Source organism: Magnolia sinica, chromosome 7 (genome assembly GCF_029962835.1).
Source record: "Magnolia sinica isolate HGM2019 chromosome 7, MsV1, whole genome shotgun sequence".
NCBI classification, from domain to species: Eukaryota; Viridiplantae; Streptophyta; class Magnoliopsida; order Magnoliales; family Magnoliaceae; genus Magnolia; species Magnolia sinica.
Genome location: NC_080579.1, coordinates 22,485,312 through 22,547,418, shown reverse-complemented (window position 1 = coordinate 22,547,418; position 62,107 = coordinate 22,485,312). Strand labels below are relative to the sequence as shown.

General features: G+C 41.1%; 1 protein-coding gene across 2 annotated transcripts; it reads left to right on the top strand.

The window, feature by feature from the left end:
* The first annotated feature begins 17,009 nt into the window (after positions 1-17,009).
* LOC131251203 (dnaJ protein ERDJ2-like) lies at positions 17,010-52,524 on the top strand. 2 transcript variants are annotated; one of them, XM_058251779.1, is made up of 11 exons: positions 17,010-17,167; positions 19,302-19,529; positions 19,656-19,751; positions 20,208-20,328; positions 20,430-20,536; positions 20,667-20,884; positions 34,154-34,331; positions 34,469-34,588; positions 38,077-38,163; positions 50,112-50,222; positions 51,551-52,524. In XM_058251779.1, exons 2-11 carry the CDS (start codon positions 19,344-19,346, stop codon positions 52,376-52,378), a joined length of 2,052 nt encoding a protein of 683 aa, XP_058107762.1. In that variant the 5' UTR covers positions 17,010-17,167; positions 19,302-19,343; the 3' UTR covers positions 52,379-52,524. The 2 variants fall into 2 exon arrangements, with proteins under 2 accessions (XP_058107762.1, XP_058107763.1); XM_058251780.1 differs by lacking the exon at positions 38,077-38,163.
* The last annotated feature ends 9,583 nt before the right edge of the window (positions 52,525-62,107 follow it).

Here is a 62,107-nt window from a genome sequence, read left to right as displayed (position 1 = left end):
GCGGGCCACATCTCCTGGCCTGGGTATCGCCTCAGCGCACAAGACACGGCATCAGAACCGGGGTGACGGCACTATCACTACGGTACAAGTGTCGGGTCGAGCCGACTCTGGTTTGTAGAACTCGGCTTAGAATCGCACGCAAACGTTGAATACAGGTCGAGGGTTGCCGGAATTCGACCGGGAAGACCGCGAAAGCCTAAGGAACGGTATGGTCTAGGATACAAGGCTTACACCACACGTTGCAAAACTGAAGAGAATCTCTACATCATGTCACCTCAATCAATCAATCAATCCCATCAATGGTCAAGTATATGTCAAGTACACATTACCTCACACCCATCCCCTATCAACCCCATAAGTCAAAAAGTTCTTACACACCCCATACCCTTCTTACACCATATACCCTTAAAGTCAAAAAGTTCTTACACACCCATCACTCACCACATCCATCACTCCATCACCCATCTCTCTCTCTCTCTTTACAACCTTCTCTCTCTCTCTCATTTCTCAAACTCATTTTCTAAGCAACCAAAGAGTCACACGTCCAAGCTCTCCCAAAGCTCTCATGGAGGAGCTTTAGTGTGGCCCACTTCTTACCCTCTCATCTCCCATCTCAACCATCAAAACTCCATCTCTTCCATTAGAATCGAAGCTAAGGAGCAAAGGAAGCCAAGGGAGCAAGAAGAAGTGGACGGTGGGTGATCTTGGACCCACATTTGCATTTTTATTTTGTGATTGTAGGGCCACATATGGTGGGACCCACCTTGATGTATGCTTGTATCCATGAGGGGCCTATAGTGGTGAGGCCTCTCCATCTCCGATCTCTCTTCTCTCTCTCTCTCTATGATCATGGCCCACCCATGATGTGTGTGTTTTACCCAAGCCATCCAACTAGTGGGCCACCTTGATCCCTGTTTGGGGCTTGCATGACCGGAAGGTCACACAGGCCCGGACGAAAGGGAAACACAAATACTACATTGATCCAATCAGGTGGGCCACGTCCATGTGGGACCCACCATGATGCCTGTGTTGTATCCACACTGTCCAGCGTCTAGGGACGCTGGACGTGGACTATAGTGAAGTGTGAGCTGACATGGGGTGTGGACTATAGTGAAGTGTGGACTAACATGGGTGTACTAACAGTGAAGTGTGTGCTGACAGTGGGGTCCATGGGACGCATCCACGCCCTCCATCCCTTTCTATGGGCCACACCATGGTGTATTATTTTATCCAAACCGTCCACTGCCCCTTGACGGTGGGACCCACGTCCGTATGGGGCCCTCGATGCATTTATCCACACCTAGATCCATAGCTCAAGAGGTAGACTGGGTGAAAGATACCTCGTTTCAACGCTGAGGTCTTGGCATTGATTCCCTAGTAGGGTGGCTAACGGTGAAGTGTGATCGGACAGTGGGGTCCGTGGGACCCACCCTGTCCCAAGACCCATTGATGGGCCACACTATGATGCGTGTGGGGTTTCCACCGTCCCTGGACGGTGGGGCCACCTTGGTGTATGCATCTCTCTAGGCCATCCAGGCCTGGATGCTGTTGATATTAAATATAATAATTAATATTATATTATGATATAATATATTATTATAACTTTAACGTTGTGGTGGGCCTTACGTGGGACCCTCCATTGCCCTTTTAATGCAATAAAGATGCACTAGCAGCAGCTATATAAAATATATTTAATATATTATATTATATACTTTATGTATGTAAAAGGGTGGGCCCTACGTGGGACCCACCTCTGCCTCCTTTAAGTAGCAGCAACTGCATGTACACGGTAGCTATACAGTAGCCCTATTATTGCTGTGTGCATGGCAGCAAGTGGACACCACCGCCAGCTGCTGTTCACCGCGACAAGTTCCGTGGGTCCCACCTGCTCATCCACGTCGTCTATCTATGGGACCTACCATGATGCATGTGTTGTATCTTAACCGTCCAACCATTTGTGAGATCATTTTATGACATGGGGTAAATGAGTGAGATCCAAAGTTCAAGTGAACCCCAGCATTTGCAATAATAATTGGGTACAGTGACATCCACCGTTTAAAACTTCTTAAGAGCCACAGTGGTTCTCACCCAAGCTGATATTTGGTTTTCACTTCATCTATCTCTATGCTAACTTATGAGTAGGTCGGATCTCAAAATACATAAGGGTGGGCCTGATTTGATATAAATTTGGCCCATTGGTGTGGCCCGATTTGATATACATTTGGCCCATTGGTGCGGCCCGATTTGATATATATTTGGCCCATTGGTGCGGCCTGATTTGATATACATTCGGCCCATTTGACTCGGCCCATTCGATTTGGCCCATTTGAATTGGCCCATTGATTTTGCCCATTCGATTCGGCCCATTTGATTGAGATTCCACCATGATGTATATGATGATGTTCTTAGCGGTCATGCCTTGGGAGCAATGATGGTTTGACATCCACATTGATGGGCAATGATGGTTAGATGTCCTCATTGTGACTTTCCCTTAGGATTTGTTTGGCCCATTCTCTTCATGGGTTAACCCAGATAAGTGGGCCCCATTCACCGAAGACGGATGGTTTCGTACTATCGGATTTGATATAACCACGGCCGAGGGCCGATCTTTATATTATGGTTTGATCGGTTGTTTATATATGAACCCAGCCTTACTTATAGGCCGATTATCGATTCCGACTTTCGATTCCAATTATGAGTATGTGGCAACATAGCATCATGATACATAACCATACGCATCATCTGTATGCTTGTGATGAGATAAGTAATTGGTCATAGCACATGCCATTGGGCAGATTGTTAGGGACTCCCTGGTAAGGGGAGTTGCCCACATGAGCGCGCGATATGCACATGTTTGCCGTATGACTGGATTGCGTGATTCATGCATCTTGCATTGTGTGACATGTATACTGAATGCCTTAGAGACATCAGGGTCGTAGCCTCTACAAGCGTATCATGGTTGGCAAGATTGGATACTGAAAATCTTGTTGTACATGGGGTGCTATAGATATCCCTGGGTGAAAGTCCCTAAACCCTTATGGTACCAGGAGGTTGCTCCAACATCTAAACCGAGTAAGTACATGAGCGTCGAGTGCCGATTACTAGAAAGTCGCACTTTCTACTGTATCGTGGTTGGTTGGAAGGGGGTGCGGCCTTACCCGCCTGAGAGGAGAGGGCAAAGCTAAGCTGAGTTTGACCAGCTCGAGGAATGGGTCCGCTATCGACGAGTCGGGCTCGATATTGGCAGATGAATAGTGAGGTCTCTTCCACTCACCTTGTTGCGCGCAATGGGGGGACAATCTGGCTTGAAGTGTACTAGACCCCGGTTATATTCCAGAGTTGAAAGATAATAGAGAGTGCCTCGGTCATCTTCTTGATCTTTTGCTTGTATTTTAATAACGCATATGTGCTTAAAATATCTATAATAACGATCTCTCTTTCTCTAGGATAAATGACCATCAAGAACCAATGCGAATTTTCATAGTTCATGGGTGCATACACCTATCCATGATTCAAACAATAATATATTAGTCAAAACATGAGAGAACACATTACAGCCAGAGTTGATATTTTGTGACGAATGCATTACCCGTTCGTAACATCAAATCGCCTTGGTGTATGGTTTATCCCGTTGCTTAGCAACTACGTAGGTTGTGCCCATCTCGCCTATTAGTTCGACACATTCTGACGCTGACTTAGAGGCTCGGTATGCGATCAAAATCGGCAAACACCCTTCAAGGCATTGCTGTTAAAAACATGATCAAAGATCAATACATATAAGAAAATAAAAAAGGAAAACAATTAAGGATTGTCCGAATTAAACGATTACCATAAATTCGTGGGACAGAACTTGCAATCCTGAGGATATACTATTGACTGGTCAGACTGCCTTTTTTCAAGGAAATTATTATATTTGTTGATAGCCTAATCAATAGGATAGTATGATTTAGCCATAAATTAATATAAGAAATAAATATATGTAAATCAATGCATATAACATCAGAATTAGTAATGCTTACCACGCTGTCAACCCACGCATCCTTCACCCATATGGTACTGAACCAAGCAGACGATGTCGAGTCCGTGTTCACTTCATACCAGTTCTCTAGTTCTTTCAATTCCTGCATTGATAGCATCCTGAATGGATCCATCTATACAGGAAATGGTATCGGAGAAGTAGCAAAAGTTGTTGCTTGCTTGAGTCGGGAACCAAACCAGGGGTGGTTGTATCAAATGCAGACAGGGAAAAGTAAGGAGAAACCTGATAATATGACGGCTTCAATACCCTCTTAATCCTCCTTTGATAGACGGGAAGAGAAATGGATACATCCAATACATTACCCTCAGCAATAGTATACGGTTGCACATCCAACTCCCCATGTCCAAGTTCTTTCTCTTCAATATCATTTGCTTTCCCTCTCTTCTTCAACTCCTCACCCTCCTTCTCCCTCATAAAATGTCCCCTCTATGCACAACAATCTTCCTTCTCCTTATTGAACTCCTCTCTCTCCTTCGCTAACTTTTCCTTATCCTCAAAAAATAAATCCTTCTCCCTCTTCAATTGTGCTCTCTCATTCAACTCCTCTCTCTCCATCTTCAATGCTTCTTTCTCTTTCAGCAACGCCTCCCTATCATCAAACCTCGCTTCTTTCCTTCTCAGCTCTTCCTTCTCTTTCCTCAATTCTTCCCTCTCCTTCTTCAATTCCTCTCTCCTTCTTTAACTCTTCCCTCTCAACCCGGAATTCCTCCATAAAAATAACATTCTTCATAATATCCCCCCCCCCCCCCTCCACGCCTTTCTTAATATTTTCATCTACTTCGTCATCCTCCTCATAATCATTCTCATTACCCTCATCATCTTCCTGGGTCGATATGACCTACAAAATGTATCAATGGATATGTAAGAGTCAAGATACTTTTATAATAGCAGAAAACATATAGTTCATTTTTCATAACATCTCACCTGGAAAATGTCACGGCTCAAGCGAATGGCATCCGTTTCCCATTCTCGTAGGGTCGGTTCTAATTTTATTACTACCAATGTCTGCAAAAGAACAAAGAGTAATGTTATATAAAAAATGTATATGTCAAATTAAGCAAAGTAAATGCCGGAGAAATATATATACTTACAGCTTTACTCTCGAAAATAGCATATATTCTATTGTACCTCCAACCCTTCTAGCCTCGATATTGAATGAAGCGTGGAATTTGATGGGGAACATATGAAACAACACACTCTCGTAAGACCGGTAATCTCTCTACCACCCATATCTATTATAATGAAATTATACCGGATAAAAAATCCACAATTAACTATAATAAACTGTAATCATATAGAAAATAAGAAGTGTTCTTACTTGTAGAGGAAGGACGTAGCTACATACAGTGTAGCGAGCGACACTTGATGCGGCAACACCAGCTTCGATTCCTTGCGACATTGTATAGTATCCCAAACTACCCCAAGGATAGTTATAGAAATCATCTAGCGATTCGACTAGGTGAATATAATCCATGTTGCATATGATTTTTGGTTCGGTTCTCCTAACAAAGCACTCCACAACCAGAAGTAGGGCAACCTTCATAACATCAACGTGCTTATCGGTGACAACTAATCTTTCAAACACATCCATTAAGTACTTTTTTAATACTAGATATTCTTTGAAGTATTTGTCTCTTAATGTACTCGTAATGCGATGATTTTTCGGTATTGTAAGCTCTCCAGTCTTAAGGCCCGTAATAAGGGCGAAGTCCATCTTCGTGAACTGCAACCGTCTCCCCCTAATCTCAAATACTAGATCACTTTAATATCTTAGAAAAAGAAGGTGAAATAGAGCCCCTATGAATCTACAGGATGTAACATGCAATAAAAATGAAAATGAGGATTGGCTAAACAAATTTAGCCGACTATCATGCTTTTTCACTCCAATCTTCACCTTGTCAAACCACCATTTTAGTGTACACCTAGAGGTTGGGTTTGGGATTACAACAAAATTTTCGTCACCTGTAAAGATGAATTGAAAAACATATCAAACATAAAATTCACAAGATAATCATAGTGTACAAAATCAGACATAATTGAAAACAATGTAGCATTTCATGAATTTGAACAAGCTTCATATGAAATCGAGATAGAAATTGAGCGAGAAAATACTAGAAATTGAGAGAGACAAACTATCAAAATAAGCGAGGCAAACTAGTAAATGAGCGAGGCGACTAATAAATTGAGCGAGGCAAACTGGAAAAATGAGCGAGAAAACCTAGAAATTGAGCAAGGCAAACTAGAAATTTAGCGGGGCAAACATGAAATTCAGCAGGGCAAACTAGAAATTCAGCAGGGCACACTGAAAATTGAGTGGGGCAAACATGAAATTGAGCAGGGCAAACTAGAAATTGAGCAGGGCAAACTGAAAATTAAGCCGGGCAAACATGAAATTGAGAGAGGCAAACATGAAATTGAGCGGAGCAAACATGAAATTCAACAAGGCAAACTAGAAATTGAGCAGAGTAAACATGAAATTGAGCAGGGCAAACATGAAATTGAGCGGGGCAAACTGAAAATTGAGCAGGGCAAACTAAAAATTGAGCGGGGCAAACTAAAAATTGAGCAGGGCAAAATAGAAATTGAGCGAGACAAACTGAAAATTGAGCGGGGCAAACTAGAAATTGAGGGTAACATGAATTTTAATGAACTTGAAATGCAATTGAACTAGCCTAACATGAATTTCAATGAGCTTGAAATGCAATTGAACTAGCCAAACATCAAATTCATGTATTATTCGGGGAATTTAACCAATCATGAACTGGGAATGTCGCGACAACTCGAGCATATTGTCGAGAAGTAGGTCAAATAGACCAAGAACTCTTGAAATTTGAAATCATTTTGATCAGTATGCTTTTATCGTGCTGAGTTAACTGATTTGGGCCCACCTTGACTGTATGTGGACTATCCATGACATTCATCCGTTTTTCCATCTATATTAAGGATTTGAGCCCACAATGATGTTTTATTTGTAATCCATCATGTTCATCGGATGATGTATACATAGATGAACGAAAAGCCTAGATGCAAGGCAATATATTAAAATATACCTGTGGTGCGTGCTTTCTTTAGTGGACCGACCATTTTCAGAAGATGTGGAAATGCTAATGTATGGAGAGGATGCAATCCAATGGGAGAATGGAGTGATCCAACGGAGGGATTTTTGCGCTGGAAAAAAGAGTTTTTTGAAAGCAACGTGAGTGAAAGCAACGACAATGAAGAGCAGGGGTATTTTTTGTCCGCAAATACTCTGGCAGTACGTGCAAGGTCTAAGTGGGGAAGTTAAGGTTTGTATCCTTCGTAAAAGACGTTGGGTAAAAGGTGGGGTCTGCAGTGATAAATTTCTCATATATATATATATGTAATTTATTTAAATATATAAATATTTATAAAATATTTATATTAAGTGAACTTGATCCCACTTGAATTGATTCGAACCAAGCAGAGTCGAGTCAAGCTTAGTCTAGCTCAGACTCGGCTCGAACACAATTTCAAGCTGAGTCAAGTCGAGCGAGTTAACTGAGCTGACTCAGTTCGTGTACAGCTGTAGGCATGGATACGATTGATCCATCACAGTGGGCCCCACATTTTTGCTCCAAAAATCTTTTTCCACCACTATTTTGCACTAAAACACCGCACTTGTTAGTATTTACCTTGTAATTTGAAAAAGAATGTAAAATGTGTGAGCCATGGACACGAGATCCAACCGAAGCCCCCAATTCTTGAATCTTCACAAGATGGAAGTCATTAGATTATTATAAGACTTCTCCATTTTGTAGACCACCATAGATCGAAGGTCTTGACCAAATCAGATCAAATCTAGCCATTGGATCTTATTCAATAAGCATGCTAATAAGGCCTACTTATGATGTGATCATATCCTATATGATATGGTTTCTCACATTGTTCATTTAATGATGCGGCGGAAATCTTAGCAAGTGAAGACTTGATGTTAAAAGACTCTCGATAAGTTTAGATTTTTCAGAGACATATATAGAAATCTTGGTTCCCAAATATCGCTTACATATTGTATGTATTTTTCATCTTTGAGAATGCCCTAAGATTTAGGGTGACAATGGTAGTGATCTCATGTATATGTTTTGATTTATTTATCTCCATGATGAAAATGCATAGTGATATTCAATAATGACTTGTTTGAAAATAGATTTATAATTTGGGAATGTTACCGGTTAATCGATTATAGCATTCATTGTATTTGTTCAAATCCTTGTTCAATGGGACCAACGTCCTGTTTGGCAATTAGTAGTTAGTCCAATGTGTTCGTCTTGTGCTCCCTAGCAGGAAAAATCAGGCCACTTTAATAGTAAGGTGGGCCCCACGTGAGTTTCGAATTAGTTTGAATTTTGGGATCATGGTGAAATTTGGGTGGATGGTGTGGATACCATGCATGTATCGATCCTTTTCGCCTATGTGTGTACGCAAGTCATCGTTGGAGTTTTATGTCATGAGGACAATGTAGATTTGGATGGATGGATAGTTGTGGTAGATGCAAATAACTTGGAAGTTTGTACCTACGTTATGGTTATATGATGATCCAAATCATGACTTAACCAGAAAGGTTGTCGATAGGTCGGGTCCTATAGTATGGTGCCTGGCTAACCAGATTTGGGTCTTGCTGGGTTTGGGTCCTTTCTGTCCGGGTCTCGTTCTTGAAAACGAGGACATAGAATTGATTGATCGGGGTACTCATCAGACACCCATCGAATTCGTAGATCTAGGTTTCTAGTTGGTTTGGGTTAAATAAGAGCATTTACATGGTTGGGCTCATTTGATAGATGGTTTTAGAACACATATGTGCCACTTTGACACATACATGGTCTTACATGCCTGTGGTTTGGGGAGCCTTATTTCATGGTTAGAATAAATAATATATATTTAATATTTATATTATATTTAAAACGGGAACAGGTACTATAAGGTTGACCTCATGGGAATTTTGTATGAGGTTGAGCTCTGTGGGCCTCGTTGTGATTTATGTTGGATATCCTCCCCATCAATCAGATGCACCCTTTTATGGTGAGCCACAGGCCTAAAAATCAAGCCAATGAATGACTTAAGTGGACGACACTATAGACAACAGTTGATAGTAGATACTCACCCATTGAAACTTTCGTGATCGTTTATATGGCTCACTGAGATGTGGTTCGGACATCTAGCCCATCCATTGATATTCTATTCCCCACTTAGATGAGAGGTCGCGATAAATTTCAACCATATATAACACTCACGTGGGATTGGTCAAGTTGTTTGAGATGTTTTAGGCATAATTTCATATGGTATGGCCTAGTAAATTATGAATATGCTGATTTTTTGAGATATTCCATGACCTAGAGGGGGCCTACCAAATGCATTATATGCATGTCCAAAGTAGATCACAATGGCGCCCATGGAGCTCAACCGCATGGGAGGCTCTTGCGAGTTTAACCTCGTTGTACCATTTCCCTTGAGTAATTGAGTATAGAGGTGTACACGAGTTAAGGTTGTACACGAGCTAAACTAGCTCGAAAAGCTAGCTCGGCTCAGCTTGATCTAGCTTGACTTGACTCGGCTCGAACAATGACTCGAGGTGAGCCAAGTTTCATATGACTAGCTTGTTTTGAAAATAAACTGAGTTCGATCATTGTGGATCTTGACTCGACTCGACTCGAACTCGGTTCAACTCGAAGCTCGAGCTCGAGCTCGGCTCGAATATATAATTATATTATATATATTTATAATATATTATATTTGTTTTTTTTAAGTTAAAACTTAAACTCTACCCTATCCGTCCGTCTCTTTCTTACCATTTTCCTTCCTTACCTAACTCACTATGCCCGAGCTCCTCTCTCTCCCTCTCTTGTGCCCGAGCTCCACTATCCCCCATCTCTCTCTCTCTCTCTCTCTCTCTCTCTCTCTCTCTCTCTCTCTCTCTCTCCCTCTCCCCCAAGCTCGACTCAGCTTTTGCCGACTCGTCTCAACCATACCACTTGCACTTAGCCACTCGTGTACACCTCTATACTGGAGAACCCACCAAACAAGTTTATGAAGAACAATATCATCAGCCTCCATTCGTCGTCGGTCAAGCCACTACCATCCTCAAATGAATGGTGGGGTCGAAGCTGCAAACAAGACTATCATCCGCATACTGGAGAAAATGGTCAAAACATATCGCGACTGGTCGAAAATGCTCTCATGTGCACTATGGGCTTATCTGACGTCTGTACGGTTTGCTATAGGTGCAATTCCATACGAATTCACATACATAATGGAAGCAGTGCTATCAGTTGAGATCGAAATCCCATCACTCGGAATACTGTTTGAAAGCGAAGTCGAGGAAGGCAAGTGGCAACAAGCAAGATACGATCAATTGCACCTAGTAGATGAAAAGTGCATGCATGCCCTAAGCCACTCGTAATGCTATCAAAGAATGATCGCACAGGCCTACTACAAGAGGGTCCGAAAGAGGAGCTTCAAAATCAGTGATATGGTTATGAAACACAAGTGAACAATGATAAATTTGGCACAAACAAAAATTTCATTTCTTTCAAAAATCTTTTTGTATATCATTTTTCTTTCTTTATAAAATAAAAAAAACATGCATGCATATACAAAACAAGCCACCATCAAGCTAAGGATCTTAAGGTAAGCCTCTATCCTATCCCTCGTACATCGACAATCTCTGTCTAAGTCGCTTTACCTCCATGCGCAGGTAGAAGACCTCGTCCCTCTCCAAGTGATGTGAAGCAATCATGCTCTCATTGTACCGTTGCCCCACCACACTTCTATCATTGATGTTGGACCCACCAACATTCTCTCCAAAATTAGCCATAATGAGGACAAAAGGATAAAGGACAAAGAAGAGAAGAAGACAAAGAATGGGGACAAAAAGGAAGAAGAAAAGAGACAAAAGAGAATGATCAGAGGATCTGGGCGAGAGAAGAATAACCAGAAAGCTGCTGAGAAATGGACAGAGAAAAAGGGTGTTTGCTGGAAGAAAAGATGAACAGGGGCGGTAATCGGATTACCGCCAGCGGTAGTCCGAGTACCACCTGCAGGATCTGTCATCTCTGTATCACTACCATACCTGACAAGGCAGAACCGGAGGAAAAATGTCAACGGGCGGTAGTTAAACTACCGCTCGGGCCCACAGTCTCGCGAAATCAATGGTGGGACCCACTTCAGGTGCCCTGGAACATCGACCATCTGCCAAAAAGCTCAATTGGGATAGCAAAAATACTTAAAGGACAATCTGAAAAGTGACGTCAAGCAACTAAAGTTTCATATATACAAAAGATTATACAGCTGGTGATACATGGTCAAATGATACATTGGAGCTAATCATCATTGGGTATATAGTCGTTCGTATCCTTCTGACGAACATGTGGCCCCAAAAGTCCCCCTCCAAACAGTCAACTGACAATGATACAATGGCAGGCAACAGATTCAAACCACTACCTTTTTTAACCAGAAGGGTGGGTTGTACACTCGCTTTGGTGATCGGTTGCTCATAACCTTGGCCAAAGAGGGGCATTTGTAGATACCCCACTCAAGCTGATATCTTGAGAAAGCTAGAACAATCCCAGAACCATGGTCTAATCCAAACCGAACCCCGATCCAAAACCCTAATCCTGACCTGAGCCATCACGAGTCATCATTCAAAGCCAAAGCACACCTAAACGAAAAGTGGACTACTAGACAAAGCGGAACATCAAATAAAACCCGCCGGTCAAGGCCCGACTCGAACCAAGCCCGGGCTGTAGTCTGACTACCGCCAACGGTAATCTAATTACCGACGCACGCGAGACATGTGTGTTCTCCGAGCAATAGCTGCTCTCATCCTGAAAGTCAACTTTCCTCCAAATTTACCCCCCCCCCCCCCCCCCAGCCTACTACATTACCGTTTTACCAACCCCAGAGCCAATGAGAGCACGCCACGTTGCATTCCTCTCTTCTCAACCAATCCCAAGCTGTCATGTCAACTTTTACCCTTCATAAGTCTAACAGTTACCACATTGCCATCAGAAAAGGCTATAAATAGCCCTCTCTTCTTCACATTTCAAAAGGAACAACTCCTCATTCCTTGAGAGAGAGAGAGAGAGAGAGAGAGGGTGAGAAGGAGCTCCCAAGCCCTGAAGCTCAAAATTTTCAGCCACCCCTTAGCCTCCTCCCAACCTACTTAACCCCTACAATCTAGCCCAAATTAGTCATGGTATACTCCATGTTCTAGCCATCTCAAGAGAAAGCCAAAGATCATCTTGTTTACATACAAGCATTCATCATGACATCTATTCCCTTGTCAACTCCCTGCTTCTCTAGATCTCTAGTGACCGTATGCTCAGTGACTTATTGTACATCGGATCCTGTCACATCAGAAATTCCTAGTAATCTAGTCCACTTTTCTTCATCTTTTAGCATAAGGATCATTACATCCACCCTCTAGACACATCATTGAACGTATGCTCTGTGGCTTGTTGAAATCTCGGATCTTGCCGCATTAGAAATTCCTGTGTGCCTAGTCCTAATTCAACCATATCATTCATCCCTTGAGATTTCTTACCATACTAAGTAGAGACCGTACATCTGTACGGGTAGAGAGGGTGCCTAACACCTTCCCTCTTTGTAATTGAGGTCCCTTACCCAGAATCCCGAATCGCAAACCAAGAGTCAATTTAAGGTAGAAGAGTCTTCGAATTTCTTCAACCTTATGTATTTCGCGGGTTCTAATCGAATACAGGATTCTAAGATTAATTGGTTAGTGGTGACGACAACATTCAAAAATCAGCCTAATCACCCCCACCATCAAAACAAACACATAAATCAGCGTAGGTGCTGATTTTCAGCATTCACAATAGCTTTATCTAATATTGCATATATATTATTAATTGAATATCTGATTTAGGAGTTGGGTTGGGTGTAGGTTGGGTTAGTTGGGTCAAGTGGCTAGGTTGAGTTGGGTGTCAATTGGGTCAAGTTGTTGGGTTGATTCTGGTGCGGGTTGGGTGCTGGGTTGGGTTGGGTTAGGAACAGGCTCGACTCGACTCAATGTAAGCTCGCCTCGACTCGATCCACCAGCTCGCCTCGAGCTTGACTCGAAAGGTTTGGCAAACAAGCCAAGCTCCAATGGTATGCTCGAGGCCGAGCTCGAGGAGAGCACGGGTGAGTCAAGCCAAGCTTGGCTCACCTCAACTCGACTCGGCTCGATGTATAGCCCTAACACTAGTCGAACCGAGTCAAGCTTAGCACAACTCGACTCAGCTCGACCACTAGCTGACCCTAGGTCGAACTTGTCTCGGCTCGATCCTCAAGCTTGACTGGCTAGCTCGGCTCGGTTCGGTCAGCAGCTTGGGCCATTTCGAGCCAAGATCGAGCCTGTGCGGCATTTTCACAAACACATGGAGTGCACTTTCAATTTCTTATTATATGTAAAACAACAACAACTGTTTACGGGTATTTCGTCAAACACCTTGTAAGCAACATCAAAATTGAGAAAAAAAGGAATTTGTTTTATATACATACTTTCCTTGCCACCAACCGACACTTCGTTGAGTCATTTCATCAAACACTTGGTGAGCAACATCAATATCAAAGTAACTGAGTCACCGAATTGGTTCGGTCTGAGTTCGATTCGAGTTGGGGTTCAATCCGAGTCGAGTTGAACTCGGGCAAGCTCGAACTCAGTTTCGAATCGAGCTTTTTTGAGTGAAGTTGAGCGAGCTAACCAAGCAAACTCGGTTCATGTCCAGCCCTAAGTGAGGACAACTTTACCCCACTATTAGTTTTCAATCGTGCTTAACCATGAGACACTCTCAAGTCCAACATGTAAACATACTTGTTATTAATTAATGCCAATGGTTAGGAGTGGATAGATAGGGTTGGTGGCACAGGTGGACCCCACCATGTTGTTTATGTGAATTTCACTCAGACCACCTTGTGTGTTAGGCCTGGGCCTAAAAACCAGGCCCTTTTAAGTTTCATGTGTACAAGGCAATGCTTACCCTCCAAATTATTTCCCTTGGTGTGGGCCACCAAAATCATGAATGAACCTGCATTTTGGTACCTAAGCTTAAGTTTTGGGGTGACATCTAATGTTTGGAGTGGATTTCATGTAATCTCATGGCGAGCCCTATAAAAATAAGGGTGGATGTCTCTCTAAGCCTAGCGTACAATTACACTTTGAATGGTTGGAGTGGATTTAATATACACATCATGCGCCCCCAAAAAATCAAGGATGGCATCCATAATTCCACCCAGCTCCCCTTATAAAGGATAAGGTCTGACCAAGAGATAACTTCCACCCTATCGTGTGTATACTACGCCCAACTCATCTAATAGATTTGCCCCATTATGAGGATCATATCTTGGAAAACTTCCCAACATCCATTCATTAAATGGACCACACTTATGTTTCATTATGTAGTCAAGTCTAGAGGATATTTTATATGGTGTGGTCCACTTAGTTTGTAGATAAGATTGACCATTGTAGTAGGCGATCCTTGTAGTGGGGCTAGCCTACTGCAAGGTTTGGATGGTATGTGCACATAATAATACTTCAAAAGATATTATGTGGGTGGACTATAACTTAGGATTATATTGGTTAGATTTTTGGAAGAAATCATTTTTCCCCCCTGAGTAGGTAAGAGACAGGATGCTGCCCTTTATTTAAATCTGTGATGTGTTCGTGAGATCTACTTTTACCATTAAATGCGTAATCCTTAATTAGGATTGTGAACAAAAAAAAAAAAAAAATCAAGCTAACGTAATTCAACTGGGCCACACTGAGGAAAACAATGGGGAAAGATGTCTGCTCTTGGTTTTTATAGGGCCACACTGAGGGAAATGGAAGGACCATTGATTTTTATATGCCATCTTGATTTTTATAGGCCACCCTGAGGGAAATGGAAGGACAACAGAGATAGGGTCCTTTTTCTCCGGTGGTAGACTCTCATGAGTTTCAACACCCGGTCAAGGGTTCGAGTACCCATAGGTGGTGAGATTCCATTACGGTGTGAGTGTGTGGGGGTGTGTGTGTCCGTATGTAAAAAATAAAATAAAAAAAGGAACAACAAAGATAAACAGATGCATTATGGTGGGACTGATAGGGCACCGCTACTGGTATGCAATTTGCATGTCTTTATTTTTTACCCCGTTAGGGATTGCTTTTAATGGCAACTCATTAAAGATAAACTACCTGCAAGGGGATGCAAACTCTTGCAGCTATGTTTTCAACCCACACACCCATGCACTCACATCATGGAGGGATTTCACCACAATGGTTACTCAAACCCAAGACTTTGCATTAAAACTCTTGCGAGCCTATGATTGAGGCATGAGTAAGGATTGGATTCCCTACGTTAAAGCCTTTCACAAAAATTTCTTACCATGGGCTAGGTGAGGCCATCATCATGTTTTTGAGAAATTCAAGTGTTCTTCCATTTGACAGATCATGTTAAGACATGGTCTAAAAATAAGACAATCCTAAACTCAACCAAGCCACATGATAGGAAACAGTGAGAATTAAATGTTCACCGTTGAAACATTCATGGGCAGCAAAATTTTTGGGTCAGGCTAATATTTTGATGTTTCCAGTTAATCCCAGTAAAAATGAACTAATGAACATCGCAGATGGTATGACCATAAATATCCTCTACTTTCATAAATGAACTAATTAATTAGTGGGGGCATTTTTATCCTTTAGAAAAAAAAAAAAATTAAAAAAATCTTACATTGATTACGGAAGTAGAGGATATACACGGAAAGTAGAAATGCAATTTAAAAAGATATTGAAATGTAAATACCACACTAATGAGGTGTTATTTTGTTAAATTTTGTATAATTAATTAGCTAAGTGGTTTCACCAATCGGTTTATTGCGAGGTAACTCCTGGATGAATGAATGACACACCCGCAATTTACCGCTGCATGGGCAACATGCATCAGGAAGCGGATTTTTCCACCAAGTTCTAATGGGTCTCACTATGATGTTTATTATATCCATGTCATTTATTCATTTTGTTGGAAATAAGCTAAAAAAATGAGACAGATCTAAAGCTCAAGTGAACTATATCACATAAAAGTAGTAAAGATTCAACACTTATCATTGAAAAATCCCCAAGTCTGGATGTGGCTAATATTCATTTTTTTCCCCTTCCTCTGTATTTACGGGAAGCGGATTGGCTGGTGTACATCATACTATATATATATAACTGCTATGTTGACATTAGCAAGTTCTGTGAGTTTGATCATGAAGTATGTGTTATATCCAAACTGTTCATTCATTTTGTGAGCTCATCTTAAAGCTTGAGATGAAAAAAACAATATATCTAACTATCGACTGGACCACACTGCAAAAAGCAGTGGAGGATTGAATGTCTACCATTGAAACCCTTTTTGGGGTCACAAAAGTTTCGGATCAATATGAAATTTATTTTTCCTTTTCATTCATTCATGTCTTTGTGACCTTATGAACAGAGTGGATGGAAAATAAACGTTATAGTGGGCCCTATGAATTGTTTAACGGTTAAAATCGTTATCTCGCTGCTATTTGTGGTGTGGTCAAGATGATTTTTGGATATGATTTATTTTTTGGATAATGTTCTAAAATGATCTCTAAAAATAGATAACTGGTATAAATATAATAAATACATCACTGTGGAGCCCACATAACTTTGATCTCCTTTAAACCATTCGTATGGCTGGTATGTGGTACACCAGCCGATCCGCTTCCTATTTACCTTACCTCGGTTGGACGGCAAACAAACATCATCGTGGTGGGGTATGGGAAGGTTTCAACTTTAAGTGCCACTGTCCCAAACTACACTTAGTTTTGGATCTTCATCATTTTTGGTACCATGCCCTAAAATGATCTCGAAAAATGGATGGACGGTGTGGATATAACATACATCAGGGTGGGTCCACAAAACTTGATGACGTCAACACACCACGATCGAGGTCGGTGGTGTGTGACACACCACGCAATCCGCTTCCGTGCATCACACCCATCTAGAGCACGAAGGTCTTCTCTCTAGGGCTGTTTCTTCCCTTTCTTGGCCGACCCCCACTAGCGTGCGGACGATCGCGATCAACATACATCAAGGGCTGGAGTTTTTGCCACCGAGCTTGCGACAATCAGGTATTTCTCTTCTCCATCCTCTCTTCTTCCCCTGTTGAACTTTGGAACTGTGGACAGAATCGCAGAATCAAATCGCTATCGAAACCCAACCTTCAACTCAACTGATTTACTGACTTCAATTACGTCGGGTTAGGTCAATATCTAGCTGATTCACACTTCGAGAGGGGTTGGGATGGGGTGTATTATCTCTTTGAGAGGAGATTGCTTCTGTTCCCCTTTTTTCTCGATGCCTGTAGATTTTTTTTACTTGTAAATACAAGAGAAGATACAAATCATCCCCAAAACAACCCCAACACCCCTTTAATGCATCGCTATAAAATTACTATAACGTTAGTTGCCCTAGTCCACTTGAGAGCTGATCTTTTGACCTTCAAGAACTGATGCTGTTTGGTGCTCTGTGGGCCCCACCATGATGTATGTGTTTCATCCACACCCTCCATCCAATTTTCCAGATCATTTTATGGCACGAGCGCAAAACTGAGGTAGATCCAAATCTCAAGTGGAGCACATCACAGGAAACAGTTTTGATTGAACCCCAACCATTAAAAACTTCTTGGGGGCCACAAGTTTTGAATCAAGCTGATATTTGGTTTATTTTTTTTTTCCTGCATCCAGGTCTGTATGACCTAATCAACAGGTTGGATGTTAGATAAACATTACAGTGCGCCCTAGGAGGTTTTTAATGGCGGACATTCAATCACTACTGTTTTCCTATGGTGTGGTCTACCTGAGATTTAGACATGCCTCTCTTTTTGGGATCATGCCTTCATCATGGTGGAACCCACAGAGCACCAACCAGTAGCTACCTGTCTACTGGCAGCATCACTAGCCAAACCATGTCCTTAAAGAACACCATGTCTTGTGCTGCTTCTTATCCTGGAAGATCCTGCTTGTCTGCTCAAGCTAAATTGAATACAGCACTGCAAGCAGGGAAATTCTCCACAGCTCTGTCTTCTTGCAACCAGCCCCCTCTCCTTGCCACACCACCAGATCACCATCGATCCTGACATAACCCAATCTACCTTAAAGAGTCTGAAGAGCATCCATCAGATTTCGTAGACAAAAAGGCACACTGAATAAACAGGCGATCCACCGTTTCTGCTTCTCTCAGGTACATAATGCTCCCATTCGTGATGGGCATTCACCTTTTCCTTAGTTCTCAATTGTAAGCACCTTTTTTTTTCCCCAAACTAACCAACTAAAAGCTAGCACTCTTAGAATGCCACCGTACTTCCATATGTAGCAGACCGGTTCATGATTTGAAGATTTTAGCTAGAGGTGATCACTGAATAGAACGATCTAACCAAAAAGGTAGCTGATTTTTCTGGCTCCCAAACCCACCCATCTGATCTAGACTGTTCCATGTTCCTTGATAAATGAGGCCAAGAAGCTAGATAATTCCTCAATCTTCTCATAACGATCTCTACGTAACTGGGGGGACCACACCAAATATCTCTGTAATCACCTCATAAAACTATAGATATGCCCATCCTTATCCACAGCTTAAGCTGAGGAGCCCGTGGAACCTCACTTTAAGCAGGATATCCCTGCACCACCTATCCAGCCAGAACCTCACTGTAGATCCATTCCCCAAATTAAATAGGATCTCTCTTCTGAAATCAAAGCCAGCAAAAAAAGACGGTAAGACCATTTTTTACTCCTATCATCCATTTTGCATGCCCTTTGACTTTTGCGGCTATGATTACTTATAAAAGAAAATTGTTCAGCTCTGATTTATCCAATTGTGGTTGTTTTTGTGTGATTTGCAATCCACAATGGATCCCTCCTATCCAGTGGTCCCCTTTTTTTTTTTTTTTTATAAGTGAACTCACTTGGGGCTCCACATAGGAATTCACATTGTAATAACATATGAAGAATTCATACAGTATCATAGCTCATATAAATAATTTATAAACAATGGACAGACTATAAACAACCAACAAGCATTTTAAGCTTTAACCGGTTATTTAAAATTGAGACTCTTCAATACTGATTGTTCATTTGTTGAGGTGCACATGCATCTTATGTAGCTTCATATGTAGTTTCATGTGTCGTGAAGCATGCCCTTTGCTTCAATTGGATGTCTGTTGGAATGTGAATGCATTGATATTCTAACTGGATGTCTCTTGCACAGATATACTAGCAATTTACTTCTTGCCACCAGCAGAAGGCATCCATGGCGGCTGCAGAAGATAACAGCTCGCTATTCCCAATCTTCATTTTGACTATAATGGCACTGCCACTGGTGCCTTATACAATTCTCAGGTTATGTCATGCTGCCTCTAAAAGGACTAAGAGCATCCACTGCCAGTGTTCCATATGCTTTCGTTCAGGAAAGTACCGCAAATCAATATTTAAACGGGTGGGTGGCTCCCTTATATTCTTTCTTATGTTCTTTTTTAAATTTAAAGTGGGGAATGATGTTGCTGGTTTGAAGTAAGAACATTAGTTCTCAGTGAAGGCATGTCTTTCTTTCTTTTTTTGGCAGATCTCAAATTTCTCCACGTGGAGTAACTTGACAATTGTGCTGCTCTGGGTCATCATGGGGTTTCTGATTTATTATATTAAACATATAAGCCGCGAGGTACTTCAGATTTTAATGCTTGCTCATCGAATTGTTTAGGTGTCTTTTTAGATTTTAAGCACAAAGAATTATTATATGTCTTACACATCATTGCCATTTAATAGTATGAAAGTCTCTGAATCTAGGAGTACCAAGTTCACATAATAAACAATTTCACCAATATCAAATATTTTTGGGGGATAGTTTGTGGTGTGCAGGCTCACATCTCCCACCATCTAATGATGGTGAGAAGGAATCTTAATGCCTATTTCAAAATGGTTTTGAAATCACAAATTTAAATGCTTGCTAGATTCTTGGAAACCGTCTTTGGATTGTGAGGGATGAGTGCACTGAGAGTTTGCCCACAGTGTGCACTGAAGTCGTGCTCATTTGTTAGTTATATTCAAAGCCATCACCGTAGTACATCTTCTAGCTGTTGTTGGCTGTTAAGGTCTCTACTCATGTTTCATTGTCCAGGTTCAACCATTTGAGCCATTCGATATTCTTGGATTAGAGCCTGGAGCTTCAGATTCAGAAATAAAGAAGGCTTACAGAAGACTCTCCATTCAGTACCACCCTGATAAAAATCCAGATCCTGGTTGCCTGGAGTTACTTTTGAAATCTTGCATTTTGTCTTGGGCTCAATACCTTTATCTCATTTATTCTGATTTATAGTAGTTCTTGCTTAATTGTTTTCAGAGGCACACACATACTTTGTGGAGTTTATATCCAAGGCATATCAAGCTCTGACAGATCCAATATCTCGTGAGAATTTTGAAAAATATGGCCATCCAGATGGCAGGCAGGTAGTATCATTCTCTGGCTAGGATGTAGGGCCCAATGTTTTGTCCTTTTTTTTTTTTTTTGCAGAAAAAAGGAGGTATGGTTTGGGACCTTTTGCTTCTGAAACCCAACATAAACTGTCTTAACATGCAGGGGTTTCAAATGGGAATAGCTCTCCCTCAATTCTTGCTTAACATTGATGGGGCATCTGGTGGGATACTTTTGCTTGGGATTGTTGGAGTTTGTATTCTTCTACCCTTGATGATGGCAGTTATATATCTTTCAAGGTCGTCAAAATATACTGGGAATTATGTCATGCATCAAACGTTGTCCACATATTATTACTTTATGAAACCTTCATTGGCCCCAAGGTATGGAATCTCTTTGCAGTGGCTTGTCCGTATTCATCATGTTTCTGATATGCATAGCTTTTGTTAGTTGACAATCAATTAGCAAGCTGTTGCTTATGTCATTAGCTGCATAGCTAGAAGGTACATGTGCATTGCAATATGCTTCACCTATAAGAAAGATGTAGATTCAAGATATGAATTGAAGTTTGCTGAAAGGTTTTTAACCCTGAGCTCCGATAAAAAAAGATTTGGAGCTCCACATATTAGGGTCTGCGTGTTTGTTCCATTGATTTTGTTAAATTGTGATACGCAGTGCAAACTCCCGATGGTAATTAGCTGTCAAGCTAGATATTTGTCATTTATCATTGATCCAAAATCACTCCTGGGTCTACATGCTTTTGGAATATTATAGAATTGAAGTTCACTGAAAGGTTTTTAACCTTGAGCTCCAATAAAAAAAGATTTGGAGCTGTTCGGTGGGCCAACCGCTTATAAGATAGGCCGATAAGGGCTGGGCGTCCATGTCACAAAACCTTTCTCTAGCCGACGAATCCAATTATTGATCGAATCGGAGCGGATCAAATTCATTGGCAAATGAAAAATCTACCGTTTTCACACTCATAAAAAAACAAGAAAAGAGGAGTCACTAAGACAAGAGCTAGGGTCTGTGTGTTTGTTCCATTGATTTTGTTAAATTGTGATGCGCAGTGCAAACTCCCGATGGCAATTAGCTGTCAAGCTAGATTTTTGTCATTTATCATTGATCCAAAATCACTCTTGGGTCTACATGCTTTTGTAATATTATAGTTCATATTTAACATATTTGTCATTAGGTTTGTCTTTATGCAGTTCACTACTTATTTCTCTACTTATACTTCTAGTTTTATTTATTTATTTATTTATTTATTTAAATTTTTTATAAATAATATTCTGAATGGTAATCGCAGTGTTATTGAAAGAAAAGAAAAGGACTAACTATAGGACAACGACAATGCCAGTGCCGTTGGATCTAATAATGTCAATGAGCATAGCAATCATCTAACTGATTTGTGCCCATTGACATGAAGCTATGTTTTTCTAGTAATTCTAATACTTGAGGTATGATGCTTGGTTGGGATGAGTTTTGCCCACTCACTCTTTTCAAGGAGTATGGAAAAAAATGGGGAAGCTTGGACTGCAATTGGATTACTTTATTCATATTAAATCCCCCACTGGAGCTCTCCAAAGGAGAGGGCCTTTATTCGTATAAGAATATTGAAAATGCAGGGGAAGTTGTCCCCAATGTTACAGATGTTCGAGTCTGAAGAGGAGAGGAGAATTATCTAAGAAAGAAAGAGCAAAATGCTCGAAACTTCTTGTTGAATATTCAATTTTTTTGAAAGAGGAGGAGATCAAATGGAGACAGCGATCCGGAGCCCTGTGGTTGGCGGAAGGGGATAAAAATACTCATTTTTGTATTGTATGGAGTCGGCTAGAAATAGAAGCAACAAAATTTCTTCACTTGTTGTGGATGGTAGCAGACTTGAGAAGGACCATGTTTGCAAGGCGATAGTGCAATACTATGAGAAGCTCCTTACCTCTAATATGTGGATTCACCTGAGACTTGACTATATTCAGTTTGATTGTGTAAAGGATGTTGAAGTGGTGGCATTGGATTATTGCAATCTCCAATCTTAGAAGCTGAAATCAAGGTGGCAGTGGATAGCCTAGGCAAAGATAAAGCTCCCGGCCTTGACGATTTCCCCCTTGCCTTCTTCCAGGTGTTTTAGGAAATTGTCAAGACAGACGTATATGCATTTATCAATGAATTTTTCCTAAAGGGTGCATCGCTCCTAAGCTTGGTGCGTCTTTTATTGCATTAATTCCTAAGAAGGAAGGGGCCGAATGTTTACAAGACTTTAGACCCATTAGTCTTGTTGGAAGCCCATACAATATTCTAGCTAAGATTCTTGCTTCGAGATTCCGTGGAGTGTTGGGTTCGGTTATTTCAGAAAGTCAAGGAGCATTTGTTGTGGGAAGATAGATCCTCCAACAACATGCTTATAGCCCATGAGTGCATTGACTCCAAATTCAGAAGAAGCCGGGAGTTGTTTGCAAACTGGATGTGGAGAAGGCCTATGACAATGTCGAGTGGGATTTCCTTGATTATATGTTGGGCAGCTTGGGTTGCGGGGAAAAATGGAGGATGTGGATCCAAGCTTGTATTAGCTCGCCATCCTTTTTTATGTTGGTGAGCGGATCCCCTAAAGCCATTTTCAAGTCGTCTAGGGGCCTTCGTCAAAGGGACCCATTTCTTCTTATCTCTTCCTTGTAGTTGCAGAAGCTTGCAGTTGCATTATAGCCAAAGGTAAAGTGGCTAATCTTCTTAGCGGGTTCAAGGTTGCTGCCTCATCCATGCGGGTTTCTCTTCTTTAGTTTGCAGGTGATACTATGACTTTCGGCGATGCTGATCCATCGATGATTGATTGCCTTCGCAAAATTATAGCATGTTTTGAAGTTGTTTTGGTTATCAAGGTTAACATTCATAAAACGAAATCCTGGGCATTCACATAAATGATGAGGAATTATAGAGATTGGCTTCGGTATTCGGCTGCAAAGCGGGATCTTTCCCCTATTCTTACTTCAGACTCTGCTATGTATTGGGAAGCCTGCTATTCATCTTTGGGATAAGGTGTTGGAGAGAGTTGAAAGCAGGTTATCTAAGTGTAAGAGTTGTTTTCTCTCCTTGGTGGTTGTCTGACTCTTCTTAAAGCTGCTCTATCCAACATGCCGATTTATTTTACATCTTTATTCAATTGTCCAAAATCTGTGCGGGATAAATTGGAGTAGTTGAGAAGGGATTTCTTATGGAAGGGCTCGGTTGACAGTTTCAAATTCCATTTGCTGAATTAGGAGGAGGTGTGTAAGCCCCTAGATTAGGTGGTGTAGGAATTCGTATGTTGGGTCTTATGAATCAAGCCCTCCTTGGAAAATGGCTTTGGCGGTTTGGGATTGAGGAGGGGCACTTTTGGCGTGAAATCATAGCTTCTAAATATGTTTTCAAGGCAGGAGGGTGGGAGACTAAGGACTCCTCTTGCTATCGGGCATCTTACGTGTGGCAGACTATTGTGGATCTCAAAGGAAAGTTCTGGGAAGGGAGTAAATGGTTCTAGAATCAATTTTTGAAAGGATCCTTGGTGTGGTGATGGCATGTTACATAATCTCTAACCTTCCTTGGCGAGTCTTGCAACCTCCAAAGAGCTGAAGGTAGTGGAGTGTGTTGATTTTAGCAGTTCTTTAGCTATTTGGCTTCCCCAATGTAGGAGGACGCTTTCAGACAGTGAAACATAGGAGCTTTTATTTGTTTTGGGTCGCTTTTACAATGTGGCCCCTCTAGGGGGTGAGGATTCTATGGTGTGGACTATTCATAGTTTTGACAGTTTTTTAGTCAAATCTTTCTACAATATGCTCCTTCTAGAGCCTATGAGACCTCGTGGGACATTCATCTATCACTTTGGTTCCAAAGTGTGTCTCCCAAAGTAGTTGCCTTCACTTGGTTGGGTAGGAAGAGGGTGTTGATGATTGATAACCTTCAAAAGTGAGCCATGGTCATTCCGAATATGTGCTGCCTATGTATGAGAGACTCAGAATCTATCGATCACTTGTTCATGACCTACCCGTTTTTTGCCTAGATCTGGGTGCATTTTCGATTTCAATTTTAAATGACCGGGTGATGCCACCATCAGTTTCGGCCCTTCTTTGGGCATGGCAAGGTGTAGGTGTGTCTAAGAAGGTTTTCGACCTCTTTGGAACCTTATTTTGCTGGCCATTTGGTGGGCCATTTGGGGTGAGCAAAATACACGTTGCTTCAGGGATTCTGCTGGTTCTTTTGACACCATATTGCTGTCTATCAAAGTGAATATTCTTTAAAAAATAAAAATAAAAATTATCAAAGTGAATATTCTTGAATGGGCTTTTGTTTTGAAAGCTGACTTAGATTTTGTTAAGTCCGCTATCAGGCTGTAATATGTTGGTTGTCTTGGTCTCACTGTATTCTTTTCCTGCTCGTTTGCAAGTTGGCATTCAATAAAATTCCCATAAATCCTATAAAAAAATTTGCCAATATTATTAGTATTGCCAGGTTAGTGATGCCGAAATTGCTAGTAGTTAAAAGATTTCCTAATATTGCCAATGTTTATGATAATATTGTATATGGTGATATTATCGATACTATGAGAAGAATCCTTTATCAAAGTCCCTGGTATCGGCGATACCATCAATAATATCCCCATTACTAGTGATAATATCGTCAATACTAGGGCAACATCCGTAAAAAGGCGAAAACTAATAGAAAATTGAGAAAATTTCCAAAAATCCAAAAGATCTCCCGATCCCCATTTTTTGGGGAATTTTGTTCCTTGGGTGATTTTGACCACTCTTGGTTTGTCTTAAATCAAAGTTTGTGTTTGGGGAGAAGTCTTGACTCAAAATGAAGATGGGTCGGAACTTAAACAAAAAATCTATAGAAACTTATTATTATATATATATATTTTTTCAAATGTTAGCATGGATCGCAATGGAAATCTATGTCTATGCATGATTTATGCATTTACACGGGTTTTTGGTGAAAAAAATTAACATTTAAGTGAAAAATGAGGAAAATTGGTAAAATATTAAAATTTCCATTTTTATAGTGGAAAATATGTGCTTTTCACTATTATTTAATGTGAAAATTTTATATATTAATGGGTGTTGTCCGATCTATTAGTTGGCTATAAATTTGATACGATTTTTTGTGACAACACATGGTTACGCTTCTTATAAAATGGAAACTTATTATGCATGTGTGTGTATGTGTATTTGCAGTATTTTGTGATGATGACATCTGAACACCATACCGGAGGATGGCTGAGCCAGTCTCCTTATGGCTAGATGACCATTACATGCGGCCCACTTGGCCCAATTCACATTCCTAGCCATGTTAAAGACCCCATGTGCATGTTCGTGTATCTTTGAGGACCCCTCACTTGGAAGATGCATGTGGGTTGAATATAAGAGCTTGATGGACACATCGGACAGTTGGATCGAGTGGATATGATACTCGGACCGTTGGATCATCATCATTAGACATCTTGATCGTGGATCCTCATGGGCCACGAACTAGTTTAGTTGTTTAGTTTGTTTACATGTTTTGTTATTTTTGGTATAGCTGATATTTGTGTTGAGATTAGGGAGTTAGGAACAACTTTTTAATTCATTAAGTGTCTTTATGTTGAGAATTTTATTTGAGAGCGTATTTTTGTAAAATATCTTTTATAAGACTATAAAGTGTTGGATGTCTCCACCGTAGTCATTATGCATGTTATGAATGAAAGATCTCTCATTTTGCTTTGAGATTGAGCAAAATTTCATCCTGTGATTGGATTGGAGGTGCGAAACCACATAGAGCAATTCCCTAGTTATCTTTTGTACTCTTCTCTCTTCTCAATAAGGTATCTTCTCTCATATTTTACCCCCCTTTCATCTCTCTTTGTTTTTTTTTTCCCTTTTTTGTTACCATCCAAAACTTAAACAGACCACAACCAACCATCCCTTGTATATGGACATACGGACACGTATGTGCGGCTGTCCATACGGACAACCTTGTCCAGTGGCTCCCTTGTCTCGTTACGAATACTCTTCCATTTTCTTTGCTTCCGTCTTCAAAACTCCAAAATAATTTCACCGGATCTTAACCCTAAAATTTCCAAATTCTAAAATCCCCAAAATTTCCAAACCCAAATCCCCAAAATCTGAAAATCCCTTTGTCCAAATCATAAATCCCTTTGTCCAAATCATAAATCCCTAATTCCCATAACCTGAAACCCATATTCCCAATTCTAGAAACCCTAAATCCTAAATCCCTTAAAACCTAAAATTTGAAATCCTAACTCGAAACTTTCCAAAACCTCAACCCTAATATTCTAAACCCTAATTCCTCTAAACCAAACCCATTTCTCACATTCCCTAGCCTTTAAACAACACTAACATGTCAAAACTCTTACAAGCTACATGGTTTCCATTGAATTCAGATTTACCACAAGCTAGGATGGGGGTTCTATCTCTCATAGGTCCCGATTAATCAGTAATTTATGAGATTTACATTGCGGGTCTGTCTTGAAATTAGACATGTCATGAATATTAAAATTTTGAATTGATCATAAATTAGCTTTATTTTGTCATTTCATTGCTCTAGTTAATATCTTTTAATTTCATGGCATCATATTAGGTTAGGTCATTTCGTCCTGCATCAAATTTTGGCATCAAAGCCTAGGTTGAGCATAGGATTCTCATGTTGCATCTAGGTTAGGTTTTCATATTGTCGTGTCTAGGGTCATCAGTCTTCCCATTCTCATCACATTGTATCTAGAGTCTTTAGTTCCTAGGTTCCCTTTTAGATCCCGATTTATGCCCACTCATACTAGGCGTGGTTTTGGTGTACACCCTATAATGAATTCAGAATAGCTTGTTGAGGCTCTCAATTCCATCAACAATTGTCTTGCCATCAAGGCTCAAAGTAGAGCCACTAGTAACCAACTGCCAGTCCGAAGGAATGAGATTAATCTCGCGTGGACCAGTTGGAAGCTCCCCTCTAGGCAAACCCGGACAATGTGGAAGATGGCCAACTCAAGTGGGAAGTGATCTTGAAGGAGTTGAGACCGCACCACTTGCAGTTGTTAAATGCGCCTTGGCCTAGGCTAAAGAGAGTGAGGATTGGCGCATGAATTCAATTTTCTACACTTATGTCAAGTATGACGACAAAAAATTGCAAAGTGATAATTGATAGTGACAGTTGTACTAATGTAGTTTCTGTTAGCACTATCTCTTGTTTGGGTTTGAAACACGTCGCTCACCCTCAACCCTATTGAGTCTCATGGGTTGATGCGTCTTTGATTATGGTTTCTCAACGTTGTCCCATTCCCATCCAGTTTGGTTCATATACGAGCATGCTGTGGCATGATGTTTTGCCTATGGATGTAGGTCACATTATTTTAGGTAGACCTTGATTGTATGATTACGATGTGACGCTATTCGGTCGCTTGAATACGTGTTTAAATTTGCATGAGGGTAAGAGGATAAAGTTGAATCTTCTCCTACCTAAAAGCACCCCGGAAATGAGGGCGTCAAGAAACGTGATCCTGAAGATGTGAGGAAATTCTAACTTGAGTCATTCCCTATAACAAATGCCAAAGAGACTAAAGCTGATTTGATGGTGTATGTCCACGTGGCAAGTGAGGATACATGATGCAGGATATGAAATTAGATGTTGCCCTCCAAAGATGTCGTTGTCGATCCAAATCGAAATTGGGGCCCGCCTCCTCGAATATGTGCGTAGGGTGGGGGGCGTACGCATGATGTCCCCATTAATACACCTAAGGATAGTATGGAGATACCACCTGAGGTTACACCCGGGGGTAGTGTAGAGTTAACACATGAGGTGAGCTTGGTATTGGGGGAGTATAGTGATGTTATCCTAGAGGACATGCCAGATGAGCTTACACCTGTGCGGAACATTCAACATGCCATAGATCTTGTCCCTGGGTTGACTCTACCAAACATTCCTCACGATCAAATGAGTTCCGCAGAGGAAACATATTTGGAAAGGCAAGTAGATGAGCCTAGGAAGCCCATAGATTTTATTCCTGTGTTAGTCTTACATAGGTTGTTAGAGTCCGCGGATGCATTTACATGTCATATCCATGATTCGCATGTTGAAATTAGAAAACGAATTAGCATGAGCAATGAAATGTACAAGATATGTGCTGACTTGCATCATAGGTTCAGAAAGTTTCAGGTAGGTGACTATGTGATGGTTCATATAAGGCCTAAATGGTGTTTGCAAGGGACTGTTAAGAAACTATAAGTCCATAGTGCAAAACCCCATAAGATACTAAATAATTTGGGACACGATGCGTATGTTGTAGATTGTCCACCTGACATGGGTATTAAATCTACATTCAATGTGGAAGATCTTATCATTTAAGGGTCCAACCTCTACCAGCCTTTATCCAGACCGTCACGTTGATCCTGATGATATCCCTCCCGACCTGTCCCATGACCCTTGGCCTATGCCCGACTATTCTTCCCAACATCTACCTCCTTTGTCATACACACCTACCAAGAGAATATGATATCTGGGATGAGTGAGTGGTTTTCACATGACATGGAGTTTACTAAGAGTACCTCGACAAGCGGAAGGGTAGACCAAAGTTAGATAGTATGTGGATCACATAGGCAGATCTTCAATCATAAGACTCGGATCTCCTTGAATGTCATTGCAACTTTATTTCGCCAAAGGCGAAATCTCCTCAGCCAATGGGAATTGATGAGGATATCCGAGCACCATACCAGAGGAGGGCTGAGCTAGTCTCCTTATTGCTAGATGACCATTACGTGGGGCCCACTTCGCGCAATTGACATTCCTAGCCATATTGAAGACCCTACGTGCATGTTCGTGCATCTTTGAGGATCCCACACTAGGAAGATGCATGCGGGCCGCATATAGGAGCTTGATGGATACATCGGACCATTGGATCTAGTGGATGCAATGATCGGACCGTTTGATCATCATCATCGGGCATCTTAATTATGGACCCTCATGGGCCACGAAATAGTTTAGTTGTTTACTTTTTTTACATGTTTTGTTATTTTTGGTATAGCTCGTATTTTTGTTGAGATTAGGGAGTTAGGAACAATTTTTAATTCATTAAGCGTATTTATGTTGGGAATCTTATCTAAGAGCACCTTTTTGTAAAAGGTCTTTTCTGAGACTGTAAAGGGTTGGACGTCCCTACCCTTGCCATTATGCATGTTATGAATGAAAGCAATTTCTCTCATTTTGCTTTGAGATTGACGAAAATTTCATCATGTGATCGGATTCGTGGTGCGAAAACACGGGGAGTGATTTCCTAGTTATCTTCTCTACTCCTTTTATTATTATTATTATTATTCTTCTTCTTCTTCTTCTTCTTCTTCTTCTTTGTTACCATCCAAAACCTAAACTGACCATTGGCCATCCTTTGTTGTTCATACGGACATACAGACACACGTACGTACGACTGTACGTATAGACAACCTTGTACAATGGCCCCCTTGTCTCATTACGAATACTCTTCCCTTCCCTTTGCTTCCATCTTCAAAACCCCAAACTAATTTCACCAAATCTTAACCCTAAAATTGCCAAATTCCAAAATCCCCAATTTTTCCAAACCCAAATCCCCCAAATTGAAAATCCCTTGTCCAAATCATAAATCCCTAATTCCCATAACCTGAAACCCATATTCCCAATTCTAGAAACCCTAAATGCTAAATCCCTTAAACCCAAAATCTGAAATCATAACCTCAAAACTTTCCAAAACTTGAACTCTAATGTTCTAAACGACAATTCCTCTAAGCCTAGATACCCCAAACTCGTTTCTGACATTCCCTAGACTTTAAACAGCCCTAACACGTCAAAACTCTTACAGGACACATGATTTCCATTGAATTTAGATTTAACCCTATGCTAGGATGGAGGTTCTATCTCCCATAGGTCCCGATTAATTAGTAATTTGTGAGATTCCACTGCGGGATTGTCATAGGCCTGAAATTGGACATGTCATGAATATGAAATTTATGAATTTATGGTAAATTATCTTTATTTTGTCGTTCCATTGCTCTGGTTAATCTGTCTTTTAATTTCATGGCATCATATTATGATAGATTATTCCATCCTGCATCATTTTGGTGTCTACATGTGTCTTTCATTTCCCCAATGTTGCCTGTTTGCTTTTCAATTTACATGGTAAATGAAGTGCAAATGAATAATCATTACTTATTACACTTGCTTGGAAGAGGAATTTACATTTGAATTTGGCCTCGAAAAACATGGCATAAAGGCATTGAAATCGGACCACTTTGTGGCTGTAAAATTTGTGGGGCCCACCATTAGGTATGTGGTTGATTGATCCACGCTGTCCATCTGTTCTCTGTGTTCATTTTAGAGCATGAGCCTAAAAATGAGGCATATACAAAGCTCAAGTGGACCACATTGCAGGAAACAGGGAGAATTGAACACCTACCGTTGACAGTTAAAATGAGACAAAGGCCCACAAGAATGTGTACCTGCGATGCAACCCATTCGTAACGTCACACAGACATGGATGAAGGGAAAACAGTCAAAACACAAATATCAGCTTGAACCAAAACTTTTGTGGCCCCAAAGAAGAATTGAACGGTAAGCGTTCAATTCCTCTTGTTTCCTGTGGTGTGGTCCACTTGAGCTTTGGATTTGCCTCATTTTCTGTCTTATGCCCTAAAATGAGTGAGAAAAACGGATGGATGGCGCGGATCATACACATACATGACAGCGGCCCCCATAGATTTTAGTGAGCAAAAGTCTCTTTTTCTCTATTCTTGCGTGGAAGCTTTCGTAACAAGCTTCCTGTCAATGTCAAGCCACCATCAAGTGGCTGCAGTTCCATGTAAATATGAAGTGTAAATACAAAGGTAAGTAATAAGTATCCATTTACAGCCTATTTACATTGTAAATTAGAAAACAGACTGGCCTGTAGACAACGATTTTTTTCCGAGTATTGGCTATACTGATACATTTTTCCGTATCCCTGGTCATCAATACATTTAACGATACCATACTCTAAACACTACTTATCCCCACGAGAGGAGCTGGGGAAGCCTTGAGGGTTTAAGTTTGTAAGGGTGAAATCTAATGAAAATGCCACCGAAGTGATGAGCTGAATTGATGGTAGCACAATAGATAGGAAGATCATCTGAGTCCAAAAAGGCAAATACAAATATGAGGTGGTAGCTAAGAAACTTGAGTGGGCTATAGAAATTGTTACCTCACTTTTCATAGGGGTTCTTAACAATCGGATTTGGATGCTATATTCATTCTTTTGAGGATTAATGGAAATTTTGTTAAAGGCCTGCTTGCAAGCAAGATGGGAAAAGAATACAAGGAAAACCCAAAGGGATTACAACCCTAGGACTGAATTAGCACAATTGGGATCAACTTTCAAGAGGGCTCCCCATTCATAAAGGGACACTTTAATGGACAGTACCAAAGCCTTGCTCGAGCTTGAAGAATCCTGAAACCGATGCCTATTCTGCTTGCTCCAAATGGCCCACCACACACAGGCATAATCATATTACAAATAGGCCTAATCGTCTTTGCCACACCTCCCCCATGCCATGCACAATGAAGGTCTGAAACTGAAAGCGGCATAACCCACGGCATGTCGAAAATGGATAAAAAGTACGCCACATCTTGAAAGTGAATGGACAGAAGGTGAAGAGGTGGTCAATGGATTCAGTGTCTAGCTCACATGAACAACACATGTTCACAATAGCCATGGCTCAGTTATGAAGGCTATCAATTGTCAACACCTTTCTACCCACTAGCCACGTGAAAGTGACAACCTTAGGAGCCGCTCTATGGAACAAAAAATGATAAGCATTAACCCCATCTAAGCTTGTTGTCTCTAGGCAAAGCAGTTTACAAAAAGAGCTAATAGAGAACCGCCCCAAGCTAAGATTGGTCCACACCATAGAGTCAGCCCCTCCCAATTGCGACACGTTTTGGAGGTGGGCCAAGAGGGACACAAGCTTCTCCAGCATGCTATCCAAGAGGTTCCTCCTGCAAGTGGGCATCCAATATGCTGAAGAGCTGCTATAAGAGACAATCCTCTACTTTCAGCTCTTCCGAATCCCAAGATAGCCAAGATAGGGAAATCAATGTGCAACAGATAGTTGTGCACCAAGAGTCCTTCCAAAAACTGATTCTAGCACCATCGCCTAAGGAGAAGGAGACTCCTTCCCAAAAGTATATGCCTGAGCAACTTGCTTAGATTATAAAGAGGAGAGAAGATCTTCTATTTGAATCAATAGGTGTTCACTATGACAACCTAGAACCTCAATATAAGCCCATGTTTTGCTTCCCAACACAAACAAAGAAGAAAAAGCAGCAATCTGTCCAAAAAAATCTGTCCCACATTGCTCATAAGGTTGCCTTAAATATTCGCTAATAAATCCTAACCCCCCTTGTTAAATCCGACATTGCTCATCCCTTGACTGGAGTAAATTCTGCCCTCAGAAAATATTTAAACAAACCCTGAATCTTTCTTAATCCACAGTTGTCATATGTCTATAACACTGAATAAAAAAGAAAAAAGAACTTACATGACCTCAACTAAACACAATTGCGGCCCATGTAATTGCCAGTGAGTTGCTTTGGACCCTTCCAAGACCCCCAAGCACTGCAATATACTTGCTGTGTATGGCTGCCTGCTTGGATCTCCTTATGGATGCTGCTATGTGTCTGCATACTGGGTCCATTTTTGGGTCAACATCAAATCCCAAAATCCTCCTGGAGCCACGTTGGTGATCCAGGTCAAGCTGGTCAATCAAAGATCAGGCCCATCCGAGGGTCGTGGTCAAGGATCTGGACCATTCAACCATCTATATTGAAGATTTGAACCACTTTGAGGGTCTAGGTTGATCTAACGGTAGATCAGTGGTCCTAACGCGCTTCATGGACCACAATAGTAGTCATTTACTGTGTTGCTAGAGTTTGTTGCATAAGTTTAGTATTTTCATCACTTAAATTCTGGGCCACTTGAAGGTATCAAATGATGTCCAAATGACACAAAATTGGTCACATTTCAAAGTTTTTTGAGTTAGCTTATAAATGGGCCTAAGATAGTGTGATTTAGATACTGCTTGAGTCATAACTAACTTACATAAAGCCTATATGGCTGTAATGGTGTTCAAGGGTATTATGGTCATTTTAAAAATATTTTTCAACAAGTGATGGTTAGGATTATATTAGGGTTTCCTTTGCTTTAAGAATAAGTATATAACTATGTAAAGACATCATTCAATACACAAACACAGACACAACACTAACTTATGATTGTGTGTAAACATTATTTTCCTGGGGTGCATGAGTCACTTCCTTTTTAGCATGTATTACTTACACTAGAAGAGTAGGGGAATGTTGTGATTGCTAGCATATCGCCTTCCAGGTTGTTGGATATCAATTCACAATCCTTTATTTTATGTTGCATCTGCAAAGACATTTTATGATTTGATCTTCACTTGCTGCTCTCTTTCTCCCCCATTAAGGACATTATTTTTCTTTCCTGGCGCGTAATCTTTTGATGTGAATCTGATCTTACATCTCTGTGGAATATCATCATGCATATTATTCAATTCCTACTCACAGAATGTCTGTCATGGGATTCCTATTTTATCTGACATACGTGAATGATACAGCAAGGTTATGGATGTATTCATTAAGGCTGCAGAATACATGGAAATCCCTGTCCGTAGGAGTGATGGAGAACCCCTTCAGAAACTGTTCATGATAGTTCGGAGTGAGTTGAACCTGGACCTTAAGAACATTAAGCAAGAGCAAGCAAAGTTTTGGAAGCAGCATCCATCCCTAGTCAAGGTATCTATGCAATCAACTGTTTGGCTTATCATGCAGTTAAACATACAGTATCCTCTCTCAGTATTTTTTTTTTTTTAAATATATATAATGGTTTGGGTTAAGATCTCTCACCATTCTCTTGCTGGTCTGATGTTCAGACAGAATTATTGCTTCTGGCCCAATTAACTCGCGAGTCAGGGGCTTTATCTTCAACTCTTCAGGGCGATTTCAAACATGTGCTAGAACTTGCACCGCGCCTCCTTGAAGAACTCATGAAGGTAATTTTGTTGTGGCGCTTCCCATTAAAATTGCTTGAAAATTTTGGGCATTCAGCACTTCATTTTCTGTTTCACCTTTGTGATTAATATTGTTAGCTCTATAAGTTGAAAATGTGTTGGGACTAGTGTTCAAAATGTCGGTATCGCACCCTTGGAATACAAATACGTCTCGGTTATCGCACGGGATATATCGTTTGTATCACATAATTTGTCGCACTTTTTGGGAAACATGGGGAAACATTGGGAAAATAGTTGAATTTTTTAATGAAACTTTGGGGATTGTTAAAAAAGCCCTTAATACACATTTTTAAATCATAACATCTCAAAAAAAAAAAAATGCACATAATAAGTTTCCTTTGTATAGGGTCCTAAGCTATGCGATGTTTAACTGAACTAATGCAACTATATTTAAATTGGATGCATGATATTTATAAATATATCATAGTCATGTATGAAAACACAACTAATTCATTGAAAAGCAAAAGAAGAACTGAAGAAGTAAAATTTGAGAAATATACGTATCAATGATGAGGACCTGAAATTACGTCACCAAGTTCTGAAGGGCCCACCATGATGTATGTGTTGTATCCACACCGTCCATTCATTTGAAGATATCATTTTAGGCTGAGAAAAAGAATGAGTCAGATCCAAAGCTCGAGTGGACCCCACCACAGAAAACAGTGGAGAGAGTGACGCCCACCATTAAAAATTTCTAAGGGCCACAAAAGTCTTTGATCCAGCTGAAAGTTGTTTTTTCCCTTTTTTCATGTCTGTCTTAACTTATAAACAGGTTGGATCTCAGATAAACATCATAGTGGACCCACGATCAGGGTTTCAACGGTGGCCGTCCTTCTCCCTACTGTTTTCTATGGTGGGGTGCACTCCAGATTTGGATCTGACCCATTCTGTCTCATGTCGTAAAATGATCTAGCCAAATGGATGGACGGTGTAGATACAACACATACATCATGGTGGCCCCCACAAAACTTGGTGACGTCACTTTAGTAGCCGGTCTGGCTACGCGTCCTGAGAATTCGAGGACGCGGATTTCCTGCGCAAGCCTTTTGCAGGAAGTTCCGGCGCTGAAAACTTAAGTGGGGCCCAACGTGATGTTTGTGAGTAATCCACTCCGTCCATCCGTTTTTTGAGATCATTTTAGAACATGGAGCCAAAAATGAACAGGATCCAATTTTCAAATGGGCTGAAAACGTAAGGATTGAACATCCACAGTCGAAATATTCGTGGGGCCATAAAAGTTTTGAATCAGGTTAATATTTGTGATTTCAGTTCATCTCAGCTCCGTGGGCCCCACCATAATGTATTTGTTTCATCCATTCCGTTCATCCATTTTTACGGATCATTTTAGTGCTTGATACAAAAAATTATAGGGATATAATGTCATGTGGACCACACCACAGGAAAACAATAATTATTGGATATCCACTATTAAAATCCTCCTAAGGCCCACTGTACTGTTTATTTGACATCCAATCTGTTGATTGGGTCATAAAGACCCAGATGAAGGGAAAAAATAAATATCTGGTTGGATGACAAATAAACATCACTGTGGGCCTTAAAAAGGTTTCAATGGAGGAAATTAACAGTTCCACTGTTTCCTGTGGTATGGTCCACTTGAGTTGTGGATATGGTTCAATTTTGGGCTGAACACCTAAAATGATCAGTAAAAACGGATGGATGGCATGGATAAACCACGTGCAATCACGGTGGGCCCAATAGAGTTTACTCGGTATGAGCGTACCCATGTCGCCCGTCATTGACGGAAACGGATTGGCTACTCCACTAGCCAATGGCTGATGGTCGGTGCTCTGTGGGCCCTACCATGATGTATGTGTTTCATCCATGCCGTCCATCTATTTTTCTAGATAATTTTATGGTATTACACAAAAAATTAGGTATATGCCAATATCAACTGCACCACATTACAGGAAACAGTGTGGAATGAACGTTGACCATTAAAAACTTTTTGGGTCCATAAAAGTATTGGATCTAGCTGATATTTGTTTTTTCCCTTCATCTGGGTCTTTATGACCTAATCAACAGATTTGATGTCAAATAAACAGTACAGTGGGACTTAAGAGGATTTAAATGATGGATATCCAATCACTATTGTTTTCCTGTGGTGTGGTCCACCTCAGATTTATATCCCTCTCGTTTTTGGGATAAAGCCCTAAAATGATCTTAAAAAATGGATGAACGGAATGGATGAAATACATACATTATGGTGGGGCCCACAGAGCACCGATCACCATCCGCGGGCTGGTGTCAGGGGGAGTAGCCAATCCGTTTCCATCATTGACGACCCCAATGCCACATGACCAACTTATGTGGGTCCTACCATGATGTATTTTTTGTATCCACACCGTCTATACATTTGAAGAGATCATTTTATGGCATGAGCCAAAAAATGGGTCAGATCCAGAGCTCAAGTGGACCCCACCATAGAAAACAGTGGAGAGAGTGACTCCTTAAAGGTGGGCCCTTAAAATTCCTAAATTTAGGGATCAACCCCTTAAATTAGATGGGAAAACGGATGGACGGCGTGGATAGACAACATACATTAAAGGTGGGCCCAACTGAGTTTACTGAGTACGATAAGAGCGTACTCCGTAACCCACCGCACGATCGAAACCCCTTTTCATACGCAATCCGATTTCCCTTTTTACCCCATCTCCGCGCTCTTCTTCTTCGTTTTCCCTCTCCTTCACGCACACAGAGGTTCCGACGATCGCGGCGGCGACGATTCTCGTTCCGGAGGAAGGGGTTCCTCAATCTGGCCCAATTTCTCACCGGAATCTCTAAGAAATCCCCACAGATACTCTCCAATCAGCGATGGAGGAGGGAAATTGAAGAAAATTGCGAGAAAATTCAAGAAAATCATACTTACCTATTGAATGGCTCACCTCCGATCACCAATCTTCGCAGGTACTCTCCGATTTCTCTTTTTTTTTTTTGTAATTCATTTTTTTTTTAAAAATAAATTCTCCACCTATACGTATGGCTATTTATGGACGGATGTGGGTTGTTGGCTATAGTGGGACCTGTGAGTCCCCTGCAAAGCGTCCGTGGGTGTGCGATATAGACAATATATGCGATATTGCACGATATCTGAATTTTTGCATTTTTGGTATCTTCCGGGTGTTATCGCTCAGGTATCGTCTCATTGGGGGCCGATAACGATAATATCGGCTGATAGTATCGATATTTCGAACTCTGGTTGGGACTTCCTATTACTTTTGATTTCTATGGTATCTTTTCTTCCCCAGTTAGTTCCTAGGACAGTTGTATTAAAAATTGGAATGGTGCTGAATATTCTTTAAAGAGATATTGTTACTTGCCTTCTGCTGTTCTCTTCAAGTTATTTTGAGTCGGACCCCCTAAATTAATAAATTACCTTGTTTTCTGATTACCAACTTCTGTAATCAACTTGGAATTGTTAATAATGCATTCTTTATGTTGTTTACATACAGATGGCTGTTATACCACGCACTCCTCAGGGACATGGATGGCTGAGACCTGCGATTGGGGTGGTGGAACTTTCTCAGAGCATTATTCAGGTAATGCTTTGGGGGAAGCTTTTCTAACTCTGACTTGGTGTCCCAATTCATGTAGTGAAACCTTTTTTGTTCGTTCCTCATGACTCGTGAAAATGCAAATTTTGAGTTGCAGAACTTATATTTCTTTCGTATCTACTGAAATTCTGGGACATTCAGCACCACAAATTTCTTTCAAAAATTTCATCTTTGACGCTGGTTGCTGCTTATTTTTGCGATCCCTGGTTATGAATAACATAATTCTGTAGCGTAGGTATCATTAACTTGAAATTGCTAAAAGCTTGGTTTTCTGAAAACTGCCTATGCCTGTAAAATCTACCAGACTTCTATTTCAGGTCAGTGTTTGGAATCATGGTTCCATGGTTTTGGACGGCACTCAAACCTTTTCTTAAACTAGTTTACCTGTCAACTATAAACATAGTATTCATTATTCTTTTAATTTATAATGAGGTTATAGGTGCTCTGTATCATAGATTTTGTTAGCTATATATATATATTTTTAATCAAAATGAATTTTAATTGTGTATACATGTGTTTTGATTGATAGGAAATTCCATAGACATTCACAAATCATTCACAGACATTTCTAAGATACATAAGAAAGAGAGGAGCACTTATAGTTGAAGGGATTTTATTATTAAGCTTTGGTTGTTATTATATTTCAAGTTATGGTATAACACAGGCCTTTAATTACATTACAGAGAATAACCTTTGATTCTAAGGCAAAGCTCAAGATAGCGTGATTGGAGTGATCCACATGATGTCTGTAGTCACTTGATAAGGGCTCCTCGTGCACCTCACATGGCGAGATATATATATATATATATATATATATATATATATATATATATATATATATATATAGGCCTCTCCTATATAGCATCCTTGATATTATCGATATTAGGTGTGTGTACTGCTTAGATATCTCCGACACATGGAACATAGGGTTATATCTTTGAGGGAGAATGCATAATGGCATAGAAGATGACAGAAAAATCATGGTTGCTGCTAAGTGAGATGGATGATGGAGTTTTTAGACATCATAGATGCTATACTAGAGAAAGAGTGCACCACATGGTGATTATGCACTCATAAGAGGTATTATAGTGGGCTTTGCTCACCATGCGAGTAAGCATGAAGCTCATGTCAAGTGAGGGAACATCACCTTGGGAACTCAACACTCGCCTTTTGCATGATAAGAGTAGTAATGCACTATCAAAATCCATAATATCAATAGGCACCGAGGGCCGATAGGTGCTATGCAGCTAGCATCAAGTACAAAGCAATAGAAAGGCAAGTATGTGGGCATAGGAGAGCGCTGGCACCATACAGCTAGTAAAATGCCGGTAGCGGCCAGGCACTTAGCCCTGGGAATAGCACTAGGTGCCGGGCACTGACATAGCACATCAACAAGAGACATTGGAAGGATGACGCTGACACTGACAAAACCTAGGAGCGTGGGTACTGACATGGTGCAATGTAGGGTGCCGATGATAGCATAGTGCTGGGGTGGAATGACATAGCAGCAGTGGGGGACACATGAGATGCAGACAGCGCAGGATGTGGACATCGTAGATGATGGCGTGGATTACTTGATTATGGGAGTGCGGTGCAGATCATTGGGCCATTCAAGGAGAGGGCACTGTATGATAAGCCTTTGAAGAAAGTGTTTGCACAAGCGGAGGCTGCGGGTACATGTAATGATGACACTAGCCATTTAATGATGGTGCTGCATAGTGGGCCACTTGAACCATCTATGAGGGAATGGCCCATATATCAAAAATGGAGGCATGGGCCACTAACTGAAGGATCCTGATTGATGACCTGCTTAGTTGAGGAGATCGCAACTTGATGATTGGTGTTCCCTGCCTCATAGTTAGTGCAGCTGTGTCAATTGCCTAATGGAATGAGCATGTGCACTCCATGCGAGATAGCAACTAGAGCTAGGCATCGAGTCGAGTTGGACCGAGTTAGGGCCAACTTGACTCGATTCAGTTTTGAAATAGGCCTGACCCGAACTCGATTCGACTCGATATCGAGATCAACATGCCCGACTCGATCCGAGTTCGGTCTGGCCCGGACTGATTCGGACCGAGTTTGATCCGGTCAGAAGTACCGAGTTAGGTCAAGTTGGCACCGAGTCGGATTGAGAGATGAGGGAGGGAGGGAGTGGAGAGAAGAGAGAGGAGGGTGATGGTGGTGGATGGTTGCTGGGCTTGGAAGAGGAGGAAGAGGAGGGAGGGAGGGAGGGAGGGAGTGGAGAGGAGAGAGGAGGAGGGTGATGGTGGGAGGGAGGGAGTGGAGAGGAGAGAGGAGGAGGGTGATGGTGGTTGCCAAGCTTGGAAGAGGAGGATGAGTGAGGGAGAGAGAGATGTTGGGATTGGGTCGGGGTAGGGTTCGAGAGTTGGGTTGAGTCGGGTTTCGGATCGAGTCGAGTCTAACCGGATTGAGTTTCGGGTTGAGTCGGGTCGAGTTACTGGTTAACTCAAACATGACTCGGTTTGAGTTTGGATTGGGCAAAGCTTACTCCGTTTGGACTGACTTACCCATTCAGTTTGGGTCGAGTCGGATCAGACCGAGTCGGACGAGTCGAGTTAGCCGGATGGGGTCGTCCCGTGCCCACCTCTAATAGCAACTGGACACGTGCATCTCCATGCAATACAATGCGAGGTTGGACACGTGCATCTCCATGCATTAGAATTTAGATGGGAGGCTAGACACATGCATCTCCATGCATGGGATGTACGAGGCATGCTGAGGAACATGAAGCCATGAGATGTATCGTGACATGAGATGCATCAAGACAGAAGGAGCAAGATATGAGAGAGATGTGAAGGCAGGAGAGATGAAAGACAAGGAGTACGTCAAGGCGGGAGAGATGAAAGACATAAGATGAAACAACTTGTCTTGGCATGGATTAAGATGTGATGCAGGACAATAACCACTTGCTCTAAAAGCTCGAACTGATAGAACATGACGAATTAATACCCTTATCTCATAGCCCAGGCCCCAAATCCATGCGTTCCGCCCCCTCGTGCGCCCCAAATCCATGGGTTCTGCCTCACATGAGCGACCCACCTCACACGGGCTCTAAATCCATGGGTTCTGTAGGCCGCCTACCTTGAGTGTGCTCGTGCATCCTACATGCCACTCCACTCGAGCCCGGTGTGAAAATGCCTCCACATTAATCACCCTCGGTGAGAAGTTTCGAATACGAGACCTTCCGCTCTGATACCAATTTGATGTAGGACAATTAACCACTTGCTCTAAAAGTTTGAATTGATAAAGCATGTCGAATTAATCCCTTTATGATGTAGGACACATGATGTAATGCTAGCAGGATGGTAATCCTCAAATCTTATGTTAAAAATTCAGCAGGATAGTAATCCGAGGGTGCAAAACTGAAAATTCAGCACTGGTGTAATTTGAAAATTACAAGCTGAAAATTCAGCAATATGACAACCTGAAATTACTATGCTGAAATTTCAGCAATGGTACAAGTGGGGACGTGAACTGAAAATTCAGCAATATGGTCCTATATGCAGTCCATACTCTACTAACCCTAGATGTGACTCTAGCATAGATGTAACACAAAAATCTTATGCTAAACCTATGGTCTTTGATACCAAATTTGATGTAGGACACATGATGTAATGCTAACATGCAATGTGGAGATTATGAAAGAGTCCATAAAGTAATTCAATTAACAAAAGATGCTAACCTACCAAGTAATTAAGAGTAAGCAATAGGAAATAAAATCTGATTTAACCTAAATCACATGCCCGCATGCTACGAAATCACATAAATCAATTAAAACTAGGATCGATGGAAGGATAAAACTTGCAATTCAGCATATGTATGTTCCACATTCAAGGGATTTTTTTGGTAAGTTTTTATGATTAGGCTTAGGATGAGAAAAATCTGAAATTTGAAGGATTATGGTTCATGGGAATTGAGTATTTTGGAATTAGGTTTATATATATATATATATAGAAATTGGGGAAATTCTAGAAAAATTATGGATTTTAGGTTTAGGGTTAGGGTTTTGAGAATGGAAGAAAGGAGTTTTGATATAAGGATGATGGAAAGCCAAAAGGGGTTAGGTGAGATTCACACGTGTGGCTGTATGGGCACACGTGTGGCGTGAGAGGATGAGTTTAGGTCAGTTAAGGTTTGGATTGTGGATGGGTATGCAAAAGTTGGGTTTGGGAGAAGACGAAGATCTGGGATGGAGAGAATGAAGAACTTGAAGAAAATACCTGAATGGGGGAGAAAAGATAAGATGGTGTAGGGATAGTTGGAGACCTCGCACCTCTGTTGATGAAGATTAGCCTCGCACCAATCTTCATTAGAAATTGCACCGAAGTATCTTCAAATCACATAAAGATGGGAGAAGAAAGCAAGAGCTTCTCTCTCTCTCTCTCTAATTTTTTTTTTAATCACAAAATCCAATGAGGGTTGGATCTCCACCCCCTTGTGCTTTTATTATTAAAAATTCAACATAATTACAACTATGCTACTCACTTAAGTGAAGTGGCCTATCGTCCAAAATAAGAAAAATAAAATATTTATTATCAATATCAACCATCAAATAAATCCTAAAAATAACAAAAACATAAAGAAAGCAAGATCAGAGTCCAATGGCCCCAATATCTAAAAGATTTGGTGGCCCGATGGCCTGATCGACAAGATCGAACGGTCGGATCGACACGAAATAGCAATCCTATGACTAAAATGATCTCCCAAGCAGTCCACATGCATCATCTCAAGGCGTGGTTTTCCTGATGCACATCCAATGCATGTGGGGTCTTCAAAATGGCCTGGCGAGCCCTATTTGGAACTCGTCTCCCATCCACGAAGAAAGCTGCGCTGATGTGGGTGGTCGTCTCTGTCTCTGGTACATCCGAGTAGGTCCTCCGATGTCCCCATAAATTCCCTTCGGCTGAGGAGATCTCGCCTCTGGTGAAATAAAGCTGCAGTGATGCTTGAGGAGATCCGGGTCTCGTTGTTGAAGCTTTGCCTCTGTGATCTACGTACTGTTTGATTTTGTTTTGCCCTTCCACTTAACAAGGTACTCCTGGTAACCACCATGTCGTGTGGAAACCGCTTTTTCATCTAAGATATCCTCCATCTCTCTTCTCATAGGTATGGATGGTACGAATGGTAAATGTTGAGAAGATGGGTCAGGTAATGGCCATGGGTTTTGGGACAAGTCAGGGGCATCATCATTAAAGTTCATGTGAGGGTTAGGGGAATGTCCATAAAACGGTACAAGATCTTCCACATTAAATGTGGAATTGATACCCATGTTAGGTGGAAGATCTATCAAGTAAGCATTCGAATCCAGTCTTTTCAAGATTTTGTATAGTCCAATGTTACGGGCTTGTAAGTTTTTTATGGTTCTCTGTGGAAACCCTTTTGGACGTATTTTAATCATAACTTCATCACCTATAGCAAACTCTTTAAACCTATGGCGTGAGTCGGCAATCATTTTGTATGTTTCATTACTTGTATTGATTACTTTTCTAATCTCCACATGCAAGTCATGCATATGTTGTGTAGATGCATGTGTAGACTCTGAAGGCCTATGGAACATAGACATGGGTATGCAATCTATAGGGGTCATAGGCTCATCTACTTGTCTATCCAAATCCACTTCCTCCCCAATACTCATTTGATCGTGATGAAGGTTTGGTAGAGTCAATGCGTGAATGTCTTGTACGAGTGTAAGCTCATCCGGTATGCCCTTTGGAATAACAACACTAGACTCTTCCAATACCGGACTCACCTCAGATGGTAACTCTACACTACCCTCATATGTAACCTCAGGTGGCATCTCCATAATAACCTTAGTTGTGACCTCACTTGCCACATGGGCATATAATGTCAAATCAGTTTTAGTCTCTTTCAAACCTTTGGCATTAACTATAGGAAGAGACTCAAGCTGGAGTTTCGTCACACCTTCAGGACCACGTTTCTTGACGTCCTCCTTTTCTGAAGTACTTTTGGGCAGGAGAGGCTTCAAGAAAATCCTTTTGCCTTCATATAGAAACAAACACGTATTCGAGCGATCGAACAATGTTGCGTCCCTGTCGTACAACCAAGGTCTGCCCAAATGATGTGGCCTATATCCATAGGCAAAACATCACACTACAATGTGTCCGTATAGGAATCAAACTGGATGGGAATGGAACAACGCTGAGAAACCTGAATCGCAGATGCATCAACCCATGAGACTCGATAGGGCTGAGGGTGAGGAACGACTAGCATACCTAAGCGGTGCACGGTGCACGCAGATACCACATTGATGCAACTGCCACTATCAATGATCACCTTGCAGTTTTTGCCACCACACTTGGCATAGGTATGGAAAATTGAATTCTTGCGCCAATCATCACTTTCTACAATTTGGCCTAAGGTGCGACTAATAATTGCAAGTGACACAGTCTCAACTCCTTCAATTTGATCCTCGACTTGTGATTGGACATCTTCCTCGGTGTCGGGGTTCTCTTGAAGGGAGGCTTCAAACCGATTGATACGCGCATTGGTCATGGTCAATTGAGTCATGGTGGTCTTATTGTGCGCTTCAATAGTTGTCAAACGATTGTTGATAGCGTTAAGGGCCTTGGCAATTTGTTCTAGATTCATAGTGGAATGTAGGCCAAAACCACGTCCTGAACAAGTGGGCATAAACAAGGACACTCTAAAGGAAACCCTAGGTTCTAGGACAATGTGATGACAATGATAGTACCATGGTATGCCAAATCGGTTACGTATCGGTCGTATCGGCCGATACGTAACGGTAACGGTGCAAACCGTTACCCGTTTTGGGGTCGAAACGGCCGATTCGATTTTTTGTACCCGTATCGGCCGATACGGGACCGATACGGGGGTAACGGGCCGTTACGGGGCGTAACGGGCCGTTACGGGCCCATAACGGGCCCGAAACGGTAACTTTTTTTTTTTTTTTTTAGCTTTGTTTTTGCTGTTTTTTTGAAACCTCTTGCTTCCAAACTGTTTCTAACTCCTTCTACTACTAATTTCGACCAACCTTAGCTAGGTATTTGATAGAAAAACACATTATATTATAGATTTTTTTGAATCAAAGCTCGGTGGGCCATTTTTCAGAAATTCGTCAAAAATAGGTATTTATACTTTTTTTAATATATTTTGCTATTTTAATCATGTCATATGATGTGTTAATCATAGTAGAACATGTTAATGTGCATTTTACAGATTTGGGGTGCCATTTAATAATTTTTTAATATTTTTTTCTATTTACGCATGAATTTTGGCCCCTTTTTTTAAAATTCGAAAAATCAGTTTTTAATGGTTGTTTTGCTGTTTTAATCATGCCATTTGATGTATTAATCATAGTAGAACATGTTAATGTGCATTTTACAGATTTGGGGTGCCATTTTATATTTTTTTAATATTTTTTTCTATTTACGCATTTATTTTGGCCCTTTTTTGAAAATTCGAAAAACCATTTTTAAATGATTCTTTTGCTGTTTTAATGATGCCATATGATGTGTTAATCATAGTAGAACATGTCAATGTGCATTTTACAAATTTGGGGTGCCATTTTATATATTTTTATTTTTTTTTCTATTTAAGCATTTATTTTGGCCCTTTTTTGAAAATTCGAAAAATCATTTTTAATGATTCTTTTGCTGTTTTAATGATGCCATATGATGTGTTAATCATAGTAGAACATGTTAATATGCATTTTACAGATTTGGGGTGCCATTTTATATTTTTTTTATATTTTTTTCTATTTACGCATTTATTTCGGCCCTTTTTTTTGAAAATTCGAAAAATCATTTTTTAATGATTCTTTTGCTGTTTTAATGATGCCATATGATGTGTTAATCATAGTAGAACATGTTAATGTGCATTTTACATATTTGGGGTGCCATTTTATATTTTTTTTCTATTTACGCATGAATTTTGGCCCTCAAAAATAATTGCAAACACCTAAATGTAAGATATTTTCATATTACATTCATTCTAATATATCTATCATTGATAGTAGATAGTTAGAAAATTAAATATATGAATTTTGTAGTCAAATTCAGGTTATCTGGTTCATAAATTCATCAGACAGTCCGATACAACTTCTCATTAAAGAGTGGACCGTTACACCACCATAAACATGTTCCAATTTATAAATGAATGCATATTTGGAATGCTTAGAATATTCCGGATTTAATCCATATTTTTTCATATTTTTTTGGCAAAAAAAAAATTTTGCGCCGTTACGGGCCGTTACGCCCCCGTATCACCGTTACGTCCCCGTATCCATATCGGTTTTGGAGGTCACCGTTACGCCAACCGATACCGATACGGGACACCTTGGATAGTACTAACCTAGAGATCACGCTAGACACACTAACCAAAAAATTAAGCAAGTCGCTATCCTCAAATCTTATGTTAAAAATTCAGCAGGATAGTAATCTGAGGGGTGCAAAACTGAAAATTTAGCATGGTTGTAATTCAAAAATTACAAGCTGAAAATTCAGCAATATGACAACTTGAAATTACTATGCCGAAATTTCAGCAATGGTATAAGTGGGGATGCAAACTGAAAATTCAGCAATATGATCCTATATGCAATCCATACTCTACTAACCCTAGATGTGACTCTAACCTAGATGTAACACAAAAATCCTATGCTAAACCTATGGTCTCTGATACCAAATTTGATGTAGGACACATTTTTTTATATAGAAGTAACGATAGTTGTATTGAAGAAAATAGGGGGAAAATAATGAGAAAAAGGGGAGAGTCTGCTGAGGGAGCAGACTCAGCTAAGCTCCTAAAAAGCGAAGGTCAAAGTCCTTAAGAAAAAAAACATTTACAACCCATTCAAAAAGAAGACCCTTGGCCTTGGAGGAAACAAACTCTGCGGAATTGGAGATGTTTCTAAAGCTTCTCCCGTTGCTTTCTTCCCAAACAGACCACCTAATAGCCAAAATAGCCATTTTCCAAAGACTTGTTCTTTTCTTTCCTACCCTGATCCCATGCCAAGCTGACAGAAGATTATCTACCAAACTAGCAAAACACCAACTGATTTTGAAACGCTTGCAAAAGTCAGACCAGATTTTCACAATGAAGGGACAATGGATGAGCAAATGGTCTACCGATTCTTCATCCTTCATGCAACATAAGCAGATGTTGACAATCTGCATCCCCCTTTTTCTCAGATTGTCCATTGTAAGGATTTTCTTCTTGCCAACCAACCAGCTGAAACATATAATTTTTGGGGGAGCCGAATACTTCTAAATGAACGGGGTGGGGATAGAGTCTAAAGATGCGCCCACTCTAAAGGTGCTATTGATGTAGGACACATGGTGTAATGCTAACATGCAACGTGAAGATTATGAAAGAGTCCATAAAGTAATTCAATTAACAAAATATGCTAACCTACCAAGTAATTAAGAGTAAATAATAGGAAATAAAATCTGATTTAACGTAGATCACATGCCCGCATGCTAAACAATCACATAAATCAATTAAAACTAGGATCGATGGAAGGATAGAACTTCCAATTTAGCATAGGCACGTTCTACATTCAAGGGACATATTTGTAGGTTTTATGATTAGGGTTGGGATGAGAAAAATTTGAAATTTGAAGAATTATGGTTCATGGGAATTGAGAATTTTGGAATTACAGTTTTATTTATTTATTTTTTATTTTAAAGAAATTGGGGAAAATCTAGGAAAGTTATGGATTTTAGGTTTAGGGTTAGGGTTTTGAGAATGGAAGAAATGAGTTTTGATATAAGGATGATGGAAAGCCAAAATAGGCTAGGTGAGATTCGCACGTGTGACCATATGGGCACACGTGTGGCGTGGGAGAATGGGTTTAGGTCGGTTAAGGTTTGGATTATGGATGGGTATGCGGAAGTTGAGTTTGGGAGAAGATGAAGATCTGAGATGTAGAGAATGAAGAACCTTGAGAGAATACCTATATGGGGGAGAAAAGAGAAGATAGTGTGGGGATAGATGGATACCTCGCACCTCCGTTGATGAATATTAGCCTCGCACCAATCTTCCTTCGAAATCGCACAGAAGTATCTTCAAATCACATGAAGATGGGAGGAGAAAGCAAGAGCTTCTCTCTCTCTCTCTCTTGTTTTTTTAAAATCACAAAATTCAATGAGGTTTGGATCTCCACCCCCTTCTACTTTTATTATTAAAAATTCGAAATTAAAAATTTAGCATAATTACAATTATGCCACTCACTTAAGTGAAGTGACTCATCGTCCAAAATAAGAAAACTAAAATATTTCTTATCAATATCAACCATCAAATAAATCCTAAAGATAACAAAAAACATAAAGAAAGCAAGATCAGAGTCTGAGGGGCCCATATTTGAAAGATCTAGTAGCCCGATGGCCTGATCGACAAGATCGAACGGTTGGATCGACACGAAATAGCAATCCTAAGACTAAAATGATCTCTTAAGTAGCCCACATGCATCGTCTCAAGGTGAGGTCTTCCTGATGCACATCTAATGCATGTGAGGTCTTCAAAATGGCCTAGCGGGCCCCATCTGGAACCCATCTCCATCTATAGAGAAAGTTGCGCTGATGTGGGTAGTCGTCTCCGTATCTGGTACATCCGAGTAGGTCCTCCAATATCCCTATCATTTTATCTCATAGCTCAGGCCCCAAATCCATGGATTAGGTCCTTGACCGAACCCTTATCGTGGGCCCCAAATCCATGTGTTCCACCCCCTCGTGCCACTCGCCTCACATGGGCCCCAAATTCATGGTTTCCGTAGGCCACCCACCTCGAGTGTGCCCCTGCATCCCACATGCCACTCCACTCGAGCCTGATGTGAAAATGCCCCCGCATTAAGATGAGACGTGTCTTTGCATGACATATGGCTCCCACCTATGTGGCCATAAGGAGGGACTCTTTGAGGAGCAACACCCTCTCCATGGACCATAAGGACCGACTCTTCTAGGTGCAGCACCCTCGTTGAGGAAAACAAGTAGGCGCCTTCCTATTGGATTTCTTGAGAATTAGATCTCGTGTCTGGGGAAATCGATCCGTGCAAATGAACCTCTGAGGGAGTATTTATAGGTGATTTGAGGTCAGACAATACTCAAATGACAGCTGTCCGGCACTAGCAAGGAGGACACATGGCACAATCTCATTGGTCGGCTTGGAATCCTCACCATCTTGCCATCACCACCTGTCAACATTGTGTGTTCTTACTAAATGCTTGTAACTGCTTTACAAGTTGGATTAGAATGATCTTGGGTTTGTTTGAAAGATAAATTGATGGGCTTTCAAATGGGACCGGAAGCACCTCATTTAGAGACACTATTTGACCTCTCAAAAGTCGGCCCAAAGTTCTTGATGGCGTAACTCACGCTGCTTGCACAGTCAGCTATGCACAACTTCAGTAAATAGACTGGATTTGCCTCGTTACACCTCGGATCTGAGTGATCTTGGGCTTGTTAGAAAGGTAATTTGACCAACTTTCTAATGAGCTATAAATCGCGCCGATTGGAGACCATTTGATCCATTATTATCTGACTCAAAGTCTGCCTTCTGTAGCACTAGTTCCACTTCAACTCTTGATTGAGTGTATGGAAATCATCATACGAATCTCAGCCCTAGCACTTGGAAAGACGATTTTTTTTTTCTTCCCAGTGTCAATAAAGTGATGTTCTTCAACATTCTTCTTTCCTCCGAGGGTTCTCGAATTTAATGTGTCCTTTCTCATAACTCATGCATCTGACTTCATATGAATCCTTTGCATTCACCTGTAGCCACAAACTATCAGGGAAATACAAGCTATCATTACATTCTTTTTGAATTCCAATTTTCCCACTTTCCAATTGTTGCAATGATGACTGCTGATTACATTACCTGGATTTCCTTTAGCAGTAAAAATTATTTATCTGTGGCCTTGTATTCTTCTACTGCTGCAGGCTGTTCCTCTCAGCTCGAGAAAAGCTGTTGGAGGATCCACCGAAGGCATTGCACCCTTTTTGCAGCTGCCACATTTTAGTGAGGCCATTGTTAAAAAGATCGGTCGCAAGGTAAGTAGGTATCACAGATACCTATTCCCTTTCAAGGCATTTTCTTTGTAGTTATTAACTTGGATGAGAACTACATTCAGTGAGCACCAACCAGAGAAGTGCATGTCTATAAAGATTTGCTCGCACACATGTTTCTACATACCGAAGTCCTGGCGCTTTCATTGGCAGAAGACATGGGCCTAAGGTGATCCGTGGGGCCCCTTTCAGCAGCCAGTGAGGTTGTAGTCTATGTGGACTACCATTTGTGCTGACTACTATAGTGGCCTTCAGAAGAATTACCTCTCATTTCCAATTCTCTCCCTGTTTTGTCAACATCCTGATATTGGATTATACTGACTAATTCATAGCAATTGGAGATGCGCTTTTATTGGTTTCCTTGAAACTACAGAAACACTTGGGTGGACCCCACAATCTTTTCTGTTAATGATTTATAGGTGCTTGACAATAAAACTGAGTACTGTGTAAGCACCATGAAAAACCAAAAAACGAAAAGAAAAATCCAGCAGATACAATTTCAGGGAACTTATTATTCCGGACATCTCTGCTTCATTTTAAGAAGGGATAATTGTGGACAGCTCCCCTGTTCTATTACAACTGCAAACACCTTTCCTTTGTTTTGGGTTATCGCATATACCTCCCATTTCTGTTAGAGGCATTAGAAGAATTTGCACCAAATGACAAAAATGCTCACATCTGAGAAGTTTTGTTTTGTGCATGCGGGGTCCACCATTATGCACAAATGGCATCCAACCTGTCCAACTGGGTCACTCCATAAAAAATTGGATGCCTAAAAAATATAGGCTATTCAAAAAATCAGGTGGACCATATTATAGAAACCAATGGAAAATCACAGAGTAGTCCAAATTCACATGGTGGGACACCTGATAGTTGGATCAACTTGATTTTTGGGGTGTCCCATTTTCGTGTTGGAATGGCCATACTGAACGGGTTGGATGACATGCATGCGCTGCACTGGGTCCGTACGTGCAAAACTAGTTGCAGGAGATGGTGTTAAAACGGTAAATGCTTGAAGATAACAGTGTCATTTCCTTGTATGGGGATTTTGCAATGAATCTTTGAAACTGAGGGAAGGTATATGTAATAATCCAAAACAGAGGGGTGGTGTATATAATTTTCATAAAACAGAGGGGAGCTGTTTATAAGTGTCATAAAACAGAGGGGTGGTGCTTCCCTTTTTAAAAAGGAGATATTTAAAGGGAAACGGATAACAGTGCATTTTGGCTAAGCTTCTTATAATATTAATTTCTGGTCACTATTGTTGATCTTGTAGTTAACATTTTCTCTGTTTCAATTTCATCTTTCCTCAGAAGGTGCGGACATTTCAAGAGCTACGAGACATGACCTCCCAGGAGCGTGCTGAGTTGCTCACTCAAACTGCAGGGTTCTCTGATGCCGAAGCATTTGATGTAGAGGTGGTCCTTGAAATGATGCCTTCCATAACTGTTGACATTGCATGCGAAACAGAAGGTGAGGAAGGAATACAAGAGGGAGACATCGTTACAATGCATGCGTGGGTATCCCTCAAGCGTGGGAATGGCCTTACAGCTGCCCTTCCCCATGCCCCCTATTTTCCTTTCCACAAGGAAGAGAACTTCTGGTTGCTGCTTGCGGACCCCGTCTCGAATGATGTTTGGATGTCTCAGAAGGTGAGCTTCATGGATGAGGCGGCTGCTGTTATGGCAGCCTCAAAGGCGATCCAAGAGACGATGGAGGGTTCACAAGCCAGCGCGAAGGAAATAAGCTCTGCAGTGAGAGAAGCAGTTGAGAAAGTAAGGAATGGGTCGAGGTTGGTCATGGGTAAATTCCAGGCGCCTGCGGAGGGGAACTATAACCTGACCTCCTATTGCATGTGTGATGCATGGATTGGGTGTGATAGAAAGACGAGCTTGAAAATAAAGGTTCTGAAACGGAGTCGGGCGGGGACAAGGGGACCTGTGGCGGAGGAGGGTCCTGCCATGGATGATGGGGCTGAGGAGGAAGATGAAGAGGACGAAGTATATGATGATTACGAGAGCGAGTACAGTGAAGATGGTGAAGATGGAATACAGGAGAAGAAAACTGGCAAGTTGGCCAACGGCAATGCGCATGAGAAAGGTGGTTCAAGTACTGAATCTTCGGACAGTGATGAAGAGTGAGGCTTGAAAGCCTTTCCTCTTCTTCCTTCTATGACATTGAAAAAAAGAAAAAGAAAATATCAGAAGCCATCTGTCTCAACTCCTGTACATCTTTATATATACTTTTTTGCTTTATTACATGATGAATAAGCTATGGGTTCTACGCATGGATTGACAACATGTTCTTTGTAGATGCATCTGAAAGACATGATGGACTACATCCACATTGAAAGAAATGTGCCATCTTTGAAAGTTGATTGATGACGACTGCAGACAAAGATCATGTTGCATATAAGATAACCTCTAACATTGTCCCATGGATTTAAAGTTGATGACTTTCCACTTTGATGGTTCAACTTCGTTTGGGTACTGAGAAGATCCGTGGCCTGATGGTTGGTTGAGGGACTCCTAGATGAGATAATGCTATCAATGTTTTAAGGCTCGTGTGCTGACTCTAGAGTGCCTCTTCTCACCATCGAAGTTGATTGGTAAGCTTTCTTGGCTTTAGAACAGTTCTAATTTTAACATGAAATGCATCACAATCAAGGTTTTGTTTGAAATTGGTGTAACAGGTATTGTTTACCACTGATATGGCATTGTATCACCCCTGCAGCGGGCTGTTTTGGACCTATAAGACTGTATCTCATGGGTGATACTTGTGCATATGTATAGCTTGATACATACCTGTTTCCAATGATTCTTTCTTTCAACCTTGATTGCAATTGATCTCAAGCATCTCTGAAATTTTGCTAGAGTTAGGATCAGTGCCTGTATCATCTCCTTGTATGTTGTAAGCTCTTACCTTTCTGTCGATTTGGTGCCCAAGCTGAGACTAAGCTAGTCTCGAGATTGAGTTTCCTAAGGTGAGTGACTTGTATCGAGTCACTGCAAATAGGGCTGCAACTTAGGTTTGGATCTTCTCAAGACCAAGTTTCCTAAGATAAGTGAATTTTCTTAGTCATTGCGGATAACGCTGCAACTTGGGTTGGGTTGATCCGATCCAATCAGTCGGGTTGTCAGCTCTCGGACCCGATTTGAATTTGGGTTGGGTTTCGGTTGAGCAAATTTGGGTTACTGTCAGGCTGGGTTGAGAATAACACTTTGCTTGGGTCAGGTTACGTTAGGTTGAGTATAGAGGATTTTGGGTTGGGTTCAGGTTAGGTTAGGCTGAGTATAGAGGACTTTGGGTTGGGTTTAGGTTAGGTTAGGTTAGGTTAGGTTAGGTTAGGTTGAGTATAGAGGACTTTGGGTTGGGTTCAGGTTAGGTTAGGTTGGACTTTGGGTTGGGTTCAGGTTGACCCTCAACCTGACCCAACCCGCCTCATCTGCACCTCTAACGGGAGTCCTGTCAAGTCAATTGATTGCTTTTGACTGTATGAGTCTTCTTAAGTCAGTTTCTAGAATGAGTTTCCTAAGAACTCGGCCGAAAATCTTGCAAAGTTGAGTTGACTCAGCCAAGTTCCCCGTCTGAGTTCATGAGTCTTAGAACCATGCACCATGTATAAATGAATATTTCTTTTGTGATGACTTGCAGCTTTTTAAACATCTTACCTAGATGGGAGCAAAATGTTCATCTATGCTACATATTGGAATATTCTTGAAATAAACACTGCTAGTTTGCCAGAGTGAATGAAGTACATAACACGCATGAAGGTACTTGGTTCTTTGAGCAACCGAAGGCATAATCTGGGTCCTTACTCTTGCTCAGGTGGTAGACTCTTAGGAGTTTCAACACCTGGTCAAGGGTTCGAGTACCCATAGGTTGTGAAATCCCACTACAGTGTGAGTGTGTGGGGTGTGTGCGTGTCAAAAAAAAAAAAAAAAAACCGAGGGCATAATCAATCATTCATATAGCCATCTACTCTTGAAGGTTGTCATCCACTCAAACATGATGTATGTGTTTCATACTCTACATCCATTTTGAAAGCTCATTTTAGGGCATTAGCCCAAAAATGAGGCAGATCCAAATCTCAAGTGGACCATGCCATAAGGAACAGTTGTGATTGAACACCCACCATTAAAGACTTCTTGGGGGCCACAAAAGTTTTGGATCAAGCTGATATTTGTGTTTTCCCTTCATCCAGTTGTGTGTGACCTGATCAACAGGTTGGATGGAAAATGATAATCACAGTGGGCCCTAGAAAGTTTTTAATGGTGGGCGTTCATTCACCACTTTTTCCTTCAGTTTGGTCCACCTGAAGTTTTGATCTGCATCATTTTTGGGCTCATGCCCTAGAATGAGCTGTCAAATAAAACACATATACCATGGTGAGGCCCACAGAGCTTTTCTAGCACTGACTAGTTTGGAGATGGGAACAGGAGGGGTCGGTACCGGGTCTGGGGCGTGGTGCGGCTTCGGTGGATCCCCGGATCCACTGAGATAAGTGGATCCCTGACTATGGGGCTCACGGTGATGTATGCGCCTTACATCCAAGCCGTCCATCTGTTTTGACAACCCATTTTAAAGTCATAATCCCAGAAACGAAGTAGATCCAAATCTTAGGTGTAACACACATGAATTAGTGTTGATTAAATACTGACTATTAAAAACTTCTTGGGGGCCACCTGAATGTTTATTTGCCATCTAACCTGTTGATATATTCACAAAGACCTGAATAAAGGTACCACACAAATATCAGCTTGATCCAAAACCTTTTTAGCCCACAAGAAGTTTTTAATGGTCAATAACCACTGGTATGGTCCCATCTGAGATTTGGATCTGCTTCATTTTTGGAATCATGACTGGATTGGACGCTATCTATTTTTTGTGAACATTTCTTCGAACTATGGTTTTAAAACCATAAGAGCCCATGGAACTCTTGAGGCTTTTGGGTTGGGTTAATCGCCCATAATTGTGGCATCATAAGGGCTGTTGGTGCTAGATTGTTTAAGTTGGTGGTCAGTGTCTGGATGCAATTAGACTACTGGAATATTAGAACAGTCACCAAGACAAATAAAAATAGACATGTATTAAAAGTTAGACCTTGTATTAAAAAACTTGTGACTTTGTATTAAAAAAAAAACTTCTTTAAGGATAGGTTTTATAGAAACCTGCTGTTTTATTGTTTCCATTGTCCAAGCTTAGATAAAGTCTTGTTTTGGCTTTGAAATAAAATAGAAATCTAATTTAAAAATGTAACTAGCTGCACACAAGTGTATACGGACTCACCAACTAACCAACAATGAAATAAATACAAGTGTATACGGTCATGATTGCATCATTTCTATTGCAGAAACTCTAAGAACCATAAGCCATCTCCAGTTAGATGATGAGAGCAATTGAAAATATGTTATCTATTCTCTTTTATAGCATATAGTTGCCAAAGTGAAAAGTGTAATATCATGAGCTTGATCCTTTGAGTTAGCTGGCTATGATGGCGATAATGCTAGTTTTTTAGTCCTTTAGCCTCCGTATTTATATTCGGTTTCATACTTAATGTGCAGATGTTGCCTTTAACAAACTTAGATTTACAATCCTTCATATGCACAACTTTTTCACATTGGACTCACCAAAAGTTAATGGCAATTTGAGTATTTTCTTCATTTAGAGATTCCCCTCGATGAAATTATTTTTGTAAAATTTCTCTATCTGCCATGACACAATAGAGTTGGGCGAACTTGAATAAGGTAGAGCTAGGGCTGTCAACAAGTACCTGGTAGACCCGAGCAAACTTAATGGGTTCGGGTCCAATTTCTGAGACCCATTTATAAATAGGGTCGGATTTGGTTCCATCATTTTGGGATCAGATTTAAAAAAGAATCCAGCTGGTTTTGGGTCCACCATCTTGGACCCAGTTAAAATTGGGTTAGGTTGGGTCTAATTAATTTTAATAATAATATTACAAACACACACATGTTGGGGGGCCACAGAAGCACACATAGATGAATCTAAGAGAGTAATCCAATCACACAAACCAAGCAACAAGAGAACACAACGATTTTAATGTAGAAAAACCTTTGCGGAAAAAAAAACACGGCACAAAGCGACAGATGAATATTTTAAAAGCAAAGATTACAAAGGGAAAAAGCTTACTCATTTCGAAGAACCTCGAATCTCACGCATGCTATACCCTTTGAGCCCCTTAGACGAATTTGAAAACCCCTAAGAATATTTTCTAATCCCGTTTACACCCATATATAAAGCCTTGGGAAGAATCCCAAATGGAAAAGGAAACTGGGAAGAATCCCAAACGGAAAAGGAAACATAAAACTTGATTAAAGACATCAAATACAACAATTTCCACAATGTCTTCTATCATCAAACGTGTAGCTTCTTGTCCTCTTCTCTTATCTCTGTCTTGCATCATAGCTCCATTAGCGCATCATAGCTCCATAAGCGCTTTTCGTGCACACCCCATCTTCCTTTTATGCCATCGCCAAGCCCAGAGAAGTCGTATAGAACTTGAACTTTTCTCCAGGAACACCTTGGTGAGCATGTCCGCCGAATTCACGTTGGTGTGAATCTTCTCCAAAGTCACGCCTCCTTCCTCAAGCAACTGTTGAATAAAATGGTGACGAACATCAACGTGTTTAGTACGTGAATGATAAACAGAGGTTTTAGCCAAATTGATAGCGCTCTCGGTGTCGCAATTAATTGGCACGACCTCCTGCTGAGGTCCTAATTGATTTATCATGCCTCTCAACCAAATACCTCCCTTAAATACTTCTGTCACTGCCATATTCTCTACTTTTGTTGTGGAAAGAGTCACCACAGACTGAAGCTTTAACATCCAACTGATTGCTTTACTCGCTAGCACAAACGAGTATCCTAAAATTGACTTTCCACAATCTAATTGCCCGCATAGTCTGAATCCACATACCCTACCAACTTTACCCCTGTCGTTTTAAAAGTTAAGACGTAGTCCTTAGTATCTTGAATGTATCGAAGTAGCCATTTTATTGCTTCCCAATGTTCCTTGTCGAGGTTTGACATATATCTGCTCACAACACCAACTGCCTGTGAAATATTCGGTCTCGTAAAGACCATGTCATACATTAAATTGCCCACAATATTCGCACGAGACATATCCTGCTTTTCCTCATTTGATTTAGGACATTGTTCTTAAGAAAGCTTGAAGTACGCCGCGTGGGGAACGCTCACCGGCTTTATCTTGTCCATTTCATACTTGATCAACACCTTCTCAAGGTATTCTGCCTGTGATAACCAAAGCCTACTTCTCTTCCTATCTCTATGAATATTTATGCCTAGAACCATCTTTACAGCCCCTAGATCTTTCATCTCGAATGTCCTGGATAACCGAGTCTTCGGTACATCAATATCAAACATGTCATGACTGCCGATCAACATATCATCAATATAGAAGATCAAGATAATGAACTTTCCATCACTCAGTGTCTTGTAATAGACACAATGATCCTATTTACTTCTGGTAAAATTTTGATTCAACATGAAAGAGTCAAATTTTTTATTCCACTGCTTAGGCGACTGTTTCAAGCCGTATAACGACCTCATTAACCTGTAAACCTTGTTCTCTACCCCATTAACTTCGTAGCCTTCTGGTTGCTTAATATAGATCTGCTCTTCACGTCCATCTGTTCCAGCTCGAGATCATATTGGGCAACTAGTGCCAACACGAATCTGATAGACACCTGCTTTACAACCGGTGTGCATATCTCTGTGAAGTCAATTCTCTTTGAGCATAACCCTTCGCTACCAACCCTACTTTGTATCTATCATATTTTTTCTTGAAGATCCACTTGCATTTGATCACTTTTCGGCCTACTGGAAGCTCCACTAGCTCCCATGTGTTGTTCCTGTACAAAGAGTCCATCTCATCGTCCATTGCCGCCTTCCACTTTTCCGCATTAGGCTCATCAAAAGCCTCTTGAATAGTAGACGGGTCCCCCTCATTTGTAATGAGGGCATATGTGATATCAGAGTCGTCCCTGTATCTTGCCAGTAGCCTGCGATTTTGCGACAGATTTCTCCTAGTTAGTTGTTCCACCTCCTGAATAGTGGACGGTGTATTCCATGTACACTGTCCGGTGGCTGGACGTGGGACCCACGTGATGCAAGTGTTTTATCCACGTGTGGACCCACCTAGCCAGGCATCGAAGAAGGAAAACACAAATCTCAGCTTGATACTAAGTAGGTGGGCCACATGTGTGGACCGACCTGATATATATGTTTTATCCATGCTGTCCGTCCCTGGGACGGTGGGACCCACCCTGCACGTGTGGGGTCTCCATCATCTAGCTGGGACGTGGACCCCACCTTGATTTATTTATTATATCCACATTGTCTAGTTTGCTGGACGGTGGGAGCAACCATAACGGTGAGAGCAACCATGATGTAGGTGTATCATTCACACCGTCCAAACCATGGACGTGGGACCCACCTACACGTGCGGCAGTCCACACCGTCCAGTTGCTAGGGACGCTGGGTCCCCTTGATGTATGTATTTCACCCACCGTCCACGTGGACGGTGGGGTCTGCCATAAGGTAAGTGTTGTATCAGCACCGTCCAGACGGTGGGGCCCACTTGATATGTATCTGCTTCATCCAGACTGTCCATGGCCTGGATGTCCAGTAGGTCGCCGTGATGTGTGTGTTACATGCATACTGCCCATCTGGAATGTGCAGGCCCACCTGCTGCATGTGCAGGGCCCACCTTGACATGTATGTTGTACATGTTGCCCATCCATTTTTACTGAATCATGGGTTACCCCATGGGGCCCAATGTGGTGTATGTATGGCCCACTGTGGTGTATATGAGGACCATGTGATAAGGCCCAATGTGATGTATATAAGGCCCATATGGTGAGGCCCAATATGATGTATATGTGGCCCTCGTGTGAGGCCCAATGTGACGTATGTGAGGCCCTTATGATGAGGCCCGTTATGATGTATGTGAGGTCCATGTGTGAGGCCCGATGTGATGTATATGAGGCCTTGTGTGAGGCCAATTGTGATGTGTGATTCCACCATGATGTATGTGACAATGTTTATGATACCCATCCATCTCCTAGCTAGAATAAGGCCTACAGGCCCCCATCATAGGATAGATTCTAGCGGGCCATGCCTTGGGAACAATGATGGTTAAATGTCCACCTTGTAATCCTCCATAAGGACCACTGATTAGGCCCATTCTCATCTCCCCTTAGTGGGCTAACCCAAATTGATAGGCCCCCACTATTATTAGTATGATCCATCTCATCTTTTTGGGCTAAACCCAAACTATTGGGCCACCAATGATGTTAGTAGAAGTACCCCAAACCTGGAAGCCCACTCTTTGTTCTTAGGCCCATTCTCGATATGAGTAGGCCATTTGGGCCCATCCTTGTTATGAGGAAGATGCATCATCACCCCTTACCATAGATGAAAGAATCTGTGGTATAAGATTTGGTATATCCACTGTTGAGGACCGATCTTCATGTTATAGATCAGATCTGCTGTCCTTTTATGGACCCCGCCTTATATATAGGTCGATTATCGATTACGACTATGAGTATGTGTTAGCATAACATCATGATACATCCCCATATGCATCAGTTGCATGCTTGTTACGAGGAGTGATTGATCATAACATTATGCTATTGGGCAGATTGCTTATGGGACTCCCTGATAGGCGGAGTTGTCCCTCATGAGCACACGGTACGCGTAGGATTGATGCATGACTGAATTGTATGACTTATGCATCTTGCATTGTGTAATATGGTTACTTTGTACCCTAGCGAGATCAGGGTTATGACCTTTACAGGCATATTGTGGATGCCAGGATTGGATACCGGAAATACTTGGTTCTAAGCACTAGGGCGCAATGATGTCCTTGGGTGAAAGTCTCCGAACCCTTATGGTACTAGGAGGATGTTCCAACGTTGAGACCGAGTGGATGTATGAGTGCACGAGGGCCGTATACTAGTAGGTCGCGTCTCCGACTGTGTCGTGGTCAGTTGGAAGGGGGTGTGACCTTATCCGCCTGAGTAAGGGGGTAATGTCTAGATTGAGTTTGACCAGCTTGAGGAATGAGTCCGCTATCGACGAGCCGGGCTCGATATTGGTAGACGGATAGTGAGGTCTCTTCCACTTACTCAGTTGTGCGCTCGGATAGGAGCGACAAGTAGAGTGTACTAGATCTCGGTGATTGTCCAGAGTGAGAACTGTACTAATATATGATGCTCCAGAGATGAGATGGATTGATATGTGGATTCAGATGAGATTGATATGCTTGAGCTGCATCTTGCATATGACATTGGTTATGTAGGCCTTGCATTGCACTGCATAGCCTTGGTATAGCTGATATCATTCATAGACTTACCAGCATTTTTACATTACTCTGATATTACATACTTGCATTTATACCTTGCACACACACTTTCACCACCCTCTAAGCTTTTAATAAGCTTATGCATGACTGTTACGTGCAGGTGACGCTAGGACGTAACTGAGCAGGAGCATATCGTTGAGCTTCCAGAGCCTTTTGTTATCCATTGTATTTCCCTTTATGCATTGTACTCAAGTTTTTTTTTTTATAGTGGATATGTGGTGGTGTTTATGTTATTGTTCATGGGTTATGCTTATTATGAAATAAATTCATGTAAAACATCCTCCTTGTAAGATCCTAGGATCGAAACCTGGCATATGGGTGCTGGGAGCTGAGAATAGGGTATTATAGAGGCTGTCAGTGTCGGATTCGGCGATCGAGAATTTTGTGAGCTCAGTTTCTGAGTTTGGGTCGTGACAAGCCCTGCCCGTGTAGAAGAGATGGATTAGCTGCAATAATCTCTTCATAAAGGGCTGAGCAGTTCATTTAGGAGGATTATTTCCCTTACACTAAGAGAAATCCTCATAGTAGATCTCGCAATCCAGGTAGCGTTGCCTAATAGTGTTCCGACCTCTTCTTTAAGGGTCGGATAACTAGTGAGAGGACTGTTTTCCCTTGAACTAAAGGAAATCCTCAGTAGACCGTGTAGTTCGAATAATCAAGAAATTATTTAAAAGAAATTTCTTCCCCCTAACCTAGGGAAGTTCTTTTATTGTAGAAGCTCGTAAAGCAGTAGAAAACACGATAATAGAATAATGAGCACCTTTTTCCCTTTTAAAAAAGTCGCTCTTAGTCAAGTAGGTTAGGGTTAGCCGATGAGTCTTATTACTAAGCTCGGTTGATTGGTTCATCACAGTCGTCAGGTTTCCTTGACCAGCCCAGCTTCCTGAAGTACTTGCTCTTGCTTGGTGTTCAAGGGAGTGTAACGATGGTAGCGACTTTCCGTATGTCAGTTGATACAATGGTTTTGGTCTTGGTCATCATCTTTCTTTCTTTTGGCATTAACGATAGAGGGATCCCCTTCTTCCCTTCACTTCCTATCCTTAGCCGAGTTGTTTCCTTCTCGAGCAGCTCTTTGTAAACTAAAGAACTACTCATCATTGGAATATCTTCGAGCTTGGTTAAGTAGGTCAACGATGGTAGTTGGGGGATTCTTATCAATAGAGAAGAAGAACTTTCCTTGTTTAAGGCCGACTACCATGGAGGTTAGAGTTATTTGGTCGGAATAATCGTTGACCTGGACAGCTTCAACGTTAAAACAGATGACATAGTCTTTTATCAGCTCGTCCTCCCTCTGAGTGATTATGAGAAAATGAGTTGATGACTTTATTTCATCTTTCTCTCCAATGAATTTAATGATTGAGGCCTTGCTGAGCTATACGAACAAACTGATGGATTTGAGTTTTAATTGCTGAAACCATTTTCATGCAGTCCTCGACAAAGTCAAGGAGAAGACTCGATACAT

Excerpts from the sequence above, each read along its gene's own strand:
- LOC131251203 (XM_058251779.1), top strand. The coding sequence starts at position 19,344 with ATGGCGGCTGCAGAAGATAACAGCTCGCTATTCCCAATCTTCATTTTG. Across the intron at positions 34,332-34,468 it reads AGCATCCATCCCTAGTCAAG|ACAGAATTATTGCTTCTGGC; the intron begins GTATCTATGCAA and ends TCTGATGTTCAG. Across the intron at positions 50,223-51,550 it reads TTAAAAAGATCGGTCGCAAG|AAGGTGCGGACATTTCAAGA; the intron begins GTAAGTAGGTAT and ends ATCTTTCCTCAG.